This window comes from Leguminivora glycinivorella, unplaced genomic scaffold (genome assembly GCF_023078275.1).
Source record: "Leguminivora glycinivorella isolate SPB_JAAS2020 unplaced genomic scaffold, LegGlyc_1.1 Scaffold8, whole genome shotgun sequence".
Lineage (NCBI taxonomy): Eukaryota > Metazoa > Arthropoda > Insecta > Lepidoptera > Tortricidae > Leguminivora > Leguminivora glycinivorella.
Genome location: NW_025952833.1, coordinates 311,214 through 383,302, shown reverse-complemented (window position 1 = coordinate 383,302; position 72,089 = coordinate 311,214). Strand labels below are relative to the sequence as shown.

Here is a 72,089-nt window from a genome sequence, read left to right as displayed (position 1 = left end):
AGATGGCAGTCTATGCACTGTGATTACACATTTTACTTTGACAGTAACTCTCTATAATACTCGATCCTCTGTGATAAAATGAATGCCAATTTTCCGTGTTATTAACGTTTTTAAATGTATAACGTTTTAAAATATATTATATTATATTTAATATATTATATTTTAAAACGTCTTGTACGTGTTGAAGACTGAAATAGCATGACACGTGCGTACGTTTGGGCCATGCCGGGTCCAAAGATCCCCATCACGCTAGCAGCGTTACCCCGCTGTATGGCGATGGAGACCTGTTGGACAAGCCATGACTCAGAACGGGGATCTTTTTTTTTCTCCCTGAGGCGCTTTCCGATCTCTCGGAAGAGTTCACGCGCCTCCCTTCCCCAGAGCCCGGCTGTCTCAACCGCGAAGGGCACGAAGTCATAAGTGGCTTCCAAGGCAGAGTACTTCAGGCGTTTGTTTTTGGCGGCAGTCTCTGCTGCTGAGCCTGCCGTCTTAACTGTGTGTCTGATATGGGATGCAGCAAATGTACTCACACACGTTGCATCCCATATAAGACACCGCCCTCTCTGCCAAGGAACCAGCGTCAGCCCGTCGGGACGTTTGCCATCGGTTCGAGACAAACCTGGCGGTTCCAGGAGGCACGCAACACTTACCGAGAGCATCTGTAAATTGGTAGAGACTGCTAGTTTCACAAAACAATGAAGGAACCGGTATTCTACGAAAAATATAACACATTGGAAGCATATTTAAAGTCACACACAGGTCGAACGCGATTAATTAACATTATTTTTACCTTTTTTCCCAACGTTTCGGCCAGGTTGCACTGGCCGTGGTCGCGGAAGACTGACGTCCCAGCAAAGTGTCACCGGAGATGTAAACAACACAAAACTACCCGATATTAATTTATATAAATGTTCGGGGTAGACAAAATAATGTTAATTAATCGCGTTCGACCTGTGTGTGACTTTAAATATGTGTACAAAGCGCGAGAACTTAAAGTGTTACATTGGAAGCATTTTCTTGACTTGTTTTGCGAGCTAATGGCGAGGAAGCGCGGCGGGTGGTGGAAGTGCCATTGTTGCTCATCCTTTCGTGGATAAGGAAAATGTATTCGTGGCGTTCCTGGCCTAGAGATACTGTGTCTACAAAAATAACGCAAATTTCTTTCACAAAAAGTTGGATTTTCGATAATAACTACAAAATTAAAATTTTGAAAAACCCCCGACCGCGAGATAGTGGACCGATTTTCATGAAACATAGCTAAGAACACTCCCGACTAACTCAGCTTTCAAACAAAAAAATCTAAATCTAAATCGGTTTATCCGTTCGGGAGCTACGATGCCACAGACAGACACACACACAGACAGACAGACAAACAGACAGACAGACAGACAGACAGACACGTCAAACTTATAACACCCCGTCGTTTTTGCGTCGGGGCTTAAAAATCGGCCTAGCGCAGTCGGTAGAGGCCCTACCTGCTAAGCCGAAGGTCCAGGCTGGGACTCCTGGGTTCTAATCCCAGTCGGGCATTTAAATATTTGTGTGATAAACAAAAAAAAATATTTCGGCGTTCCTTGTCAAGAGATACCATATAATCCATATACTGTGTCTACAAATAATGCGAATTTCGTTAAACTTTGGATTTTTTTATGAAAACGTGTCTAGCGCAGTCGGTAGTGACCCTGGCTACTAAACCGTTAATCTAAGGACTCCTGGGTCCTATTCCCGGTAGGGCATTTATTTGTGTGATAAACACAGATATTTGTTCCTGAGTCATGGATGTTTTCCGTGTATATAAGTATGTATTTATGTATATAAGTATGTACATCGTCCTAGCACTCATAGCAAAAGTTTTTCTTAGTTTGGGGCTAGGTTTATCTGTGTAAATGTCCCCACAATATTCATTTATTTATTTAACATAATCGTACTTGGAGCATAAGGACCCTAGATGGAATTAGACACATTTAAAACCACCGATCTCAGATTGTTAAGGTAAGTTTATACAAGCTTTCAAAGGTCAAAACTGGGAAGTTTTTTTACCTGTGTTCCAATTTTGGGTTGAAGTGAAACTTGGCGCTTTGCAAAAGTTCTTACATCAAGATAATTCTATAATAATTATACATTTTCTCGATGTTATAATTTCTCCCTGAAAGAAAATTGTAGTGATTGATAAAAGCTTATACCAATACAACAACCGATCTGGCTCAGTCGGTAGTGACACTGCCTGCTAAGCCGCGGTCCTGGGTTCGAATCCCGGTAAGGGCATTTATTTGTGTGATGAGCACAGATATTTGTTCCTGATTAATGGATGTTATCTATGTATATAAGTATGTATTTATCTATTTAAGTATGTATATCGTCGCTTAGCTTAGTTTGGGGCTAAGTTGATCTGTGTAAGGTGTCCCCAATATTTATTATTATTAATATTTTTTGTTCGACAAGCTTATCTTAATCTAAATTTATGACCCCATTTTGCGAACAACACGCCCTGAGAGCTGTTAAACCCTTAATTTAAAATTCAACACCGTGAAAACACCGTGTAAAAGGCAAATATTAAAATTGCAAATCTCACCCATGAAAACCCTTTACCTTTTTGATGTATATGGGTTATGTAGGTCTGTTGATCTATGAATGGGTTACGTTTCATTACATGCAAAGAGGATCGAGTATTATAGAGAGTTACTGTCGAAGTAAAATGTGTAATCACAGTGCATAGACTGCCATCTCTTGACACAGGCTTAGAACTTTTGAACCTCACTTTTGATAATTTGAACCTCAGTTTTGACAATTTGGCCCATATTCTTAGCTTTATAAGTATGTGATAAAATGTCAAATATTAATATTAGCGCTATCTGGCTGAGCGTACTCCAAAGGTGTAATGCCATCTAGGCCACTGTACCTTTTTCTGTTTGGTACTGAGGTACGTTTTTTTCTTAGACTTTATCTGTCTATACGGAGTTATATAAGTATGTCTTTGTTACATGTAAGCTATTCAAATGTGAATTAATTATTATGTAAGAAACCAAGCGATTAATTTGAATGTAATTTGGCATATATATTATGCAAATGATGGTAATTTCGCTGGTACTTATCAGTCAAAGTACAATAAAATTTCAGTCGAATGTTAACATAAGAGTAATGACATCATTTTGAAATCCCATAATAGATTATAAGTTACCCGCAGGGACGTATATAAGGGGGGGTTCAGGCGGTGTAACAACAACGAAACGCCGCGAAAGGTAGTCTGGCTCTGTCGCGCCAATACGCAAGAGCGATAGAGATAGATATCGGCGAGCGTTTCGTTTCGTGAGCGTTTATGCCATTCGGCTACGTACCCAGATGTGTTTGTAGTAAAATGGATGAGACTCAGCGAGACCACTGATTTTCAGTCCCCACCCAATAAACTATATAAACTGTGACCTTAGTATGAAAAAAAAATGATATATAAGGAAGAAACCGACAAAGTTTTTATCACGTCCACTCTTGGAAATGTGTACCGATTAATAAAGTTAGGCTCAAGTTACGTACAGTTAGAAACATAAAAGTTATACTTAACCTTACCCACACATTCTTTGTTCAACAGGTCATTGTGTCGCTTAACTTCAAACTTGGGTAAATCCATTTTGCTTTAAGGTTCAATATATAAAAAATGTAATATGATCTGAAAGATAATATAGCAGAATGAATTTACCCAAGCTTGAAATTAAGCGACACTATTGTGAAGTATCATGGCTAAAGATTTCTTATACTGCATCCTTCATCTGAAAACGTTCAAAACCTATTTCTCTTTACGCAAGGACCTTTAGTTTGTGTTGTGTAAAGCCAAAATTAGTAGCAAATATCTATCAAGAACAATAAATACTAGGAATATAAATTGCCTGACTTTTAAAAACTATACATACATATATATTGGGGGGGACAACCGAAAGGGAGGCCACACCTGCGGAGAACGGGCCGTTCTACAAGTATCAGTCGAAGGCCCAGAAAAAGAAGGCTAAGCTACTTAGGAGAAAGGCTGTGATTGCTGGGGAAAGGGGTGGCGTTCCGGTGTTGGAGTTTAAGGGGGACGCCAAACCTGGCCCGAGCAAACGCGGCCTTAAGATGAAGAGACAGAGCACGGATGAGGGTCGCTCGGAGCGTCCTCCAGCGAAGCGCCAAAATCAGGGCAGGGCGGCTGCAGACGGACCACGGAACGTCGCTAGGGCGAACCGAGGTCTGGCTGTGGCTGTGTGCCGTGAGGATGGAGTTTCGGTGGATGAGGCCTTAGCGAAACTCATCAGGAGAAAGCTGACGCAGTTAATTGAGGTGATCGTCCTGCAGGTAGTAAGGGGGGAGCCGGGCGTAGTAGCACCGAGGTTCGCGACGTCGGGTTTGGTGTCGGAAGGGTTTTCCTTGTGACACCAAAATCGACGGAGTCAAGGGACTGGCTACTAGGTCAGGACTTCGGAGAGCTGGATGGTCACCGGATTATCGTGCGGAAGCTGGAGCAGACCAGGGTTCAGGTTTGGGTTCCGGGCGAGGCGGAGACTGAGTACGTAAAGGAGTTCCTTTACGCTCAGAACCCGGATCGCCGGGATCTCAAATTCCTGGAATGGAAAGCGGCGGGCAGAGATGCTCTGGAGATAGGGACTAGATTGACCTACTTGGTCCCGGAAGGTGTGGAGGAGATCTGGGGCGAGGAGAAGACGAAGGTCCTGGACTTCTCCGCTACCAGTGTTAGAGTTAGGATACTGAGGGCCAACATAACTCAACAACCCTCAGATCCTACTAATGAAGAACCCGAACCGGGAAAGGAGAGGGCGGTGCCGGGCGATGGACATACGAATGAGAAGGGGGTATGGACGTCGTCGACGGCGGCGAGCTCTCTGAGTAGCGGTTCCGGGGACAGCGACACTACACACATCAATTAACAATATGAACACACAAAGTACACTAAACACACACCTATACACAAGCACACACACAAACATTTGCCAAGTAAACCTCCAACATTGCAAAGACGCAATGTCCGAACTAGGACAATATGTTAGGAGGGCCAAAGTTGAAATAGCACTGCTGCAAGAACCTTATGCATGGAGGAACCGGGTGGCAGGCCTGGGACATCTGGGGGGAGCTCTATACTATGAGGGAAATGGTGAGCTACCTCCTAGAGCATGCATTTATGTGAGTAATAATGTGAGAAATATGGGATGCTTCATGACCATGTGTTGCAGAGACCTTGTCGTGGTGGAGACCTACTTCATCAACGACGAAGGGAAGAGGTGCAAGGTGGCGCTGGCGTCCTGCTATCTGCCGGGCGACGCAGTGACACCCACAAAGGAATTGGAAGAAACGGTTCTGAGGTATAGAGGTAGGAAAATACCCCTGATAGTAGGTTGCGATGCTAACTCACATCATGAGGTGTGGGGGAGCACCGACACCAACGAAAGGGGGGAATCTCTATTAGAATTCTTAATAAGCAACGACCTGGAGATCATAAACACAGGCGACACACCTACGTTTATAACAAGGGCGAGGAGAGAAGTGCTGGACATCACTGTAGCATCGAGAGAGATATCAGGCAAGGTAAAATGTTGGAGAGTGGACGAGGAGGACAGCATGTCTGACCACCGAAGGATACTCTACAGCATTGATTGTCGGGTAGAAAAGATGAAGGTAAGAAATCCACGCAAAACAGACTGGACGAAGTTCGGAGAGGAGCTAAAGAGAAATTCTGTCTCGGGTGGTAGGTACGAAAGTATTGACGACCTGGACAAAGGAGCACTCAGGCTGAAGGAGTTAGTAATAGCAGCATACCACAAGGCATGTCCAGAGAAACTCGTGCAGGCAGGTAAAGGACAGCCATGGTGGAGCAGAGAATTACAGAAGGTAAGGAAGAAGGTTCGCAAGGCTATGAGGGTAGCGGTAAAGAAAGGCGACGCTCATAGCTGGGACGAGTACAGAGAGGTCAGGAATAAGTATACCAGACTAAGAGAGAGAGCTAGACAGGAGGGCTGGAGAAGATTTACAGAAGACATTGACAGTTACTCAGAAGGTGCGAGGGTGGTAAAGCTATTAGCTGGTGACCGGGCGTGCCAACTGGGGAGCCTAAGAGTAGACGGTGACTTAATCACAGAGCCGGAGAGGGTACTGAGTACTATGCTGAGCACACATTTTCCGGGCTGTGAGGAGGTGACAGAGATAGATGAGCAGGTGAGCCGGGGGGAGGCCGACTGGGGAGGTGCGGCGGAAGTGGTGGAGGAGAGCAGGATGGAGTGGGCGCTCTTCTCCTTTCCACCCTTCAAGTCTGCGGGCCCGGATGAGGTCCTACCGGTACTACTGCAGAAAGGGTATGAGCACATAAAAGATGACCTACTGGAACTATACAGGGCAAGTATCGCTCACAGACACATTCCAAAGGTGTGGAGAGAGGTAAGGGCGGTTTTCCTACCTAAACCAGGCAAGAAATCATATCAAGAGGTAAAATCATTTAGAAGCATAAGTCTATCGTCTTTTGTCCTAAAGACCCTAGAGAAGGTGATAGACAAGCATATAAGAGAGAAGGTCAACTGCAGTGGAGACCCGCTTCACGGGAATCAGCATGCATATATGGCTGGGAAGTCAACGGAGACGGCCCTTCACAACCTAGCTGTGAGGGTAGAAAGGGCACTAGAATCGAAACAGTACGCTCTAGGCTGCTTCTTCGACGTGGAGGGGGCCTTTGACAGGGCTACCTTCCAAGCCGTTGAAGAGAGTCTGGAGAGAGAAGGCATCCGACCGACATTAGCGCAGTGGATAGGCAGTATGCTTAGGTGCAGGTCTATAACGGCGGAGTTGGGAGGAATAACAAAGACGATTAGTCCCAGGAGGGGTTCCCGCAGGAGGCTGCTTGTCACCCTTGATGTGGTGTCTACTTCTGGACTCTATGGTAAGAGAACTCAACAGGGAGGCTTGTACATGCAGGCCTACTCTGATGACGGAGTACTACTGGTGAGAGGTATGGTCCTCAGTGTCATGAGGAACATAATGGTAAGAGGTCTCAGACAGGTACTGGGATGGTGCAGAGGGAGAGGACTGGATCTCAATCCGTCGAAAACTAAGCTGGTGTTATTCACTAATAAGAGGAAAAAGAGCTGGAACCCATAAAAATAGAGGGCGTAGAACTAGAAATGGTAGACGAGTTCAAATATCTGGGCATTACTCTTGACAGTTCACTCAGATACAAGACTCATATCAGAGAGCAGACGGCTAAGGCCATAAGAACGCTGTACCAATGTAAAAGGGCAGTAGGGAAGAACTGGGGACTAAAGCCGAGTATGATCCACTGGATTTACAAAGCCATTATCACACCCAGGGTGCTATATGGGGCGGTGATCTGGTGGCACAGGACCCATATTGGAGAATATCGGAAGAATCTGACAAAAGTACAAAGACTAGCCTGCCTCATGATGACGGGGGCTATGAGAACCACCCCGACACATGCTATGGAGGTGCTGTTAGGCTTAAAGCCCCTCTGGATTGAGGCAGAGAAGAGAGCCATGGAACAGTGGTACAGAATAAAAGCATGCAAGGAATGGAGAGGAAGTTGCGTGGACAAGAGACACGCACTGATACAAAGAGAGGCACTATCGAAGCTAGAAATGCTGATGGTCAATAATGACCTCATAAAGAGGGAGGAGATTTTCGATAAGAAGTATAGAGTACATATAGGAGAAAGAGACAACTGGAAGGTAGAGGTCGGGCACCCAACGACTATATGCTTCACAGATGGCTCCAGGAGAAGCTCTACAAAGCTAGCAGGGGCGGGAATAGTAATCCCGAAACTAGGAGAAAAGGTGTCGATACCACTAGGGAGATACACTAGCGTGTTCCAAGCAGAGGTATGTGCAATAGCGCGCTGTGCACGTATATTAAAAGAAAGCGATAAACAAGATGGAGCCGTGGTCATATACACCGACAGTCAAGCGGCACTAAAGGCTCTGAAGAGAACATCGGTGACCTCGTCCCTGGTGAGAGAATGCAGGGAAGAGCTCAACTCGATAGGCAAGCATAGAAGTGTAACGGTTGCGTGGGTACCGGGACACCAGGGAGTCACAGGTAATGAGAAAGCGGACGAGCTGGCAAGGGCGGGGGCGGAGACGGAATTCTTGGGTCCGGAACCGGCTCTGCCTATGTCAGCTGACGTCACGAAAGGAGTCATTGAGAGGATAAAAGAGATGGAAGCACAAAGAGCCTGGGAAAGAGAGACCAGTTGCAGACAAACGAAGATGATGATAGAAGGTAGAGACCAAAGGAGAGCTAGGTATCTTCTGAAACTAGGTAAGAACAGTCTAAGAATGTTGACCGGTATCATAACGGGACACAACACTCTTAACAGACATATGAAGATAATAGGTATCAGTAGTGACGAATCCTGTCCACACTGTGGTAAGGAGGAGACTAGTTTGCACCTACTAGCAGAATGTATCATGTATGCGGCACCGCGACATGAAACATTCGGTAGAGACAATTTGGGAGAAGATGAACTCAAGGATGTCAAACTTAAAGATGTCCTTCTGTTCTGCAGGAAAACAAGAAGATTTGAGGAGAGAAGTGTGGGAGAGCAGCCGGGACCTCCAACCTGCAGCTCCAACTCCAGGGAATTGGGCTGAATGAACGCACCAGCGATCGACAGCCCGCCTGTATCCGGCCAGGCGTCCCTACACTACATCTACATCTACATCTACATATATATTGATTTAAACTAACAAGATTTGCACTCATAGTGCGGGTAGTTCGAAAAACTCGCGCAGCTAGAAGATGTTGATACAATTCCTCGCCAGTCTACCCGTGACCACGAACATAATGTTCGAAACGTCGAGCCAAATACGCGATTAAGTCCCGTTTTGTTCTAAAATTATAGATACTTACCTAAGAATCAGGATCACCCACCATTCTCAAGTTCACTGCATCACTGCACTGTTTGTATTCTGTTATTAGATAAACACCGAGAGACAACAGGTTTCACAGACCAAATATCACTTACAAGCCGTGATCCACACTGTTGTTATTTTTATTGATGTTCACTCATTAACAAATCAAATTATACATTAAATGAAAAACAAATCACACCACAGCATTCGCATACACTGCCAACGTTTTAGCTCCACGCTAGTAGCCGATTAGCTTCCCGTTTAGAGAAAAGCAAAGTAACTACGAACGCAGAACTACAAACAGTATCCCACTTCACAACACTCGATGTGGTCACCACGCGAGCTAAGTTTCAAATAAATACACAACATTAAACAATCACATCTTAGTGCTTAGAAGCGACTGAATGCAGAACTACGCACAGGTCACCGCACACCAAAATACACAGAAACCAGTAGGTTCCCACCACTCACTAGTTCTGTTTAAGTTCACCGAAGGTAGCTCAAACTTTCTTTGTGTTAAAGTGAGCGACGCCGCGTGGCCGCTCCGCCGGCCGGCTGACTACTGCCGCACCCGCCGCACAGACGCAAAGCTTTTCATACAAATGGTCCTCATTTTAGAGGGATCTCCGACTTTTGGAAATATTTTATTGAGTTACTGATTACGATCCCGAAGGTTAGGATGAAAGTTTCTGTATAGTGTGTGTTACTGTAGCTGTTTCTTCAGATAAAATAATTGTACAACAACGGAGCTAAATAACATTTTCAGTAGGTACCTATGGTGTTTTGTTTCGTAGGCTATTTCGCAACGTGCTAAAAGGGAATTCCTAATTCGTGTCGATTTAAAACATTTTTTTCGGTCGCGTTTTAATTTATCGCCACTCGTTTCGAAATTCCTCTTTTCCGCACTTGTATCGTAATATTCATAGCGGGGTCACAACTGGATGAGACTAGTCCAAGACCGGGAGAAGTGGCGTACCTACTAGAAGAGAGGCATATGCTCAGCAGTTCAGCTCAGATTCGTAATATACTATTTTACTGCGACGTAGGTACAGTGGCCGTGTGGTGACGGGTTAAGAATTTCACCACCCCCTCTCTTCCCGTGGGTGTCGTAGAAGTCGACTGTGGGATATGGGTTAAATTGTGGCGTAGGCGAGAGGCTAGCAACCTGTCACTGCAATGTCACAATTTGGATTTCTTTCAACCCCTTTTTGCCAATAGCGGCACTGAAACTTAGTAGTTCATGTGCTCTGCCTACCCTTTATGGGATATAGGCGTGATTATATGTATGTATGTATGTGTGTAGGTACAGTCGAGTTCGTAAATAGGTGAAAAAATGTACACATATTTATGAACTTGACTGTATCTACGGTCCTGAATGAAGCAAAGGATTCAAGGGTTGATACCGTAGGTAGAAATTATTTTCCTACTGTGGTAGACCGGTACTGAAGAATTTTATAAAAAATATGCGAATAAAAAAACTTGTATTTTTTGAACTTTTATTACATGTAGAAACAAATCCCTTTTCAAATGGTAATGTAAATGTTATTGTAGTCTTTGATAGTAATCAGTCGTAAATATTTAGTAGCAATAAAATGTTACGGCCTCATACGAGAGCTATCTCATTTTATAAGTGCTCTCAGTTTTATGCATCTGATGCTGATGTGATACGTACAAATAAATGGATACTACAATACAGGATACACAATACACATACAGTCAAAAACTCGATTTATCAACCCTCAGCCAGCAACATTTCATCCCTAAGACATGTCAAAAAATTGCTCTAGATTAAAATGAACTGCCGGGCGATTCTCAGAGATGACGTTCGGTGCCTGATTTCGGTGCTGATTTTTATTTACTACTTTTTTGATATATCAGTCTATTTACTAAAATCTAGCCTAAATATAAAAAATATTGGTGGTGGAGCCCTCCATTAGAACCTTATAGTTTGTAAGAAATCTGACATTTTAAATCCACCGAAATTATGTATGGGCACTGTAATCAATTTGCACCACCGAATTCAATTTTTTACACATTATTCCACATTTCAACTTTCTATATAATTTATTTATTCAATTTATTGATATTTTTCATTTTAATTTGATGACAGGTCTTGTAAAAATGCTCATAATCGCGCAATTTTACTAAATTTAACATGGTAATAATTTTGTGCCACTATGTCCCTGATCTACTAATTTGTAAGAGTACTGTCATGTTTAACAAATTACACCGAAATCAGTCACTAGCCCGGGACACATCGTAAATTTGTCTTTACTCGATGAGTTTAGCTAACATATTATTTTTATATAGAAAATATTATAGGTTAACTAACACCTTATACGTGAAGAAATACTGCGATCAACAACTCCATCTTGAGTTATGATTTTTTGTTTTGCAAATTCTGGGTGCGGGACACGCCCACCGAAGGTCATTTTTCGCGTTTAATATTTTATTACTTATATAATACAAATAATAAATAAATAATTTTATAATGTACCTACCAAGTACAACAGAGGCTAAAGATTATGCCTGAATTAATTCAGATTTTTAGAACAGTTCGTTCTGACGTTTTTTGCCCCGGACACGTAAAAACGCGCCTCCTGAGAAATGCCCTGCCGTATTGAGCGCATAATTATGTCAGTTGGAGAAGTGAAGTTTTGTTTATTGAAACCATAGAGGAGGAGGAGGAGGAAGGGAAGAGTTGTAACTCCATAAGTACTTGTACACTCCTTTTTGCTGTGTACTTAACACAGCAAAAGGGAATGTACAAGTTTCTAATGGGGTGGCAACGCGCATGTGACACTGTTTGAGTTGCAGGCGTCCATAGGTTACGGTGACCGCTTTACATCAGGCGGGCCGTATGCTTGTTTGCCACCGACGTAGTATTAAAAAAAAACCGGCCAAGAGCGTGTCGGGCCACGCTCAGTGTAGGGTTCCGTAGTTTTCCGTATTTTTCTCAAAAACTACTGAACCTATCAAGTTCAAAACAATTTTCCTAGAAAGTCTTTATAAAGTTCTACTTTTGTGATTCTTTTCATATTTTTTAAACATATGGTTCAAAAGTTAGAGGGGGGGACGCACTTTTTTTTCCTTTAGGAGCGAATATTTCCGAAAATATTAATCTTCTTCTTCTTCTTCTCAGCATATTTGCGTCCACTGCTGAACATATGCCTCTTTCATGGATTTTCATTCTGTTCTATAAGCGGCGGTTCTGTGCCAGGTCAGCCCTGCCGTCTTTCTGATGTCGTCCGACCAAAATATTAATATTATCAAAAAACGATCTTAGCAAACCCTTATTCATTTTTTAATACCTATCCAACAATATATCACACGTTGGGGTTGGAATGAAAAAAAATGTCAGCCCCCACTTTACATGTAGGGCGGGGTACCCTAATAAAACATTTTTTTCCATTTTTTTATTTTTGCACTTTGTTGGCGTGATTTTTCATATTTTTTAAACATATGGTTCAAAAGTTAGAGGGGGGGGGGACTTTTTTTTCCTTTAGGAGCGAATATTTCCGAAAATATTAATATTATCAAAAAACGATCTTAGCAAACCCTTATTCATTTTTAATACCTATCCAACAATATATCACACGTTGGGGTTGGAATGAAAAAAAATGTCAGCCCCCACTTTACATGTAGGGGGGTACCCTAATAAAACATTTTTTTCCATTTTTTATTTTTGCACTTTGTTGGCGTGATTGATATACATATTGGTACCAAATTTCAGCTTTCTAGTGCTAACGGTTACTGAGATTATCCGCGGACGGACGGACGGACGGACAGACGGACAGACAGACATGGCGAAACTATAAGGATTCCTAGTTGACTATGGAACCCTAAAAAAGTACATCAGTAAATGCTGGTTATTTGTAGTGACATCTAGCGACAATCACGCGTCAAATAGTGTAACTGTGTGTGTACTAGGGTCGAACGGCACCAGTTATTCAAATATTTTCAAACTTCAAAGTACAGAAAAAAACCGACCAAGAGCGTGTCGGGCCACGCTCAGTGTAGGGTTCCGTAGTTTTCCGTATTTTTCTCAAAAACTACTGAACCTATCAAGTTCAAAACAATTTTCCTAGAAAGTTTTTATCAAGTTTTACTTTTCTGATTTTTTTTCATATTTTTAAACATATGGTTCAAAAGTTAGAGGGGAGGGACACACATTTTTTCCTTTAGGAGCGATATTTCCGAAAATATTAATATTATCAGAAAACGATTTTAGTAAACCCTTATTCATTTTTAATTACCTATCCAACAATATATCACACGTTAGCATGCAATGAAAAAAAATCACTCCCCACTTTACGTGTAGGGGGGGTACCCTAATAAAACATTTTTTTCCACTTTTTATTTTTGCACTTTGTCGGCGTGATTGATGTACATATTGGTACCAAATTTCAGCTTTCTAGTGCTAACGGTTACTGAGATTATCCGCGGACGGACGGACGGACAGACATGGCGAAACTATAAGGGTTCCTTTGACTACGGAACCCTAAAAACGGATCTAAAATATTCTCCTCTCCCGAAATAATATTCACATTTTAAGTAAGCTTCTTACAAACATGACTTTAGTGTGCTATAAAATAATACATGATTCTTATTGTTGTAATCTAATATCATTTTATTGCAGTAATTATATTTCATATTCAAGACAATAGATAAGTGTACACATAAAATGGTAAATATCACACAAGAAACCTTACAAACTACTATTATCGAGGAACATCACAGAATAAAGCGTTGTAATAAGTACTATTTAAAATTAAACAGAAGTGTTAGTACGAATTGCAATATCACTACTGCAATAGAACCACAAACTTAATAACACAAAATTATTCGTTTCAGTGTAACGCCGTGTCTTGCGTGGGCGACGGTCGCGCGACCGTCGCCGTCGCGTCGCATACTTCCATATCGATAGGGTTTGATTTCGTATGCGTCGCATCGCCGTCGCGCGACCGTCGCCCACGCAAGCCACGGCGTAAGGCGTGTGCACGCTCATATTGAGCGTGAATCGTGGCGGAGCGCGCGGCGAACATGTCAAACAATTGAAGCTCATGCAAGTGTCCTGAGTTATGGACCCTCCCTTAACGGCAATTCTAATTAAATATACACAAGTACATAACATAAAACTGTAAACTTCAGTCTTAGTCATTGTTAAAAATTGTATCTATATATATATTTTTTTTTTCTTCCTCTATTTCATCCGCTATGTTTAACAAACTGTTATCCGCTTCCCGCTCTTTTTCACTAATGTTGGTACAGTGTCATATTATGTGTCAAGTAATATGTTTTGTTTTTGTGTGTGTCGTCCATAACATTGTGTTATTTTTTTCGTTTTAGGTTCCCGACCTATCCTTCCAAAAATTAAATCAAAATATCACCGAACACTCTCGTTAAAAAAAAAGTCAAAAGTCCTCACCATGATATTGGCAGAATCTACCTGGCTTAAATTAGCAAGGAGTAAAAGCCATGAGAGAGATAAAGAAGGTGTCCTGAGTCGACGATGCATAGGGCACAGAATTACAGTTAAACCAGAATGAGTAGTTAGGTCAAAAAGTGTGTCCACATGAGAGGTCATTGTTTGGGCTGGTGTCCCTCTCGCACTTACTGACAATGTCAACATTATTAATCTACTAATACCCATTTGAACATATTTTTTAATTATACAAATCTTTGATTTATTGGCAGCAAAATAATTACATTATAATTATTTTCCAATTCTTTGAAATATATCGAAACCCTAGTTTGAAAATAACACTAAAATAATATAAGAAGTTATAAAGTCAGGTAATATACAGATAAAAATACTACTACTATAGTAACCTCATTATAACTGGCCACACGTGCGAGAGAGACACCAGCCCAAACAATGCCCTCTCATGTGGACCGTTTTCGCTAGTCTGATACGATCACCTTTCTGTCTCAGTGATAAGGTTCAATTTAGTATGGCAAAAATGTGATTCCACAATTTTTTTTTTATTAGTAAAAAAATCTTTAAAATAGTTAAGGGAAGTGACGTTACATCGTTGAGTCAGACTATTCAGAACTGTCTATAACCAAAAAAATCTTCCGGTCAGGATGTCAATTGAGTTTGACTGTGACACTTATCATCGCTAGTAGTATGGAGATTAGAGGTAAGGAGCGAAAGCTTTAAGATTTAGAAGTACAGATGTAAAACCAGGTGGCGCTGCAATTGCAGGTACAGGGTTTGACACGTCATTTTCTACTGTTCTACTTTGACAGACTTCTCTCCTTATACTTCTACATTCCATAGCTCGCAGTTATTCAATATTTGTTGACAGTGTCACTTGACAGTCAGACATCTCGGACTGTTTAAGCTGACTGTTAAAACTTTTTTTTTAGACATGATTTTGCCGTTTTCTTAGGTGTATGAAACAACACATGTGACGTCATAAAGCTGTGTCTTGACTTTTGTAACTTACGCTCTTTCTGTTCGAAATAGTAATAAAAAGACATTTTCGCATTAAAATAGCAGTTTGTGAGAAAAATAAAAAAATACTTGTATCTTTAAATATTGAGTTTTTTCAAACCAAACAATAAAAACTAGTCACCGAAAATATGAAATGTTGTCAATTGGTGATCCGTTCTCAAAAACTGACATCGATGCCGTACACTGCCAAACACCAAACAATACTCAACGCATTCGTATTTGTTGTTTGAGACTCGGTGTTTCAACCATGTGGAAATGCTTTAACAATGTTCGAATACTATATGTTGGTATAGCTACACAAATGAATGCTTTTATGACACGAATTATATTTGTGGTTCTAATGCGAGATGATCCATAAAGAAAATTGCCCTCCTAAACCACTGGATGTCGCTCAGTGATCACGCGCAGGAGTGTGCATCTCTCGGACCTGAAAAGGACAAGAAGATACATAAAAAAGGATGCACTTTACCAAATGAAGGATTGACTATTCATTAATAAGCCAATGTATTATGAAAATCCCAAACCCTTAAATACATGTCCAATAAACATTTCTATAGCGCGATGTAGAAATCGCCACGCTTGGTACAGTGACATCTCTCGGGACATTTGGATAACTAGTGGCTTCCTGTCTCGCCAGCCACGCGATGCCGTCATGTATTGAGTTGGTGTCTCGCTCAGAGGTCGCACATACGTGCCAAGGTCGGTCCTGAACACGCTCGATACTCTACCTCATGTGCTCTGTCTACTGATGGGAACAGTTTGTACCCCTAATTGCTCAAAACGGGCGCTCTTTACATTGAAGGTATGACTATTCAATAATTACCAGTCACAAAGCCAATGTATCATAAAAATCCCAAACCATTATATAGATTTCCAATAAACATTTCTATACTGCGATGTAGAAATTGCCACGCTTAGTACAGCGACATCTCTCGGGACATTTGGTTAACTAGTGGCTACCTGTCTCGCTAGCCACGAGATGCCGTCGTGTATTGAGTTGGTATCTCGCGCAGAGGTCGCACACACGTGCCAGGGTCGATCCTGCACGCGTTCCAGACACAGTGCGACCGCCAGCCGATCCGGCGGCAGCGCGCCGGCCGCGTCAGACTTGTTGGCTAGCACGAGGAGCGGTATACGACGTCCGCTCATATCGGGGTGGGCAAGGACCAGCTCTAACTCTTCTCGGGCGACCACTGGAAACAAGGCAGACAACTTGGTTTAACTTTTTGAAGAAACTTGCTTTTGCCCGCGGCTTCGCTAATGATAAATTGCGGAATGCTCCAACAACTAACCCTCCCCCCCCATTTTAGGAAAGGTGGGGGTTAGAACGATACACAAAATGTAGTCTATGTCACTTAAACCATTCTTTCAACTATCTCCACTAAAAAAATCACGTCAATTCGTCGCTCTGTTTTGCCAGAAGTAAAAGACGGAAAAAACTAACAGGCACACACTTTCTCATTTATAATCTTAGTTGGGTGCCTACATTACATCCTATGAACTATTAGGGTCCAAAAAATAACATGACTATTAGGCTATGGAGCTTAAGTATATGGCTAACTAGTGTAGTATCGCAAGTTTCTCTCTTACCAAGTCTCAAATGATCAGCAGCATCAACGACAAAGATGACTGCCTGAGCACGCCTGTAATGGCGTTCCCATAGCGCGCGAGCTCGCGCCGCTCCTGACACATCCCATGCGCTGAAAGATACTCCTCCACCTGTAAACAAAATAACAACTACTTAGAAAACTTTCTACTCATGCGTACCTTTTCGTAAGGACACTTTGTAGACATACGTCTTGACCTTCGACTGCTTCGGGCTTAGGGAAGGGAATGGAAGTAGAAGATACTGCACTGACCCCAAATAATAGGAAAAGGGCAAAACGAATGATGATGATTGATGACAGCTAAGAGCCTCCTCACATCAGTGCCTTGAGCGTCGGCTCTATGGCAATTGCCAACTGCTGACGACGATGCTTCTCAGTAAATACTGACTGACAAGCCGCCTACTGGGAAGCGGTTGTCATGGCCCAATATAAATAAATATAAATAATATAAATATTGGGGACACCTTACACAGATCAACTTAGCCCCAAACTAAGCAAAGCTTGTACTATGGGTATATGTACTATACGTAGCCAACATCTTAGAAGCCACTTAAGTACTTATACTGCCGAATATTGAAAACATTAAATAAATACACTTTTCAAGAACTTCGTATCGAAATAAAGGAAACACTTCAGGAAATAACTCATATCGCTTTTTCTGTATGCGGCATGTATCTAAGAAGTGGGAGATTTTCACTCTCTTCACTCTTCTTCACCTTATCTTATGTATAAGTAGCTTAACTTGTAATTGTGGACTGAATAAAACTACATTCGATAGAAGCGAGTTGTCCTTTAGTCCTCACATCACATGGCGACCCTGCCAGAATTGTAGTTTGAATGCAACACCTCGCACAATGCTTCACCTGACACTACAGGAATATGTGGTGATAGAATAGCGTACTCTGAAAGTGTTCAACATTTGGCTGGAGCTGCGCCGGCGGCGGCGCCCCAGCAGGGTCTGGAGGCCGCAGCGCCCGCAGCAGCGAGGTCTTGCCGGCGCGGTCCAGCCCCAACACCAGCACTGGCGCCGACACGCGGGTCCGCCCGCCCAGCCAGGATGATATGGCGTCCATGAGACCCATTGTGCCTGGAATTATGAATCAAATATGTATGTTTGAAATTATTGAGAATGTGAGACACGACACTCCTAATAAACTATACACATAATATAGGTATGTACGTACACATGTTAATATACCTACCACCGTATTTAAACAATGCAACAGACGCAACAGTGCATTTTGCATTCCAGCGTGCCAACCGCGCGCTCTTACATTAAAAAGGGCAATTGATCTTGTAGGATCGGGCGCAGTCCACCATTCAAAGGTGCAAGTCGCGTTCTTACATTAATAACCACAAAATTAAAATTTTGAAAAAACCCCGACATACTGGACCGATTTTCATGAAACATGGCTAAGAACACTCCCGACTAATTCAGCTTTCAAACAAAAACAAACTAAATATAAATCGGTCCATCCGTTCGGGAGATACGATGCCACAGACACACACAGAGACAGACATAGACAGACAGACACGTGAAACTTATAACATCCCATCGTTTTTGCGTCGGGGGTTAAATAGGGCACTGATCGGACGCAGCCCGACCAGGGAGAATAGAAATATAAAGGAGGAACATCTGTCGAAGTACAACAATCGCAAAAATGACCGGCTGAGGCCTTGTAATTGCAGTTACAAATCTCTCCGCTTGGAGTGCATGTCTCGCTCAATGATCAGCGATGTGACATGACATTAGACGTTCTTTTCTCTAGGCTGATTTCGTCAGACTGAGCAAGTCAAGACGTAGTCCCGTGGTAGTGCGCTGGTCTTCGTACGCAGATGTTCTCGGGTTCGATTCTGACAGCGATCTTTTTGCTTTTTGTTTTTTTTTTACATTAATTTTCTTTTTGTGTATTTTATTTGTGTTTATTTATTGTTTTATTCAGACAAATGTTAATTAAAGCCTTTTTACATTGTTGGCCCCTTCTTAGGATTCTTAGGTAATGTTGTAAGTCTTGCGAATGAAATTTCGAAAAGTTGTAACAAAACAAAATATTTTTGGACATTAAAAAAATAAAAGAATTCAAGAAAAATATTAGTAGAAAAAAATAAAAAAGATCTCATCAGGATTTGAACCCGGGACCTCTTGCTCCGTAGGCGGGGTCACTACCGAGAAGGCTAAGAGATTGTCAAACCCTTATGTACCTGCTATTGCAGCGCCACCTATCTTTTCTTTTATATGTGCACTTCTGATACTTAAAGCTTTCGCTCCTTATGTTTCTAATCTCCATTAGTTATTTGTTATACAAGGGGGCAAAGTTGTATTTTAACGCCGAGTGTGGAATTGAAAAACGAGCAAGTGAAAGGAATCTATAGTTGAACCACGAGCGAAGCGAGTGGTTCGAGAATAGAATCCTGAACTTGCGAGTTTTTTAACACACGAGAAGTAAAATACAATTTGCACCCGAGTGTAACACAAAACTTTTCCCCTCACTATAGCGAGGAAACTATGACGCAAAAAATGCGTTTATCACTGCTTCCAGTAGTTCCACAGGTGGTAAATCATCTTTATTACTAGATTCACCTACTTTTATCAATTTTAAAGCAGTTAATTTGACTTTATTCAAGGTCAAATTACTTTACCCACTAGTGGATAAAATGCGTTTTTACCCGCTGGTATTAAAGGACAAAACACGTGTTTCCGAGCTAGTGAGGGGAAAAATAACTTACTTAATGACACACATGGACATTTTCAGAATTTGGGTCCCCCCAATTAGCGTAAATCGTTAACAAAAATTAACTCGATGTTACTTTTGTCCTGGTTAACTTTTTATACTAGTCTTTACAAAGAAACAAGTGTATTGGTACTTTGCATTAATTGTTGCACACAAAATAGAAAACCTTAAAATTTGCTGGTATAGGTATATTAATTTAAAACAAAAACTCACCCGAATTTAATTAAATTACAAATTATTGCAGAAAACAACCAGAAATTACGCTTTCACTGTTAGTGAGGTATCGACTAGTGGTTGCTAAGCAACGGGTGGCAAACATGGCCCCTACTAACGTTTTGACGTTTTAGAATTCGTTAGTAGGTAGCGTAAAAATCACGGAAAATCAAGGCTGATTTATATAGTATTGACTATACTAAGAATCGTAGTACCTCAATTTTTAGCGCCACCTATTAAATACTATCATAACTACACTGATGATGTCTACAACTTTTTTTTTTCAAAATGTCTATGGAATGTAGCCAGCCTCATGGGCACACTTCCACAGGGGACGGACTTGGGGGACCTCAAGTAGTTGCAATATATGTATAATATTATGTATACAACGTGTTTCCGGTATCACTTAAAACCTCAGACACCCTAACTGATTTTTATTTTTTTAAACTCATCTAGAGTATTCGTATTTAAATCTGATGTTTACTTTTTTTTTAGATGAATTTTTAATTTTCTGTACAGCTCTACTCGACTTTTAACTCTACGCTCAATAAAATAATTGCTACCTACCATTATAAACCATAAATAAGACTATTTATTTGTGTACGTTACTGCAACGACATAAGGTTGACCAATAGACAGCTAAGATGTCACTCTAAGGGCCGGTTGCATCAACCCGCCTGTCACCGTTAAAGCGTTCGTTAAATTTTATTGTATGGGAAGTTCCATAGACGTCTGCTGCGTGACGATGATGTGTCTGTCAAATGCGATTGATGCAACTGGCCCTTAAACACTTTAAAGCTTTTTAACTTCTGATTAGCAGAAACGTCGGCAATCGATGCCACTAGGCTTAGAATAAATTTAAAAGTGGAAAATGTCTGCCCTGGGTGAGACTTGAACTCACGGCCTCTGGATCGATACTCCAGCGCTCTGCCAACTGAGCCACCAAGACTTCAACCATTTCGCTGAATTTCGCTGGCTTGGTTGAAGTCTTGGTGGCTCAGTTGGCAGAGCGCTGGAGTATCGATCCAGAGGCCGTGAGTTCAAGTCTCACCCAGGGCAGACATTTTCCACTTTTAAATTTACTTTAAAGCTTTGTCACAGTAAACTTCCAATTGGACAGGTAATCGCGGTAAGCAAATTTAAACCCAACATTCAAAATGACAAGGTTGTAATTAGGTACGAGTTCAATTTGTTATGACTTATGATAAACATTAAGATTAAACTGACAAACAACGTCAAACTCGTAACGGAAAAAGTATCATCCAAGTAACCAGCCAGTATTAATACCCCTAAATACTGAAAAAGGTAAGCAACCTCTAGCAATGCGATATACACAATGTCGCATTTCGAATACAATAGAATGGGCACGTAAAAAATAACTAATAATACAAATTAAACAAAAAATATTACCCCCATCAAGATATAGCTCAATCGATTCTACTCTCGATTCTGAACAAACTGATTTCAGGTTTTTAGTGTTAAGTGAAACACGGTGTATATCTTTTTAATTACTATTTTAGTTATTCATTCTATTAGTTTTAAGTCTTGTGGTTTAATTTAGATTAGTTGGTGTAGAGGAGCACTAAGAAAAGATTTTCCAAAATTCACCTCCTAAAGGAGTGAAATGGGGTTCCAAAGTAAGTATGGGAAAACAAGATTAGATAAGCACGCGGGCTAAACCGCAGGAAAAAACTAGTTAATAATATACGGAATTTTCGGAGTACGTTTAATTGCAGTAACAGTAGGACACATGTTTTCTTTGTTATTTTCGATTACAAGGACTTTTGGCGTTTATACATTGTGTAATAACGTTAATCAAATATTGGTTTATAAATTATTGTAATTCGGTGGATGTTCCGACTTCTGAGTCAGTTTTTACAATGGATCTGCTGGCAGACGTAGTGTCTACGGCAAAGGCCATAACTCCAAACCTTACAATAAGCTCGGCCGCTAAAATACTTCAACTTCTAGCCGCTACTACGACTTATGTCGGCGAAAGTTGGCCGGAGAGCAGCAAAGTTAACCGTAAGTCCGTTTTCACATTATCCGATCCGATATATCGGATGTCGAGAGGATTTGAATGGTATAAATCCACGATGGCGCCTGTAATGTATGGGATATCGGTCCTACATACGATATCGGATCGGATAATGTGAAAACGCATTAAGGCTTTATTCATATTGTACATTTTAGGTACACTCGCGGGCGCGCATTAAGTACCTACCTACCCGCTAACAGTGGCCAACACAGTGGTAACAAAAGTGGCCGAGGGGCGCCACGCGGCCACGTCCTGTGTAGTCACGTGGCACATACCTATACTTCTGAGTTTTACGTAGTAACTTAATACGAGTAGCATTAGTTAAATAAAGCGTAGGTATTTGTCGTTTTGCGGGCAAGTGAAGGATCTGTACGTTAGCGTACAGTCGTAGTCGCAGTTTGAACACCTCGGGCGCTCGGATGTGATCTGATGGCGATTGTAGAACCCGAACTACTTAGCACTGCAAGCCGAACGTTGCCGGAATCACCCGGTCGTGAAAGTCTACTAACTTCTCCTACACCGGCTACCCCTTACTGACTACCTACAGTTCAGAATGTGTCTGTTTGGTAATTGTCATTATCTTAAATTATGTTATTACTTATATAAGTGCTCGTTTCCAGATGACGACCATTTCAACTTCATCATAGTGGGCGGAGGCACAGCAGGATGTGTGTTAGCGAACAGACTTACGGAGGTCAGGGATTGGCGGGTGCTGGTCATAGAGTCAGGTGGAGACCCTCCTTTATTTAGCGAGGTACGTGATCCCTTACTTACTTACTTGGCTGGCGCGTTAACCCAAAATATTTATTAAGTTTTGGTCTCCAACACAAGAGCACGCCACTTTGCTTTGCCAGCTTTCGCCAACGCCGAGCTCACGGAGGTCAACCTCCACTCTATCCGCCCAATTATATTTTGGGTGACCAGCAGGACGGCGTCCATTCCCAAGAAGGCTCTTTTGACTGCCCGATCTTCACTCATCCTTTCAAGGATCCTAATCGTGATCCCATAAAAAAATACAATTGGATCTTGGTCTCCGAAACCATTTGCCATTCGCTACTGTCCTGTGCGATTGGATTTCATTCGGTCGCTTGAAGTCAGTAAGGTTGTGACCGTCTTTTTGGACCTCATCAAGGTATCGGTACCTGGGGAAGGCCCGCACGCTTCTCAGTTAATCTGCTTAAGAATTTTGGTTTTTCGTTTCTTCGGTAAAGTCACATACGCTCATACATAATTACATACCACACGACCCAATATTAAGGCCCTAATCTTAATTAACACAATACTACTAATCTCTTAGGGCCAGTTGCATCAACCACTTTTGACAGACACATCATCGTCAAGCAGCAGACGTCTATGGAACTTCCCACACAATAAAATTTAACGCTTTAACGGTGACAGACGGTTTGATGCTTACTCTACAAATACGTCTAATCTCTTTCTGTTTCAGATTCCAGGCTTGTTCTTTCTAGGAACGCACTCTCCGCACGACTGGGACTATTATTTTGAGGACGATGGAGTGACGTCTCAGAGTCAAATCTCTCACCGAGTCGCTCATACTCGAGGCAAGATGCTGGGTGGCAGCTCTTGTCTTGATCATCTTAATTATGAAAGGTAAAACATCAAATGTCAAAACGGACTTCCCACTGGGGTCCGCCCAGGATCCCATGAGCGGCAAATGGCGGGATAATGCAGGGAAGATGATGATGAAAACATTAGACGTCTACATTTATTCTTGGACAAAAGGCTAAAGAAGAATCAGGTACCCAAGGTATTTAAAGTAGTAGAACCTAAATCCTGAACTTAGAACTCGCATTTGCTGAAAGTTAATGAGCACCTTTTTTATTAATTCCAACTCAATCAGACTCAGTTGGTGATACTTACTCATAGATTTTCACCATACCTTCGCTCATTCGATTAAATTTCAGTCTTTGTCAAATATTGAAATAGAATTTATACCTACCATTAACGTATATCTTTTTAAATTGCAGAGGCTCTAAAATTGATTTCGACAGCTGGCCTGAAGGTTGGCACTGGGATGATGTCCTGAAATATTTCAAGAAAGCAGAAAATATGCTTGACAAGAAAATTACGCAAGGACCAACTTCTCAATACCATTGCGATAAGGGACCTCTAAGTGTCAGAAGGCATAGTGTTAACGAAGAATTTCAAAAAATAGAAGATGATTTATTACAAGCATACGAAGAATTGGGTATCAAAACGATGTATGATCCGAATGTCCCTAATCCAAATGGAAATTCGAAGTTATACTTTAAAACAACTGAAAAAACTTCACGACGCGCTAGTGCTGCTTTAGAATATTTGCTCCCAATTAAGAACAGACCCAATTTCTACCTTTTAAAACATGCTTCAGTGACAAAAATCCTTATCAATGAAAATAAACAAACCACTGGTGTAAGAGTTGATGACGTCGAGTTTGACGTCTTTGCCGATCATGAAGTTGTTGTCACAGCTGGTGTTTTCAACACACCGAAACTACTTATGCTATCTGGCATTGGCCCTGCTGAGCATTTAAACGATTTCGACATACAAGTGGTAGCGGATTTACCAGTAGGACTAAATTTATTTGATCATGCAGTCGTCCCTGTAGTCACAAGTCATAAATTAGCACTTGCGGCTAATGTTGAAGAGAAGATTCTAGCGTTGACTGACCTTGGTACATTTCCTCCCCCTATTGTCAGTGGACGGGTCAGCATAAACGAAACCTTGAAAGATTTACTCCATCTCTCCATTTATTACGATGGATCTTCTCCCATATTTTTGTACACGGTCGGCGTAAATTACAATTACAATCTAGCCTTGTCAACTTCATGGATCTTAAATAATCCTATTAGAGACATGCTTTTATCAATCGTCATTTTAGGAAAACCGAAATCGAGAGGACGAGTAGAATTGAGAAGCGCTGATCCACAAGATCCTCCGAAAATTTTCACAGGTTTCCTTAGTCATCCTGAGGACTTGACAAGGTTCACCGAGGCTGTAAAGTACTTCTACACTATAAAGGATACTAGCTATTTCAAAAACGCTGGAGGTTCATTTTCTAGACCGTCTTTGCCTGAATGTGATCATCTTGAGTTTGCTGGTGATGATTACTAGAGATGTTATGTACGAACTCTGGTTACAACTACATTTCATCCAGGAGGTACGTGTGCCATGGGATCTGTTACTGATAAAGATCTTAAGGTGAAAGGGGTAAAACGATTGCGGATAAGCGATGATAATGCTAAACTAGGCACAGTGACAGTGATGGTCGCAGAAAGAGTAGCAGATTTGATTAAAGAGGAGTATGGAAAATATGAGGCGGACTTTCCATGCGAATGAGGTTCAAAGCAAACTATTAAACTGATTGAAATTGAATGCATTTGTTTAATTGTTGTTTGTAAAACGTGGTGATTCAATGCTCTTTGGTATTCATATTCGTTATGATTGTTAGGCCGGCAACAGACAGTCTTAAAAATTCATAATCTTAGAAAAGATTTGTATGCAACTGTCAGTTTGCATACAAATCTTTTCTATATTTTTAAGACTGTCTGTTGCCGGCCTTATAAAGATCCCTTTATCTGTTGACTGTCAACTTCTCAAGGGTTTCCCCGTTTTACTCGGCTGGCTAAATGCGCCAGGAGCGCGAAGCCATAAAAAAAATAAAAAAAAACTTCTCAAGTGTCAAGTCAAACGTCAAACGGTTTTGTCTGTTTACTGCTTGTTTGGGTGGAAGTGATTTTATTGATACATGTTTTTATTGATATTATTGATTGCGTTTAAATTATTGATACTTTTCGTAGTGAATAATATGCATAATTAACCTGCTTAAATATGGGAGACCTTAAAATATGTAGGATATGCTTACGAACAGAGTGTAAAGTGTTCAAGTTTGATCAATTTCAACTGAAATCGTATTATGAAGAAGTTATGGCGTTAAAAGTAAGTATTTATACAAAATACTTGTTGTATTTCTCCAATATTCTCCTTCTATTCATAGCACTTGCAATGAGTGATAAAACCATTGTTTTATTTGTCAATTTTGGTTATGAAAACAGTATACCACATTGTCTTTGAGTACATATCCCATCACCAAATTAAGCGGAGAATTGGCAGATCTTAAGACTGTCAATGACTTCAAACGAATATCTGCAGTCTGTCTTTTTAAACATTTAAAAGTAGAGAAACAATACATGCTATATGATAAATAAATAATGAAAAGTTTATAATGTTTTATCAATTATTTCATCAGGTGAATGAGCATGATGGTCTACCCCATTATTTCTGCTACGAGTGCGCTACAATGCTGCACAAGTTTCACAAATTCAAGGAGAAGTGTTATTGCGGACAAAAAGCTCTTAGAGAAGTTTTATGGAGAGGCCCGGTAAGTTACAACCTAAATAAAGGCCAAGTATCTATCTGTCTGTCCTCCTTCTTTTGGATAAGTTTGTTTTTAACCTCGGTGCAAAAACGACGGGATGTTATAAGTTTGAAGAACAACCTATCTGTGATGAACACATGGTTCCAACAGCATCCACGAAGACTCTACACATGGACGTCTCCAAATGGTAAACATAGGAACCAAATCGACTACATTCTGATCGGTAAGAGATGGAGGTCGTCGATTCCTTCCGCAAAGACGCGACCTGGGGCTGATTGTGGTAGTGACCATCAACTCCTAGCAGCAACTGTAAAAGTCCACCTGAAAGCTGCCGCCACAAAACCGCTAAAGAAGCCTTTTAAATTGCCAATGCAGGCTGAAGAAGAGTTTCGAAAGAGAGCTGAACTACAGCTAAAAGAGCTAGAGCTAGATCCCTTCGAGTCGGCACACGCAACGTGGGAAACTCTAAAAACCGTCACTCTAGCGACAGCCTCAGAAGTATCGGACAAATTTAAGAGGGTATGTCCAAAAGCGGATTGGCTGCAGAAGGATACCTGGTCGTTCATTGAGGAAAGGAGGAAGCTTAGAGCACAGGGCCTCAACTCAGAGTTTCAGAGAGAGCGGTACCGCGAGTTGCATGGGACAGTCCAGAGATTATGCAGGAGAGACAGAAATGCAGCCATTGACATTGTGTGCCAAGATGTCGAAAAATTATTATTATTCAATTATAGGCGAGCAGCTATTCAGCTGATGAGCCTATGTCACACAGTGTCTCATGATTTATAGTTAGCAAAGTCATGTCACTATCTTATTATTTAAAAGCCACTTGTCTAGTCTGTTTTTAAACACATTCACTGAGGGAGCAGTAACAACACTATCCGGTAAACTGTTCCAAGCCGCTACAACACGATTGGATAGGGAATGATATGCAGCTTTAGTAGTAGTAGGAGTGCGAATCAGTTTTAGGCTGTGACCTCGGGTCTCGCGGCTGGTACTTCTCATAGCGACTACTTTGTGAATGTCGGGGAGGTTGTAACAGTGGGTAACAATCTTGAAACATTCGATAAGGTCTCCTCTCGCTCTCCTGTCCTTAAGCGTGGGCAGCTTCAGTATACTTAGCCTTTGCTCGTAAGGTAGGCGTCTCAGCTGGAAAGGCATCTTGGTGGCTCTTCGCTGCACACTCTCTAAAAGGTCAATGTCTTTGACAAAGTATGGATTCCAAACTTGGAATGCATACTCAAGCAAGGGTCGTACATATGTTTTGTATATTTTCCTAAAAACTTCCACAGATATGCATTGAAAGGACCTTTTTATAACATACAGGAACGAGTTTGCCTTTTTCACTATATTGTTTATGTGCTCACCCCATTTTAAGTCTAAAAATCTGCTAACCTCGCTCACACTAAGGACATGTTCGCAAAAGTCAAACTTCTGGCCCGAGAGTTTAAACCTAAAAGCTGGTCGATAGAAGATGAGCATGGGACAACCTTGATGGATAAACATCTTGTACTTGCACGATGGCGTCGATACTGTCAGCAGCTTTACTCTGTGAACAGCGACTTCATTGAAGAACGGATGGACCTTGGTAAAAGGGAACCAGATATCCTACTACACGAAGTGGAAGTCGCCGTTTTACGCCTGAAGGACAAAGCTTGTGGTGGGGACGGGATATCGGCGCAAATGCTCAAATGGCTAGGCCCAGAAGGGATACAAGTTCTGCACCTCATATGTTTAAAAGTGTGGAGAACTGGTCAATGGCCCGAGGACTGGATGGAATCCGTTGTTGTTCCACTACACAAAAAAGGCTCCACCAGAAAATGCGAGAACTATCGTACCATTTCTTTCACATCACATGCGAGTAAGGTTATACTGCATATCCTCAATAGACGACTGGAAAGGTTCATCGGCGGGCAGATTGCAATTGAGCAGGCAGGTTTTGTAAGAGGTAGAGGCACAAGAGAGCAGATCTTGAACTTGAGGCAGCTGATTGAAAAAGCCAGGGAGTTCAATGTGCCGATGGCTCTATGCTTTATAGACTACGCCAAAGCATTTGATTGCATCAGCTGGGTAAAGATGTTCGAAGTGATGAGAGATATGGGTATACCGGACCACCTAATCTTCCTCGTACAGAACCTGTATCTTGATGGTAGTTCCAGGGTGCGAATTGACAACACCGAATCAGACCGCTTTCAGACCAAACGTGGAGTCAGACAGGGGTGCATTCTCTCGCCACAGCTGTTTAATCTTATAGGCGAACACATCATGAGGAGGGTCTTGGAGGACTGGAATGGAGGCATACGTGTAGGCGGGCTGCTCATCAACAATCTACGCTTTGCAGATGACACTACCATTATAGGCACAAACGAATCGGAACTTGCTGAGCTTCTGCAAAGGGTACAAGTAGTGAGCGCGGAATACGGTCTCCATATTAATAGATCCAAGACCAAACTAATGACTAGATAACTACTTAACAAATTTAAAGAACACATCTTAAGAAAGAATTGTTGGATACAGGCAACTATCAGTTGTTATAACTGCCTGCCTGATTAATAAATAATAATAATAATAATAATGTTTGTGCAGAGGACAGGCTCTGTAGTCCGAACTGGAGAGCTGTCGGATATAGATACCGTACAGGAGTTCATCTACCTCGGTTCACTAATAACTGCGGATGGCGATTGTGAACGTGAGGTGATAAGAAGAGCACAGATCGCAAAATCTGCGGTTAAGCGGTTAGAGAAGATCTGGAGGAACAGAGGAATCAGTAAAGCAACGAAAACCAAGCTAATGCGTACCCTGGTCTTCTCTATATTCCTGTATGGTTCAGAAACCTGGACTCTGAAGGCGAGTACTCGGAGCAGAATCGATGCATTTGAGATGTGGTGTTGGCGTAAGATGTTGGCTATCCCATGGACGGCGCGCCGCACCAATGTGTCGATCCTGGCGGAACTTAAAATTCACGTCCGCTTGTCTGTCATATGCCTCCAGCGAATCCTGTACTACTTTGGACACGTGGCCAGACGGGAGCCGGAAAACCTAGAGAAACGCATTATGGTTGGCATGGTGGATGGAGGACGGGGAAGTGGCCATCCACCGACCCGCTGGGTGGACAGCGTTAAGAAGGCCTGCCAGGGTTTAACACAGGCGCCTATTATGAGGACTGCAGAAGACCGTGCGGAGTGGAGAGCTTTGGTGCGAAAAATAACGACCTCATGTGGTCGCGACCCTCAGCCATGAGGAACCGAGGAAGAAGAAGTTATAAGTTTGACGTCTGAAGTCTGTCTGTCTGTGTGTGTGTGTCTGTGGCATTGTAGCTCCCGAATGGACGAACCGATTTACATTTCGTTTTTTTTTGTCTGAAAGCTGAGTTAGTCAGGAGTGTTCTTAGCCATGTTTCATAAAAATTGGTCTACTATGTCGCAGTCGGGGGTTTTTTCAAAATTTCAATTTTGTGGTTATTTTAGATGAAATTGCATACTTCAGTGTGCCTGTTGGCAAAGGCCTCCTCCAGCTCTTTCCAGTATTTCCTCTACCTGGCCAGTTTAGTCCAGGCAGGCAAGCATGGTCACGCGATAAATGATAAAACATCATGCCATCCCTATCTCACTATTTGTAAGTGCAATAGGGACGGCCTGATGTTGTATCATTTATCGCGCGGCCATGATTATACAATATACGTCAGAAAGGCCCTACAGTGGTTATAATTAATTCCTACCATTGTTTGAGTGGTGGAGGTTGAACTCTGAAGCCATCTCCGGCCAAGTAACAAAATGTTTTTCTGTATGAAGATTTTAGTAATAAAAATATCTGTAATCATATTAAAGTGCTTATTTCTTTAAACTGTTATGTACAAATGTGAGTGTGCACGGAAAAACGTCCCACTTTGTTGATTGCTGTAAAGCCGCTTTGTCAGTTTATTCATATAAAGATACAAGTAAATCTTGCCTTAATGGTAACCGACACAATGTTTTACGAAACACACTCCCTAATATGTACTCACTTTACTTTTAAATTTAAGTAGCAAACTTTATTAAAAGTAATTCTATACCTGTCAACCCTTAAATGGACAATGTTCGGGACAAACATGACCATTAACCCTCTTTTTCAAATCAGAATCATTTGAGCACAAAGGGGGCTTGAACTCACCACCACTATAGCAGCGTTACTTTCATTTAACATTTGTTAGAAACACTTTTGGTTCTATTTGATGTTTGACTGTTTCATGTTTGACATTATAGTTCAATAGTTCTTTATTTGCATACCATATAATGAAACCTGAATTTTTATTAGAGTTCACACTAGTGAACAGAGAGAGAGAGAGAGAGAGAGTGAAGTGAATGAAGTAAAAAGCCGTTTGCATCACCATCAAAAATAAAGATAGCTTAAATTGTAAAGTAATATTAAATCGCAATAAAGTAATTCATTCATTCATAAAATATGTTAATTATGAACTGTGAAGTGTACAAGAACTAATTCATGACCATCAATATATAATAAAGACTTGGCTTAAAGGTCTACTTACCAGACCATAAAATTAAAAAAAAACATGGTCTCATTGGAAGATCAGCGCTGGAAGTCACCAGCAACATGCTGAGATGAGGCCATTTCATGGCACTTCATTCCTTTCTGTCTTGTTGTTACTATGTGTATTTTTTCTTGCCTGTGTTCACGAATGTTTATTCTATTCTATTTGACAATGTTATTTTAATAAGTAATTTATTTCACCGTTTTCACAGATAACCTATGAAACAATTTACAAAATCGACCGCAACGCCCGAAACTTACAATCACCATTAGCAATCATGACCGTAACGGACCAAGTTCAATCGTTCACCGTCACAGAAGAAGCAGAAAGCCAAAGATTAGAAGATGTCACAACCAGCCCCCAGTTTCAACTAAACCCAAATAGTCCAACATCAGTATTCGTAGATATTAAAAATGAAGTTATAAAATTAGAGGATAAGAAAATAGATGAGCGTAGAAAGAGCAAAGATTTTGAACTTGACGCGTGGAAAACTAAAAGTCGGAAACGCACAAGATTTCTTGATGCTAGTAATTGGAAGAAATGCAGTTTGACAGAGGAAGAGGCTGTTAAAGAGTTTAGAGAGAGAGCCGAGGAACCGAAGTATTTGAAAGCTAGTCATAAATGTCAGGATTGTTTTAAGGGGTTTTCTAAGAAGGAAATGTTGAGTCGACATCTGCAGTTGAGACACAGTGAGGTAAGACTTTATTGTTGATGCAATTTTTTAACCCCCGACGCAAAAACGACGGGGTGTTATAAGTTTGACGTGGCTATTTGTCTGTTTGTCTGTATGTGGCATCGTAGCTCCCGAACGGATGAACCGATTTAGATTTTTTTTTTGTCTGAAAGCTGAGTTAGTTGGGAGTGTTCTTAGCCATGTTTCATGAAAATCGGTCTACTATGAGTCGGAGTACTATGAGTGCAGGGGTTTTTCCAAAATTTTTATATTTATTTTTTATTATGTTACTTAATTGTAATTTGTAAGGCATTAATCATCAAAACTAACTAAGCAATATATGGATTGAATGACTGGAATAAATGAATAAATAAAAATGAATGAAATGAAATTATTATTAATTTATTGCAGTCACTAGGCCCGTTCTCGTGCCGTCTGTGCCGCATGCGTTTCAAGTGGGAGTCCCACTTGAGAGCACATCTACGTCAACACTTCACCGAGTACCGCTGCCAACGGTGCCCCTTCGTCTGCAACCTTGAGTGAGTTGGCATATGTACATATATCGCAGTTGCATGTGTTTATTGACAATAGGCTAGTTTCCTATACTTAAAATAAAATATTTTATGCGGTGCACGAAATAAAGCACCACATAATTAGAAGAAAAATATGGACAGTAGTTATATTTAAACAAAATTTATATTTAATAAGTCAAAGAGAAAGATATAAAGTAAATGAATTGACCGTGACGTCACTCCTCAGTATTTCATAGGAATTCCATATTAGAAAACCGTTTTGACAGTTCTTAAAAAGAAGCTGGTTTGACTAGTAGGAAACTAGCCTATTTGAGACATATTGGCAGGCCTACGTCACTCGCTCGCGGTCGCGTGTTAAGTACCTACCCCGCTAGCAGTTGCCTCGAGGTAACAAGTGGATGAGAGGCCCCACGCGGCCACCTGTGTAGTCGCGTGACACGTAGTTACTATTCTTCTGAGTTTTACGTAGTAACTTATTAGTATTAGTTAAATGAAGCGTATGTATTTGTCGTTTTGCCCGCAAATACATATTATACAAATACATATTGTATGTGTTAAGTATTATTCTCTTTATTTATTTTAACTCTTAGACTAGGCTATTTTATAATATATGATTATAAAAGTAAAATACAAAAGCACTTACAAAATATATCAACACATTATAAAAAACCTATGTGTGTTAAGTATTATCAAAGAGGATCAAGTATTATAGAGTGTTACTGTCAAAGTAAAATGTGTAATCACAGTGCATAGGCTGCCATCTCTCGACACAAGCTTAAAACTTTTGAACCTCAGTTTTGACAATTTGGCCCATATTGTTAGCTTGATATGTGTTAAAATGTCAAATATTAGCGTCATCTAGCCGAGCGTTCCCCAAAGGTGTAACGCCATCTAGGCCACCGTACCTTTTTCTCTAGGGCTTTGAGGTACGTTTTTTTCTTAGACTTTATCTGTCTAGATGGAGTTATATATGTCTTTAGTATTAGTTAAATGAAGCGTATGTATTTGTCGTTTTGCGGGCAAGTAAAGGACTAACGTATAGTAACTTATTAATAATCTGTGATATTGGTAATTTAATTTAATTATTTTTTCCGCAGAAATTCAGCTCTGTTGCACGAAGAATATCACAGTGGAATAACAAGAAAGTGTATTCATTGTGAAGAGGAATTCAGGTAACTACAAAACATAGTATATTTTTTCTAGTAGGTACCTGTCTACAAGCTTCGCTTTGTCTATGGCTAGATCTATCTGTATAACGTTGTACCTACTAATTTTTTTTAAACATATTTATTTCTCTAAGAATTAACAAAACACTTAAGCGAGAAACTAACAACATTTTAGTAATTACAGTAATTACAAGTGTGTCGCTTAACCCTTAAATGCATGGTGATGTATATATGCATCATGCATTTGTGACTCTATTTACAGCATGTCAAAATTTGAATTTGAATAAATCTTTGTCAAGGTCATGCATTTAAGGGTTCATTTCAAACTCAGGTATATCCATTCTGATATAAGGTTGATTCTTTTTCAGATTATATACATTTTTATACATAATCAACCTTAGAGCAGAATGGATATACCCGAGTTTGAAGTTAAGCGACACAAATAAGCCATAAGCAAGCGACTTTATATATTTCTACCTGACTTATTAAATTGAAATTGGATTTACAAATAACTGTTGTCCATGTTTTTCTTATATAGGGAAATATTTAAAAAAGCTTGATGACTTAACTAAAGGCTTTTCCAGACACGCCTCGACGTACTACACGCACCTCCGCACGGCGCACCGCAGCGCGTACGTCTGTACGTCGTGTGGCGCGTCCTTTGTCAGCGCGGCAGGGCTGCGTCAGCACACGCAGCTCAAACACAAGCACGATGTAGTGAGGAACCTTTATTTTTTCCATAACAAATTTTTGAATACTTTGATTTCTTTTCGCTTGGCAGAATCCTCTTTTCGCAGAATGACTTTTTGTATAAATTTCCTGTCACGGTTTTGCAGAATTATTTCAAGCAGAGTAATACAATGGCATAATGGTAAATTGTATAATAGTCGTAAAATCGATTAAATGTTTTGTCGAAAATTGTGTCGCATTCTATTGACTTGGCATTCTGTCATTTCGCACAATTGTCGTAGGCAGAATAATACATTGGCATAATGTTGATGAGCAGAATAATGTCACTTATGTTTTATTTATTTTTTACATTAAAAAGGGTTTCCTGGTTTACTCACTGTCGACCTAACACGCTCCTCCTCGCTTCGCTCGTCGTCGCACCTAAACCGACTCTGTGACATATAAGATTTCTGTGTCGTGTGAGTATTTTGTCTGGATAGGGATTCTAACCTAATCTACATTTCTGGCAACATGTCAAAATAAATCCGGCGGGCCGTCTATTCGGTACAAAATAAAATTACAGTCAGCAACATGAGTATTATGCGACATAAAATGCTGCAAAATTAAGGTCGACGATATTAGCAGTGTGCTATTATTACTTCGGTGAAATGTAGTGTATACTATTTACAATTCTGCTATATTAAAATCGACAATATTAGTATTCTGCTATCCATCAGAATTCTGCCAAATGAATGATATGCAATATGACAGTTATGCTATTTGTACAATTATGCTTATGGCTTATCGAGCACACTTTCTACAGCTTTAATGAGTTTATAGAGTACCAAATAAGTACCTAAGCTTAGAATAAGTATGTAAAATATTTTAATGTTACGAATATCAATTCTGTAAATATAATTGTATTTAAAATGTATGTGACATGTAATATGAACTATTATGAATAAATATATGAATATGAATTTGAATATATGCAAAAGTATCCTTCGGGTAAAAAGGACAATCGATATTCTGCAAGATAAAGGGAACCCAAATTCTGAAATGCCCCTAAGCTACAATTCATTTGTCCAACAGTTTGAAGAAAGCGGCGATGACTCCGAAGTGGAGACATACTGTGAGCGCTGTGACATGCGCTTTGAGTCACCGAAGGCCTTTGAAGAGCACAAATTCCACTCTGTACTGCACTCTGAAGGCGTTGAGTAAGTGTGAACCAGAAATATGAGCTTTTTAGGGTTCCGTAGTCAACTAGGAACCCTTATAGTTTCACCATGTCTGTCCGTCCGTCCGTCCGCGGATAATCTCAGTGACCGTTAGCACTAGAAAGCTGAAATTTGGTATCAATATGTGTATCAATCACGCCGACAACGTAGTAAAATAAAAAGTGAAAAAAAAAATGTTTTTTAGGGTACTCCTACACGTAAAGTGGGGAGTAATTTTTTTATGTCAACCCTAACGTGTGATATATTGTTGGATAGGTATTTAAAAATGAGTAGGGGTTTACGGAAATAATTTTTAGATATTGTTAATATTTTCGGAAATAAAGCTCCAAAAGTAAAAAAACATATGAAAAAATCACAAAAGTACAACTTTATGAAGATTATGAAATTATTTTGAACTTGATGGGTTGAACAGTTTTTGAAAAAAATACGGAAAACTACGGAACCCTACTCATGTTCTCATGAAGATAATTCTTATGAAGATATAAGATATGTATATACGATTTTATATGTTTTGACACTTTTGACCACTTTTTTATTGCAGGCATGAATTGCAAGACGAGATCGCAATACCCAGAAAGGTCCTCGGCAAACGACTTCGCGCTAAAGTAAGACACGTTAGATCTTTTCACGAATAGCAAGGATTTCAACACATAATGAATTTTTGTCTGCACTATTTCACAATGTAGGATATTTGTGAGTGTGTTTAGTAACACACTCACAAATATCCTTTAATAGTACAGCAATTCCCGTCAACTTTGTACAATGACACGTCAGCAAATTTTAATTGATCCTATTTTGTTACCAACATTTAGTAATATAATTCGACTTTCGTAAGATATATACAGGATAATTGTTATAATTAAGAAAATATAGATACTAGAGAACCTTAATGACGAAATAAAACTTAATAAAATCTCAATTCATCAACAAAATCTTGGTAACAAAATAGGAATTAATAAAAACAAATTTAACTTTTCCCTTAATTTTTGTACAAACTTTTCGAGAACTGCTGAGTAACACTTTGTCGGTTACCATTAAGGCGAGATTTGTATCTTTATGTGAATTAACTGACAAACCAGCTTTATAGCAATCGACAAAGTGGGACGTTTTCTCGTGCACACTCACATTTGTTGTCAGGTCCAAAACTCGAAACTTCAAAGAGCCATAATGTACTAAAAACGTCGTACGATGTACGATACACGTGCGAAGAGGGAATTCATAACTACTGTCGATTTTAAACACAGGGAGTCCCTTTCGAACTTACTCTTTTCCGCACTTGTATCGTAATGTACTATTATTACATGTGATATTTTCATGTATATATTTGATTTCTTTTTGTTTCAGATAACGAAAGAATTGAAGAAAGGGTATGAAATATTTTTCACTGTTTAGTAAAATTGTAGTATTCAAAATCAAAATCGAAAATATTTATTCAGCAAGTAGGCCACAGAGGCGCTTTTAAATAGTATGAATTCAACTAAAGTACAAAATTACTATGATTAATAAGAGAAGTTAGAGATGTATAGAGTCTCTAAACGCCAAAGTACATCTAAAAAATTTAACATAATAAAAAAAATACAGACTGATACAAATAAAAGATAATTAAAATAACTTTAGAGTTTTAAAAGACTCTTGCTGTCACATTAGAGAAAATAAATATACTTTATCTACCTACCTTTTTCGTTGGAGATGTATATCGTCTCCAAGAGTCAGAAAGAAAATATACGTTTGTATATTGTAGTAATTGTAGTGGACGAGTCCAAAATTATGTAACTTAGATATATGATAATGCATATTCTTAAAATACGTGCCTAGCGAGAAATATCACTTTTACTAATAGTGTTATAATAACGTTTTAGAGAACCGGAAGAAGACCAGATTACCGCGTTCGACACAAAACGGCGGAAAAAAATGAAAAGAAAACGTCGAAAACCTACCACATGCCATCAGGTAGGTAAATGCCATTTTCTGTTCTCCGGCCAGTTTTTTTTTTATACTACGTCGGTGGCAAACAAGCATACGGTCCGCCTGATGGAAAGCAGTTACCGCAACCCATGGACGTCTGCAACTCAGAGAGACCCCATTAGAAACTTGCGTTGCGTTGCGTTTGCGTTGCATTAGAAGTTAGCGTCAAATTGCAGGTTGCGCTAAATGAGGTTACCGCTTCTCGGCTCCGTCTAGCAAAAAAAAATAGTATACACACCTTGGCCAATAATAAAGTCATATCACATGTTTGTTCACCTCGGCTCTGCATCGGCCGTCGATACCCATGTTCATGCTACCGAGCGATATTTGGTCGGCGAAAATTCCGCGTCGATAGGTTTGAATAGACCCTAAACCATTAAACATAAACTAAACATTAGCATTAAACTGATTTTTATAGTATTTTTGTACTGGGTATTTTAGTTTTATGGTATTCACAACTTATAAAATGACATGTTCTTAACAACTATTTTTGTTTAGTGCGGCAAACACTTCGAGACACAAACGGCGTGTATGCAGCACCACCTACGTCAGCATCCGCGTACGTCATTCTACCCAGATAACGAGCGACACATATGTGAAATCTGCGGAGCCTCTCTCGCGGTAACTATACTATATCCTAAGATTACAGGTTCGAGTAATTGAGTCCTGTCACGGTCGCCATGTAAGTGCCTGTAAGTGCCTGTACGGAGGGCGTTGGAAAAGATGTGAAGAAATATTAGCTCGCTCTCTCTTATTCTTGCTCACTTTCGCTTCTCTATTTTTATCCAGTTTTTTTTATTTCATTTTTAAACGTTATTTGTTTTCAGCCGGGCAGCGTGGCGGTCCACCAAAATATGCACACTCGGAGCACCGTATTTCCGTGCGAGAGCTGCGGTCGCCAGTTCCATTCCAGCGTCGGGCTCAAGCGCCATCTATTGGTGAATATACTGATTTATATGAAATACCAAACCGTAGACAATAGAATTTATACTATAACACTTTAAGTTCTCGCGCTTTGTACACATATTTAAAGTCACACACAGGTCGAACACTCACTTTGCTGGCGCGTCAGTCTTCCGCGACCGCGGCCAGTGCAACCTATGGCCCGTTTCTCGAAAGGTACAAGCCTTGTATTACAAGTGTGTTTCCATGACAACCCATACGATTTGACAGTTCGCGCACTTGTAATACAAGGCTTGTACCTTTCGAGAAACGGGCCCCTGGCCGAAACTTTGGAAAATAGAAAAAAAAAGTAAAATTATGTTAATCGCGTTCGACCTGTGTGTGACTTTAAAGAATTTACACTATCGCTTCGCTCAAAAATCGTAGACTGAACGCTATCGCTCCGGTTTATCATTTTATTACCAGAGACGAGATTTGCTTGAATCTTTATGCCACGTGGGGCGTTTTACTAAACAGACTCACATATTGACAAATATGGGAGGAGTATGTATGTCCAGTATTGGAAATTTTGCTTTGCAACCTGATTATCTTAGTGTGTGGTCTGGGTGTACGCTCACATTGGGCGTGCGGCGTGCATATCAAACACTTGAAGCTCGTACAAGTGTCCTAAGTCCACGCTGTATACGAGACGTACGCTCGCCCGCCGAACCGAACGCTCCGAGCGTTCACTCAGGCCTTACACGTAAAGCCTGACAAATAAGTGAGAAATATGTGTAAAACTAGTGAGAAATATATGACTACGCGCATGTAACATGTTACGGAATTCCATCAGGTAGAACTGTTTTCTCCATATTAAACTGAACTGTCACACAATAACAGCGCCCTCCTGACAGTAGTCATATATCTCTGGTCAAGCTTTAAAAGAAACTGTGTCTCGATGTAGATATCAGTAAAACACATTTTTGCTATTAGAGGTTCTTAAGTTTTATTTATTTTTTAATTTTTTCCTCTTTTACACAGACTCATACTGGAGAAAAGCCTTTCCAATGCAACCTGTGCGACAAACGTTTCACGCAGAGCAACAGCATGAAGCTACACTACCGCACGTTTCACCTTAAGCAACCATACCCGAAGAGGTGAGTCACTTCTCACTAGGCGCGGGACAACTCTCACTACACGTGAAACACTTCTCATTGATACAGACACATACATTTCACCTCAAGCAGCCCTACCTGAAGACGTGAGTCACTTCTCGCTACACGTGAAACAACTGTCACTACACGCAAGAGAGTTCTCACTACTACATACGCACACCCACCCTAAGCAGCCATACTCGAAGAGATGAGTCACTTCTCACTACACGCGAGACAATTCTCACTAATACAGACTCAAACCTTCCACCTCAAGCAGTCATACCCGAAGAAGTGAGTCACTTCTCACTACACGCGGGACAACTCTCACTAATACAGATGTACACTTTCCACCTTAAGCAGTTCTACCCCAAGAGGTGAGTCACTTCTCACTAAACGCAGGCCAACTCTCACTACTGTTTTTCATCTCTTTTGCCACGTATAATAATGTTAAATATAATTTTCTGCCGACTCATTTTTCATTGTTTCATGTTGTCTACAGAAACAGACGAAAGAAGAAGCAAGAAGTAGTCGCAGAGACCGTAGACCTAGAGTCATCAAGTCCTCCGTCACCGGAGACCGTACCGGATACCCTGCCGCCGCCGCCAGCCGCTTGCCCCGCGGAGCCGGCGGCGGAGCCCCTCACCTACCTCACGCTGCACTAGACGACTAGGCTAACTCTGCACTGATTTCAAATAAAGTGAAATTAAAACTATTTGTGTCGTTTTCAAAGAGACTCTAGAACCAGACTAACTTTGCACCGATTTCAAAGAAACTGTAGAACCAGACTAACTTTGCATCGATTTAAAAGAATCTAGAATCAGACTAACATTGCATCGATTTTAAAAGAATCCAGAAACCAGACTAATATTGCATCAATTCTAAAATAATCTAGAAACCAGACTAACTTTGCATCGATTTGAAAGAATTTAGAACCAGACTAACTTTGCATCGATTTAAAAGAATCTAGAACCAGACTAACTTTGCATCGATTGTGAAAGAATCTAGAACCAGACTAACTTTGCATCGATTATAAAAGAATTTGGAACCAAACTAACTTTTCATCGATTGTAAAAAAAATTAGAACCAAACTAACTTTGCATCGATTTTAAAAGAATCTGGAACCAAACCAAGTTTGCATCGATTTTAAAAGAATCTGGAACCAGACTAACTTTGCATCGATTTAAAAAAATCTGGAACCAGACTAACTTTGCATCGATGTGAATGACAGAGACGGTAGACCTAGTTATCCTGTCTCCCGTCACCGGAGACCGCGGGCCTGCCACCGCAGCCAGCCGCTTGCCCCGCGGAGCCGGCGGCGGAGCCCCTCACCTACCTCACGCTACACTAGAGACAAGGAACGCCCCACATAGGGGTATTTCACTAAAAAAAGCTGGCCAAAATTATTACAAGGGAATGTACAAGTTTCTAATGGGGTGGCAACGCGCATGTGACACTGAGTTGCAGGCGTCCATAGGTTACGGTGACCGCTTTACATCAGGCGGGCCGTATGCTTGTTTACCACCGACGTAGTATATAAAAAAAATTATATGACATTTCTATAAGTAGTTCTATTGTGTGAATCCAAATATGCAATTTTAATTTTTTTTTTTTAACCCCCGACGCAAAAACGACGAGGTGTTTCGTTTGACGTGTCTGTCTGTTTGTCTGTTGAAAACGAAACTCTCGTAGATATCTATCTCTATCGCTCTTGCGTATTGGCGCGACGAGCCAGATTACTTTTCGCGGCGTTTCGTTTCGCGTCGCAAAAATGCCATTCGGCTGCGGCACCTGGACGTGTTTGGGCTCATTCTTCGCAAAATCATGAGCTGATTCGATCCTGACTAGAGATGGGCCGAATATTCGGTATTCGGCATATTCGGCAAGTTTATCAATGTTCGTATTCGGCCGAATTCGGTTGCATTGCCGAATTTTTACCGAATAAACAAAGTAAATAACTAATGTAAATCTTACGTATTCCATTGGATAATACGCTCCTATTTTAGTAGCTTTTTAAGGAACTGCTAAAAAGAGAGAAACCTATGCGTCAAAATATAAATACAATTGTTTTGTAAAAAAGTTAAAAAACCTTAGTTTAAGAGCTTAGTTAAATCATAAAAACATAGTTTTTAATAGTTTTAATGAACATCCCCTTTTAAAACATGGCGTAACCGAATATTCGGCCGAATGTTCGGTTCGGTAAGAGCTGAACCGAATGTTCAGCCGAATATTCGTATTCGGCCCATCTCTAATCCTGACACTAAAAAAATTACATTTTTTTCCTTTAAGGTAACGGACCCAATCATGGACAGTTTAAGAAAAATTTTCGCCTCTTTTTGATATTTCACTCATAAATGTAAAAATTCTACCGCTAAGCGTGTTAAATCTTGAATGTCCAATCCTTCTTTTACATTTCAAGCGTATTGCAGTATGGATACTCCTATTGGTTTCTTCATAGTTAACAAATTAAAAATAGGTGTTTTTTCTCCAATTATGGACGGCAGTTCTCCAGTAATGGATCCCCCATTATGGACAGTGAAATAAGTTTAAAATTTTACTTTTAAAGCCAACTGATACTCAATGAGTCAATATTATATACCATAAATGCAATTAGTTTGAGTTATTTTAACATAGGATTGTTTCTTGTAAATTTTGGTTTTGTAAATTGTTCCTTGTCCATCATAGGAGGTAGGCAGTTTTTCGGTTCCAGTAATGGACACTCGCAAAATAACGCCATTTCTTTATATCTTTGGAGCAACAAACTAGTATGTTTTATACCTTATCTCATGCCTAATGCAGTAAGTAAAACGCATTCAAGTTTACACCGAGTATTATTTTTTTATTATTTTTTACATGAACTCAACTCTCTTAGCAACATTACTAAGAATTCGTCTTGATATTTTTTTCAGTAAACTGATGAATTTTATCTTGTCGCCAAATCCTTCAGAAATAACCGAATTAATTGAAACTTCAAAATGAAACAGCTCTACAACTCTAGTTTATGGTACATAGCCGTCAGTTTTTAGAAACTAATTTTAGATACTTATTTTTAAGGATTTGTGTTTTTTTGTCCATAATGGCATCACCGTCCATTATGGGGTATTTCACCTTACGTCACGATTTTCGTATGAACTTACTACGAGCGTGACCTATTGGAAACTCGAATTTTGTATGAAAATTTTGGGACATTTTATCGTCGGGATCGAATCAGCTCGTGATTCTGAAAAGAATAAGCCCAAACACGTCCAGATCTGGTGAAATTCGATACTCGAGATTTATTTTGAAAAACACCCACGTAATAAAGTATTGTCATGCACAAAATAAAGCATTTGATAATTACAATAAAAATGGACAGTAGTTATTTTTAAACCCAATTCCTATTTAATAATAAGTGTGACAGAAAAATATGAAGTTTGTCACTCGCCACGAAAATATTTTATTGGGGTAAATAATCTGAAATAAAAGTATTATACGATAGACTTATTTATTTGGAATGTATACGTATCTAAAGACTGTATCGTTAAGTATGAGGACAACTTTGAGTAGCCGTATTTATTTGCTATTATATTTTTTTCTTAAAACATGACATAGGCTTAATAAGGCACATAATGAGGTTCACATTTTGTCCTAGAAACTCGACGTAAAGCAAGTGGTTTAGACAGTATTGACTTAATCCTCCCGAGTAACAATTACGATTCCGGACAAATGCTACTAGAAAATTCACAAAGTGCGTAAAAAACGATACGATTGCGAAAAAAAATTGTACTGTGTGAACCTCAACGACATATGATCCACAAAGCAGAATATCTGGACATAGTCTAGCCATAGTTATTTTTAAGAAATAAAGTTCAGGATCTGTGTATGGCGGCCATTTAGAGAATGTGGCATGGTGCTTCCTCTAACTCCGACTTTGATGTCGAATTTAACTATCATACACTGTTTATATCGATTTGGTTTAGGCACTGTTCATGTTCAAACACCGTGAATGTCAGTTAGACTTTGGCCTATGGCTAATTTTTTTATCTGTTTCTCTCATCCTGCTTGCATCAAAAATTTACGACAATCCGGAACGTTGCTCAAAATAGCGTTTTTTTTAATTATATAAATTCACCGCATTTATTCTGCAAGTACCCAATTGAAAAACCATGAAGAGGACTCTTAAAGAATATATTTTGGCAGCATATTAACCTTTGTTTGTTGAAATCGTACAAACAGTCAATGAAATATTCTCAAATTAAGCCAGATAGGGGTTGTCCGAAATTTATTTGCTAGACCTTAATGAAAGTACCATAAAGTCTCTAAAATAAAATAAAAATTAGACCTTCTTATATCAAATAGTGCTTTCCAATACCTTCAGATCATACTCTCGGAACATAATAATATAAAATTATGCACATGTCAACATTTAGACGAGGTTTGTTTTGTCCTTATACTTATCGATACAGTCCTTACATAATTAGGTGCTAACAATTTCTTATTTCTTAAAATCCATAGGTACTAATATTATAAATAGGAATGTGTGTGTGCCTGTTTGTTTGTCCGTCTTTCACGGCAAAACGGAGCGACGAATTGACGTGATTTTTTAAGTGGAGATGATCCATTATAACATTAACCCTTTAAACGACACGTCGGCGTTATCCTTAACATGTTCGCAACAAAGAACCCGCCTGGTGGGCACTCGTAAACTTTGCTCAGATGCCGGAGATCGCGCTGGTTTTCTGACGTAGTGCGCCATTCTTTGTCTAGTAGTGAATACTGTTAACCTTGTCAGCATGCACGAAGATGACACAGCTGAGACCACGCTACAGGTCTTTGTGACTAAAGGGCGGGCACTCGTGAACTTTGCTCAAATGGGCGGAGAGCCCGCTGAGCGGGTTCTAGTCATACAAGCGGCACCATTTTTTGCCGAGTAGTGAGCATTTTAAATATAAAGCCACTTATCTGCGAAGTTTCCCCTTTTTCTTAGGCTTATCTTTATTCAAGCGCTTAAGCGTATGATACTCCTTCCAACACTGTCCGACACACAGACCCACTTGGCACTTGGAGCACATGATAGTCACTTGGCTACGACGCCCAAGAGCTTGGCAACGGTGGCATCGTCGCCGGCTCCTCCTGTTTTTACCTGTCGGCATTTCTGTGTGCGTCGGGTAATGGTCGTTCTTACCATCTAACCGAATTTCGTTACCTCTTGAAACTGGCTGGGTAGTCACTTTAGTAATCCCATAACGGACTGCTAAGTTTTCAGCTAAATCGTAGCGAAAATTCCTATGGCTTATAGGCTTAGAAGTACAGTTAGACTGGTAAAGAACATACGCGTTTAGAATGCTGGAGTTTAATAATCTGCGGAAAATCTTAATGTACCATTTGAGTCCTCTCTTTCGCTCCATAGTGTAGGACATCTTTTTATTATCGACATTACATTTATTGTAATCGTGGAGAGCCAAAGGTATTCTAGGTAGCATATGGCTTAAGCTATTCTGCGCGACTAATACCATATCTGGTTTGTGGTACGTAGACACTATAGAGGTTAGTTCAGCGTCTTTCCAGGATATGATGGAGATATCTCCGCTTTGCCAGGAGAGTAGTTCTCCTTTTTGTAATCTTTTATCGTCTATATTTTTGATAACTTCTGGGATGAGAGGTCTCTCTTTATTTATCAATCCTATGACGTCAGTTCTTCTAGTTTTTAAGTAGCGCGTTAAAGGTACTTGTGTGTAAGTGACATCCATAGCTACAGAGTGCCCTCTGTCTAAGTATTGCTGCATGAGTTTAAGAGTAGTTTTCGCATGAGATCTCTCATCATTGCCTCGACTGGTATCTATAAGGAATTTCAATAAATAACCTGTCCTAGCTTCGTAAAGCTCATGGGATTGAAACCCGAACTGTTCTCGATTCTTAACACTTCTCTCCAAATTGAACTGTCCTTTCCATAAGGGATAAGATTCATTCAAACTCAAGTACTGTCCAGGCACGTAAAGATTGTTAAACTTCATATTTAAATAATCTATAATAGGTTTAATTTTCGCTATTTTTTTCTCATTTCCAGTCACTTTTGAAACTAAAAGCGTATCGTTATCGACAAAATGTAAGAATCTTAGTAACAACTGAAATCTATTTCGACTCATAAGCGACCTGAAGTTAGACATCTCTAATCTGCCAGTTGACCAGTAATCAGCTAACTTCTCTCTATGACAAAACGGCATGAAAATCAGAACAGCAAAGAATAGATACAGCTCCTCAACTGTAGTGTCTTTCCATCGCGACAATCTCGAAGTGTTTGGAATCCCACCTTCGGTCTTACATTTAGGCGTAATAGTTTGCCAAGCGTACTTATTAGTTTCATCCGCGATTTTCTGCATAATATTTCTGTCCCATATCGATGTGAATAACTCATATGGAGATTGGGTACTTATTTTGGAGCCAGGAACGAAGGTATAAGTTTCCTGTCTTCCGGAGAACGTGGTAAAGTCTTGTGACCAGTAAAAGTTTTGGTTTATACAGTCGTAGGTGTCAAAAGTTTCTTCAGGAGCGGGTTCCAGTTTGAAATTTGCCTGGTATTGTACGGATAGAAGGGAACGTATGAAATCTTCGTCGTCTGCCTCGCTGCCTGAGTCTACGGATATCACGTTGGGGTCTTTGGGTCTTTTAGTTTTCTGGAAAAATATTGAAACACAATAATAATCATTTAGAGTACACGCAAAATAGCAAATAACATTTTCAAGACTTATGACGTCAGCAACTTTTTCTAATTTGCAGTAAGAATCGTCTCTATTATTTCATCCGGACCGCATATTTCAACGTTTACTTTTAAAGTGGAAAAACATACAGGATGTTCCTAAAACCAACGCCAAAACGAAAGGGGTGACAGGACATCTCATTAATTATCACATTATGCGAATTTGACTTTAATGAAAATGTCATGGTTTTCGAAATATGAACAATAAAGTACATGTATAGTTTTTCCACTTAAAAAATGTAAATGGGCCATCTTTTTTCAATGTTGTCCACCCCACTTTTTTTTTATTTAGAATTTTTTATGTTTTACACTCAGAATAGCGAGCTCTTTCAATTCTAATAGGAGAAAAGTGTCCCAAGGTTTTTTCCCATTCCGTTACCATTTTTTCATACATTTTGTATGGCGGTAACGGAATGGAAGGTTAGAAAAAATGTATGGAAATCTTGGGATTTTTTTTTTCTCCTATCAGGATCGAAAGACCTCTCGATTCTGAGTATGAATCGCGTAAAAAATACCCATGTTACAAAAAAGTGAGGTGGACAACTTTGAAAAAAATGGCCCAAATATCCTAAGGCATCTTCAAAGACGAAACGTCAACCAAATTCGCCATAAATATCAATATTTACCTTACTCCTGTCTTCACTCAATTCACCCTCGTTCGAAGTTACTCCGCTCTCGTCATCTGAAAATTGCAAAAAATTCTTACAATCATTGCAAAAAGTTAAGGCAGTTCGTTTTGACTTCAAATTGCGACGCAAAATGATGTCAATGTAACATTAGCTTAACACATTTGCTACAATTGCAGGTTTTTTTTGCAATTTTCTTTTGGACCGATGTTAAGAGTTTATATTAGGACTTCAATATTATGGGCATTTTCAGAATTTGGGACACCCAATTAGCATAAATTGTTAACAAAAATTAACTCGCTGTCAGTTTTGTGACGACAAATTAAGCCTAAAATTAGTCTAAAAATATACTTTTCACCACACCAACTGGTAAAGGCTTACTTTGCTATTCGAAAACAGATAGCAAAATTGCATTTTATCCACAAGAGTGCAAAGTAATTTCATACAAATTTCTTAAGCTGGCTGGTAGAATTTACCTATAAATGATGATTTTGAATCATAAATATTGAATAGATTGATGGATTTGATTTAGTTTGATATTTTTTATAGTCAGTATTTTGTTCGTGTTGGTGTTGTGAAAAATTTTGTGTTTCACTCGGTGGCAAAGTTTGTTTAACCTTCGTGCCTTGAAACCCTCGCAACGCTCAAGATTCCAGTTTTTGAACCTCTCGCTACGCTCGCGGTTCAATATTGGAATCTTTCGCTTGCTCGGGTATCAATATTGGCACGTCCGATTAAACAACAACTTTGCCCCCTTGTAAAACAAATAACTATTTTTCACATTCTGTATGTAGATTATTGCTTAAAGTTTATGTAATTAACACAAAAACAATATTTTTATAGAAATTTAATGCTTAGTCATCGTCACAAAACTGACAGTGAGTAAATCTTTGTTAACGACTTACGCTAATTGGGGGGTCCCAAATTCTGAAAATGCTCTTATGAAAAACTTTTTTCATAAAATAAGGAAGGTACGAAGAAATTCGATCATTGGCCCGTCTGTTTGAATATCTATGATAGAGTTATACCAAACTAAGTTAGCAGCGATTTTGATAGCACAGACAGTGAAAGTGTTCTGTCAGGCTATCAAAATAGATGTTAATTTAACATGGTAGGTAGGAATCTAGAACGCGTATAGTATGAATTTTCTGAGATGGTTTTTTAGTTTTTGCCGTAAACAGTTAAACAAAAGCCTTTGTTTCTATTATTCATGGCGGCTAGCTCCCGTTTAAACGGCACGCGCTAAAGTCTCAGTGTAGTTAAAAAGCAACTATCATGATAGCAATAAGGTTCAAATTTATGAAACAGTCCGCAGTATGCAGGTAACTTTTTTCGAAGATGACAAAACGTGTTATCTCTGATTTCTCTGAAATGGCTTTTTACGGATTTGAACCTTATTACTATCATGATAGTTGCTTTTTAACTACACTGAGACTTTAGCGCGTGTCGTTCAAACGGGAGCTAGCCGCCGTGAATAATAGAAACAAAGGCTTTTGTTTAACAGATTACGGCAAAAGCCAAAAAATCATGTCAGAAAATTCATACTATACATTTAGCTAACTTGTATGTGACATTCTCAAGCAATTTGTACAACATTAAACGTGTAAAATCGGGTAAATCACGTAAAATTGTCGAAGGTCGCTCGACATGTTTCGCTCCGTAACGAGGAGCATTTTCATCGCGTTTGCTCAATGAAAATGCTCCTCGTTAGGGAGCGAAACATGTCGAGCTATCTTCGACAATTTTACGAGTTATCCGATTTTACGTGTTTAATATATCAGTGTCTCACAGTAGTTTTATTATTAAAATTGTACATTGTCATTTACCATAAGGACGAAATTTCTAGACGAGTTACATATTAGAGCTACCTTATGCTTAAGCGACAATGTGATTTTTTCTAAAGAATGGCACATATTGTTATCCTGATCTACAGAAATATAACAGCAAAGAACGTGCGTGCGACAGATATATCAACAGTTGGGTCAATGGACGAAATTCTTCGTGCTTTTTCTTACTTTAATAATGATGTTTTATGTTAGGTCCTGTATAATATGGAAATGCGATAGCTAATTTTACATTCAGTCTGATGAAAATAATAAAAAAACAGCCCTAGTGGGATAGATAGATAGATAGATAGATAGAATACTCTTTATTGGCACACCTCAGCAAGAGATACAGAAAAAAGATACAGCGGAGACAAAACAAATGATTATAAATAGAGGCAGACAACAGGCGGTCTTATCGCTAAAGAGCGATCTCTACCAGACAACCTACACAGGATAGTACACAGTTTGAATCAGACCAAGCTAAATTGGCAGTGATTTAAATATTTATACTAGAGATGGGCCGAATATTCGTTAAATATTCGGTATTCAGCATAGTCGGCTAGTTTTTTAATGTTCGTGTTCAACCGAATAATTCGGTTGCATTGCCGAATATTTAGCGAATAAATAACTAATGAAGGTCTTACGTTCCATTTGATAATAAACTCCTATTTTAGTAGCTTTCTAAGGAACTACTAAAAAGAGATAATTACCTATGCATCAAAATATAAATAAATACAATTGTATTGTAAAAAAGTTAAAAAACCGTAGTTTTTAAGAGTTGAGAAGAGTTCAGAGTTGTTTTAACTAAGTTTTAGTTATCAACTAAATCATAAGAACAGAGTTGTAGTTACATATGTAACCATTATCAATCATTTAATAGTTTTAATCTTAACATTCGCTTTAAAAATATGGCGTAACCGAATACTCGGCCGAATGTTCGGTTCGGTAAGAGCTAAAACGAATGTTCGGCCGAATATTCGTATTTGGCAAAGTCCATATTCGGCCCATCTTTAATTTATACTGTGCAAGTGAATTTTAAAAGGCAAAACTTTTATGATAAGCTCGGTTTGACTTATTTAACCATAAGTAAAATGTGATAAAAATCCTTGCCAGTGGCAAAGTCATAAAAAAATGTGTCGTTTCCACGTAAAAAGTCCCACTATACGCTATAAGGACGTTTTGACAGGTTATTAGTATAGAAATACAAGCTAAATGCGTTTTTATGGAAACAACTAAGTAGGACCTTTGACTAGACATCGACACAGATAAGTATAAAACAAAACAACAAATTACAATAAGATACGTTTAATTACATAAAACAGTCTAAATTGTAATAATACCCCTACAAGCCTTTAAAGAGTTACAATTTATTGTAAACTGTTATTGAATATAATTTTATATTAACACTTTCATTGCCACCAATAATGTTAAGATCCCGACTATCGGGTACGCCCTGGGAATGAAATGTTAAAGTACCCGATAGTCGGGTTTTCAACAAATGTGTTAAGCCTCCACGAACTATAATAACACAGCACTTGAAAAGATTACTTGAAAATATTTTAACCCGTGATTTTAAAACTTAACTTTTGTATGTTGGAAAATTCAATAAAAATTAAACCAGGGCTTGGATACCGGTTAAGTTTTCAAACCGTTATCATGTACTTGAGGATATACCTTTAAATTACATTTTCGCTCGAAAAACCGCTATTTTTAAACCGGTTTTTAGAAGAACTCTTTCATAAAGGTTTCTTTCGATTAACCGGTTTAGAACAAAATAAACCGGTTTATTCCGCAGCATAATAGGTAATACTGTTCTAACCAAACAAAAACTCGCTGCGTGAACTTAGGTATTTAGGTGCGTCTCGCCGCTCGTCGAATAAACCGGTTTATTTCGGTTAAAATAAAGTTCTCATAACGTTCGCGTTCTTTAAAAAGTTCGGAGTAAAATCGAAATAAACCGGTTTTAACCGGTAAAAAATAAACCGGTTCCAAGCCTTGAATTAAACATGTAAAATCGGGTAACTCTCGTAAAATTGTCGAAGATCGCTCGACATGTTTCGCTCCGTAACGAGAAGCATTTTTATTGCCTAGACACTTTTCGTCTCCGAATCCTTCCATACTTATAGCAAAATTTCATCAAAATCATTAGAGCCAATATCCCCGAAATGTATAAGCGTAAGAATTGCTCGTATAAAGGTATTCCATAACATCATCTTCACCGGCATTTACGGCTCATGAGAGCCTGAGGTCCGCTTTGACAACTAATCCCAAGATTTGGCGAAGACACTAGTTTTACGAAAGGTATTCCATATAAAAATTACTCCCCAAATGAGGGCGCCACCCGTAATACATTTGAAAAGACGTTAAAGTAAAGCCATCTATGCCGTAAAGAAAAAACTTTTTAAAAAGATTACCCGACTATTATTTACTTATTTTACATATTTTGTATTAAAATAAGAACATAATTTACTACCTAAGTAACTATTAAAAAAAATCAAAATAAAATTGTCTCAACTCTTGCAATTTTTTAGCAAATGCTAGCTTGGTAAAAAGTGTAGAATTGGAACTATTTTTTTTTAGCATAGCAACACTTAACTGTTCTCATACAAGTGTCAAAATAGTTACCACATACAATACGATTTAGATAGAAAATGGCGGCCTTATTACTAACCGACTTCAAAAAAGGAGGTTGATATTGTCTTCGGTTACCGCGATAGTTACTCATAAAGTTAATAATGCATGCACTAATGCTGTAAAACGAAACGCCGGGATGAATCGTGAATTCATTATACGCGATTTAATCCGTTTCCATAGTTTTAGTTCATAAAGAGGAGGTTCTCAATTCGATTGATTTTTTTCTACTCTTTTTTGCCAGGCCAGTATGAGACAAAGGCGTCTTCGTGAATGAAACGGTGTAAGAATAATAATACAGTGCGGCTCTAACTTTTCTCCTTGTGTTTGTCTGAGGAAGGCCGCCGGCCCAGCAGATCGGGTTTGCAGCATTTGTCCTCCTGAAACAAACATAACACTTTAATACAGTATCGGTCAAAAGTTTGAGTTCACCCTTTGATTTCGGTACAAATGAGTACTTTTGTACGATAATTATCTTCGGTTTGGTAGTCGAAATATGTTTTCAACTTATATTTATTGTTTTGTGGAGATTTGTTTTACTAGTTAGACACAATTCACGTACCTTTCTTTCACTAAAATCTAATAAACATGACGGCAAAATGCTAGTTATATTTATGGCCTTGCCTTTGCCACTAATTGAGACACATCTTTACACGAAACACAGTTTTAGCCAGATAATATAGGCCAAATAATTATTTAGCCTATAAGATTTGAGGGAAACAGATGTTAAAAATTTTTAAATTGTTTACGAAACAAATTTTGACGTCTGAACTACAAAAAACTATCTCTCTAAAGAATAGAATAGAATAGAATAGAATAGAAGAAACTTTATTCAAAAACGCTTAATTTAAACTTAACTAATAACACTAACATAATAAATATTATTGTATTAAAGCGTAACTGAAAAGGTCTCCACTCAGCTTCATGCCAAGGGACCCTGGAGGACCCTGACGCTGGTCTTCCGTGGAGACCCTTCCGAGAGAGCGCAGCTACAAAATATACAAAACAAATCATTTTATAGTTTTTGTATCTATATTTATATAAATTTGAATATAATTATAATTTTAATAATATTTTATGCTACGAACTATTCACCTGTAATAGTCATACTCAATTTTTACAAAATAATCGCATAGAAATGATATGATTAGATCCAAATGATTGGCGTAACCTGGACATAAAATATACAATTAATTATTTTTGTTACCCTATCCTTAGCACAGACTTAATTACAGTTTTTCTGTAAATTCAAAATATATTTTCTAAAGTTTACCTTGAACGAATACACTGAAAATGAGTTCCTGATAGGAGGCGGTATATTGTTCCAGCACTTCGTGGCAGAGTATTTAAAGCTGCCACGAAATGCGGCGGTGCTGTGCCGTGGACAAAGCAAACGAGTAGCTCCCCTAATATGTCTCTGTGAAAAAGTTAGTTTCTCATATAGATATTGTGGCCTCATCGTCTTGACAATACCAAAAAGCATACAGGCAAAATGCATTGAACGTCGTGACTCCATATTCAATAAACCATGACTATTTAGGTAAGGAGTGACATGAGTCCGAGATGGAATGTAAAAACAAAAACGTGCACACGCATTCTGTACACGTTGTATTAACTTTTTGGTTTTTGACAACAGACAGCCACCTACAACAGTGTCTGCATAATTGAGTTTTGACAGTATCAATGATTCGCACAATGATACTCTCACATCAGTACTCAAAGCAGTCAATTGTACTGAAAACAAGGAGTGAACTTAAATTTTTGACCGGTACTGTAAGTGTAAGGTAGAAGACGACTATGGGATATGGGTTAAATTGTGGCGTAGGCGAGAGGCTGGCAACCTGTCACTGATGTCACAGTTTCGTTTTCTTTCAACCCCTTATATGCCAAGAGTGGCACTGAAGCTTTAGTAGTTTCATGTGTTCTGCCTACCCCTTTATGGGATACAGGCGTGATTGTATGTATGTATGTAAGGTTTGAATGGACGCAAAGTGAAATCTTGGGTTTCAAAGCTCGTGCCTTGAAACCCGCGCAACGCACAGGATTCATTACATTCGTATGTTAAACAATCTAGTGAAACAATATTTGAGCAGTTCCCGGCAACTTTGTACAATGCCACGTCAGCAAATTTTAATTGATCCTATTTTTTTACCAACATTTAGTGATATAAGTCGACTTTCGTATGATATATACAGGTTAATTGTTATAATTAAGAAAATATAGATACTAGAGAACCTTAATAACGAAATAAAACTTAATAAAATCTCAATTCATCAACAAAATCTTGGTAACAAAATAGGAATTAATAAAAACAAATTTAACTTTTTCCTTAATTTTTGTACAAACTTTTCGAGAACTGCTGATTTACCATTACACCAAAACGAGGAAAATACATGGAACTAAATCGAATCTATGATTTTATAGTACATTACGATACAAGTGCGTAAAAAAGGAAGCTCGAAACGAGTGGCGATAAATTAAAACACGACCGAAGGGAGTGTTTTAAATCGACACGAGTTACGAATTTCCTTTTCGCACGTGTATCGTACGACGTTTTTCAGTACAGATGGCCCTCCGAAGTTTCGACCTGGCATATAATGAACCACTTCTCGCACTAGTGCGTAAAAAAATACACCATCTGTACTGAAATAGTACATTACGATACAAGTGCGTAAAAAAGGAAGCTCGAAACGAGTGGGGAGTGTTTTAAATCGACACGAGTTACGAATTTCCTTTTCGCACGTGTATCGTACGACGTTTTTCAGTACAGATAGCCCTTCGAAGTTTCGACCTGGCATACAATGAACCACTTCTCGCACTAGTGCGTAAAAAAACACCATCTGTACTGAAAACAAAATTACGAATCATTCTTCATTTAAAAGTCAATTCTACTAGCCAGCCCGGCTATTATGCTTCCAATTTTATCACTTATCTATTACGTGGATAAAGCATCCGTCAAGTTTTGGCAAGTATGTCAGTGTGAGAGTGATATGTCTTATCCACGTTGATAAGTGATAAAATTGGAAGCTAGCCCTGCAGTTTAGGGGGGTTACCATGACGTGCTAAAGCCGTTCAGTTTAGGTTGAGAGAGAGGGACGGAGCTATGTAACTGCTATAGCTGTGTCCCTTTCTCTCAACTTAAACTGAACGTCTTTAGTACGTCATGGTAACCCCCCAGGACATCGAGTTAAAATTTGTATGAAATTACTTTGCACCTCTGTAGACTTTTTTTTTACGAATCACTGTTTAGCCCTATGGTTGTTTGGTAAATAATGCTTTACTAAATAAATAAAATGCAACTTTCTTATCTGTGTCGATGAATCATGAGAGTTTTACCAGCTGGTGTGGTGAAAAGGAATAACTCACTGGCTCGCTGGAGTCTCCAGTGTCGCTAGAAGAGTCTGTGCAGAAGCAACACCGCACTGGCAGGGTCGCCATGTGATGTGGGGGGGGGGGGGGGGGACGACAACTCGCTTGTATCGAAGATAGGCTTATTCTGTCTTATGTTACATATTTGCTTCTTAGGATGAGGTGAAGCAGTGTGAGTGAAATGTTGCGCCACATATGCTCAGCGCTGTTTATAAAGAAGTGACTCACTGGCTCGAGTCTCCGGTGTCGCTGAAAGAGTGTACCGTAGTGCCGCAGCATCGAGCAACTGGGGCACTACGGCCCGCACTGGCAGGGTCGCCATGTAATGTGGGCATGGCACCCAGCTCAGCGTCACATGGCACTCGGTTTGTTTATAAAGAAGTGACTCACTGGCCCGCTGTCGCTGGATTCTCCAGTGTCGCTAGAAGAGTCGGTGCCGTAGTGCCGAAGCCCTGGCAGCACGCCCACACACCGCATGACGCCCACTCATCGCCACATGACACACACTCAGCGCCACATAGCGCACACTCAGCGCCACACGGTACTCAGCGCCAATGACGCACACTCAGCGCCACATGACACACACTCAGCGCCACACGGCACTCACTCAGCGCCACATGGCGCACACTCAGCGCCACATGGCACTCGGTTTGTTTATAAAGAAGTGACTCACTGGCTCGCTGTCGCTGGATTCTCCGGTGTCGCTGGAAGAGTCGGTACCGTAGTGCCGGAGCCCTGGAAGTACGCCCACACACCGCATGGCGCCCACTCATCGCCACATGACACGCACTCAGCGCCACATAGCGCACACTCAGCGCCACACGGTACTCAGCGCCAATGACGCACACTCAGCGCCACATGACACACACTCAGCGCCACACGGCACTCACTCAGCGCCACATGGCGCACACTCAGCGCCACATGGCACTCGGTTTGTTTATAAAGAAGTGACTCACTGGCTCGCTGTCGCTGGATTCTCCGGTGTCGCTGGAAGAGTCGGTACCGTAGTGCCGGAGCCCTGGAAGTACGCCCACACACCGCATGGCGCCCAGCTCGTCGCCAGTGGCAGGCATGCTGGAATAAGTCAATTGTGTCACAAGGGAGCAAAATCATACATTCAGGACGAGGGTGTTCATATACGTTTGTTTGACTCGATTTGCTTTTTGTATGTCCGTTCTCCCTACTAGTGATTCTCAACTAATCACGTGACATTATGTGATCAGATTCTGAAATTATAATTTTTTGTTGATGGATTAATTGTTTCTTTTTTATGCGATAGGAGGCAAACGAGCAGACAGGTCGCCTGATGGTAAGCGATCACTGCCGCCCATGGTTTTATCAAACTGCGGAAATTGTCAAATGGTCTCAAGCGCTTGAGACTGTCGTGACTGGATTTTGACAATAACTAGTTTTTTTTATCTGTATGATGTATTTTAGATTTGCCTTTTAAGCTTGTATGTTTAGTGTAGTCAACATATAGTGTAAGAACACTACGAAATGTTTTAAAATTGTACGTTTTCTAAGCTTTACCTGTCTGTGACATTATTGGTGTTATTCTTGGCCGGCGGAGGCGCGGCGCCTTTCTCTGCCTCCAGCTCGCTTGCTTTACGTTTCCTGACGACCACCTATCAAACAAACACTTTATGATTTTTGTATTACAGAATGGTTTAAATTACGTCACATGTATCAGGGGATACCTCCCAGGGGGTCACAAAAATACGAATTTTTGTGATGTATTTGTACATTAACTAGTAGCCAAAAATCGCCAACACGTACTCCAAATATATATAAAACGCCACATAAGATAAAAGAGTCTTAGAAAAACCATCATCCAACATCTACCAGGTTTGGGGCCATCTTTGAAGAAGGTAGGGCATAGCGAATGATATTCCGCTTTGTGTGGTAGGGCACAGCACAGCGCATATCGTCTCGCTCGAATCTAGAGCAGAGCCCAACTGGGGTAGTACCTCCGCCTTACAGAAGACCGCAGCCAAATAGCACTAGACCCTACTCATAGTGTTGTGTTCCTGTCGGTGAGTAAGGCTGCCAGAGCTCAACGAGGGTGCGGTGAGCTGATGACGGGAGGACTTACGGAACTAACTTGTTCCGTCTATTGTCCTTTGAGTCGTCGGCAACCCGAACCCTCCTTAGAACTTGTACACTCCTTTTTGCTGTGTACTTAACACAGCAAAAGGGAATGTACAAGTTTCTAATGGGGTGGCAACGCGCATGTGACACTGTTTGAGTTGCAGGCGTCCATAGGTTACGGTAACCGCTTTACATCAGGCGGGCCGTATGCTTGTTTTCCACCGACGTAGTATTAAAAAAATAATCTAAAAAGCATATTTTGTTCTCGACCTATTTTTTATATGAGACTTTATTTATTTATATTTATATTCATCCCTGTTGGAGACATACTGTGCAGTGCAGATACAGCTGCATCAGTTTGTAGGTAGACGGTGCACAGAATTCGACGCTAAGCGCAACGAGCTAAAAGCCAGAGCACCTGTGGCTATATCCACACTAATATTATAAATGGGAAAGTGTGTGTGTCTGTTTGTCCGTCTTTCATGGCAAAACGGAGCGACGAATTGACGTGATTTTTTAAGTGGAGATAGTTGAAGGGATGGAGAGTGACATAGGCTACTTTTTGTCTCTTTCTAACGCGAGCGAAGCCGCGGGCAAAAGTTAGTTACATATAATTATATCGGAGGGTTGAGTGTGGTCGCCCATTCGTAGCAAAAATTGGCGACGTCAGTCACCTGAGGGCACACCAGCGACGCTCTCAACCGTAAAACGCAGTCGCCGTAGCCAAAAAGGGCTATTATTACATACATACATACATACATACATACATACATACATACATAGATACATACAATCACGCCTGTATCCCATAAAGGGGTAGGCAGAGCACATGAAACTACTAAAGCTTCAGGGCCACTCTTGGCAAATAAGGGGTTAAAAGAAAACGAAACTGTGGCATTGCAGTGACAGGTTGCCAGCCTCTCGCCCACACCACAATTTAACCCACATCCCATAGTCGCCTTCTACGACACCCACGGGAAGAAAGGGGGTGGTGAAATTCTTAACCCTATACCCTATGGGGCTATTATTGTTGTTAAGTATTCTTGTTGTTGGTTATCCAATGGCACCTGATAGGTGCATAGGGCCTCCACAAGATCCTTCCACGCCTTTCTATCTTGAGCCATAGCCTTGGCCGCCATCGCCTTGATATCAGTAAAAAAAAAGTAAAAAGTAAAAATATTCATTTACCAAAATGAATCAATTTACAGTAACAGTGGGCAGTGACTCCCACACTAAGCTGAGCCTGTATCGTGGAAGTCGTTAACATTTATATTGTTTCCAAAAGACATAGCGGCTTAAAAAAAAAATTACAAAAGGCATGCTGACTTGGGAGGACTAATGTACACTTAAAGCTACAAAACAGTATGAATGAACTTATTTGACATACCCCTTGGAGCTTGTTCCTCTGTTGCTGCGCGGGCGTCGTGCGCGCCGGCGCCAGTTGCGCGCGCAGCCTCGTCAGCTCTTCACTTTCGGCCAATGTTGACACGCGCTCTCTAACAACACAAACTTTGTATTAACATAAACATAAATGTCAATTCTCGCACCAATGAGTTTTTTTTTATACTTAAGGCAAACAAGCATACGGCCCGCCTGATGTAAAGCGGTCACCGTAACCTATGGACGCCTGCAACTCAAACAGTGTCACATGCGCGTTGCCACCCCATTAGAAACTTGTACACTCCCCTTTGCTGTGTTAAAACAGCAAAAAGGAGTGTACAAGTTCTAAGGAGGGTTCGGGGTCGGAGAGTTTTTCGGAATTTAGGACCCCTTTAGACGGTTCGAGAACTCGCATTCGAGTTTTATTACATTGCGGTATTTGAGGGCTGTGAAAAATTGTATGTAACCTCAACAGCCCGCAATGTAACTAAAATCGCATGCGAGTTCGCACGCCGTCTAAATCAGGCCTTATGTGCGAAATGTCATTTGATATTTGTCAGTCGCTTTTCGGTGAAGGAGAACATCGTGAGGAAACCGGACTAATTCTAGTAAGGTCTAGTTTACCCTTCGGGTTGGAAGGTCAGATGGCAGTCGCTTTCGTAAAAACTGGGACGCCAAATCTTGGGATTAGTTGTCAAAGCGGACCCCGGGCTCCCATGAGCCGGGATGACAAATGCCGGGACAACGCAAGGAGGATGATGAATCATAAATGGCATAATGACTTTTTAATGATTTTTTGTCATAATGATTTTTTTTCTTTTAATGATTGCCAAATTATCATTAGTCATCATTCTGAAATGGCGAACTTTCTAGAGTTTTCATTAAGGTCATGATAGATTGGTTAGCTTTGTTTTATGGCAATCCTGAAAAGTGCGTTTCCTCAGTGTTTCCAGAGAAAACACAAATTATGACTAACGAAAATTATCGTTATTTTAGGGCCGTGAAATAAGATTGCATGCGGATTAGATAATAATATTAACTTTACCTTTTACAAGAACACTGGCAAGCAAGTACAGGTTCGTTCAAGTTCAAAGTGAGGGTATCTGAGATTGCCATTGTAAAAATCGAGTAACTTAGTGTTGCTACATTTTAAATAATTTCAATGTACGATTCGATTTAATTAATCAAATATCGATTTACATTTCTATTATGTTAATGTGATTGATTTTTGTAAATAGGTACATAATAATTATAATTCAATAAAATCAACAAGAATGTGGACAACGATACATTATGACTTAAGACTTAACTATATAAAACCAATAGAGACCCTAATGTATATTTTAAGTGGAATAAGACCTTATTTAAAGCAAAAGTGAAGTAAATGGCGAATAAAGCAATACCTGAACTCCTGCATCTCTTTCTGTTCCTGCATGGAGATCTGCTGCGCTGCCTTGGCCTTACTGCGCTCCACTAGATCCAGGAATCCTACTTCGTCGTCATCCAGCCCTCGGATCATGTTTTCTGAACATAAATAATAAATATCGGGAAGACCATACACAGATCTTAGCCCCAAACTAAGCAAAGCTTGTACTATGGGTGCTAAGCGACGATATACATACTTAAATAGATAAATACATACTTGTATACATAGAAAACACCCATGACTATAACATTATAACATTTATACATTTTATAACAAACTAGTTTTCGCCCACAGCTTCGCTCGCGTTAGAAAGAGAAACAGTAGCCTATGTAACTCTCCATCCCTTCAACTATCTCCACTTAAAAAATCACGTCAAATCGTCGCTCCGTTTTGCCGTGAAAGACGGACAAACAAACAAACAGACACACACACACACACACTTTCCCATTTATAATATTGGTATGGACTAGCTTTTGGCCGCGGCTTCGCTCGCGATAGAAAGAGACAAACAGTAGCCTATGTCACTCTCCATCCCTTCAACTATCTCCACTTAAAAAAATCACGTCAATTCGTCGCTCCGTTTTGCCGTGAAAGACAGACAAACAGACATACACACTTTCCTATTTATAATATTAGTATGGATTTTTTAATAGATTTTTTTTTTTATATATATTATGTAGAAGAACATTGTTACATACTTAGTTTGTGAGCCTCCTCATACTCTGCATCTTTCCTCATTTTCTGTTCCTCCAGTCGCTGGTACAGGGGCCTGGTGTCATAGGGCTCTTCTGGGGCCTCTGAAAATTACATAAAGTTGGATTTATTATTATTTTATTGACCAAGACTCACAAATGTTCCAATCTTTTCCCCAATTAAATTGGAATATCTATGCTTTACTTGCCACAAGAAAAGCCCACAGCTCTGTAGATGGGAAGACGAAATAAAGCTAACAGCGGGACCATTCTGGAGAAGAGCAACCATGGACAGGACACACTGGAGACACAGAGGAGGCCTTTGCCAGGAGGCAAATTGAGTAATGAGTGAAATATAAAATTAAAAAACCCACATATGAAACTTAACTTTAATCAGTAAATTGTAAATAAAATGCAACTTTCTTATCCATTTTCCAACAATCAAGAGAGCCTTTACCAGTGAGTGTGGTGAAAAAAATGTTATTACTGTTTAGTTTGCCAAATATTTTTTTTTTATATTATAGGACATTCTTACACAGATTGACTGAGGCCCACGGTAAGCTCAAGAAGGCTTGTGTTGTGGGTACTCAGACAACGATATAATATATAATATATAAATACTTATATACATAGAAAACACCCATGACTCAGGAACAAATATCTATGTTCATCACACAAATGAATGCTCTTACCGGGATTCGAACCCGGGACCGTGGCGTAGCAGGCAGGGTCACTACCCCGGTCGTCATCTATCTGTTTACTTACATTCTAAATGCATTATCACAAATCCCTGTGTTTATATTGTACTTTTGCAGGACGCCAGAACGAAATAGAAACTGATGATAGCGTTTAAAATAGCAAGTATTAAATTTTTACTATACTGATCACTCACCTCACAGTTGATGCATTGATAAAGAAATTACGCATAAAATTAAAAATACTCATATGACTTTTATCATTTACAGGGTTTCATATAAGACTTGAAATAATAATATACTCTTGAATACCATTTGAGTTTCACTCGAATAACAACGGGTAGAAGTATTATGTTCTGATCATCAATAACAAACACATTGAATGAGAACCAAAACAATATTGGCAAACTAGTTCACCTTTGGGCTGGTCTTCCGTTCGAACCTTGTCCCATTCTTCTTGGCGACGACGTCTTTGTTCCAATATTTCAGATTCAGTTATAAATCCGGAACTCATTATCTTTAATTTTCACAAAGAAATGAAACGGCAAATGAAACCAACAAAACGAATCTTTATTTCAGTATTGCTAACCTAACTTTTTTTTCTTTTCCTCGTCAATGTTATTTAATTGATTACGTTTATGAGCATTGCTACAGATATGGCAATCAAATGTATTAGAAAATGAATATGAAACTAAAAAATCTCCCGATTTCAATTTACGATAAAGACGTGCAAATTATAAATTCAATGAAAATAACACAAAATATAATAGATGTAATATTTAAAAGATATTAAAATATTATTAATAAACATTTCAATCGTATGGTCGCAACATTCCTTGCGAACGTCAAGCAATAGCGTTTACGAAGCCTGTTTTTGTTGTAATTTAATAATGTTATGATGATATACAAACCTTGGTTGTAAGTGGTTTTAATCATAAAATGTTTCATTTTACTACATAATCAAAATAATTCTAACACACAATTGATTACATTAAGAGATACGTTTATATACTTAATCAATGTATAGATTTAATTTTTACTAACAACAAATTTTTTGACATAACGGTAGAAGATTTAGGTATCTCCGATCACAAAAGCATATCATATTCCTTCAAACAAAGTAGTTCTGCAAATACCCCAATTTATAAACAGAAAAGATATTTTGATGAATCCAATATTGTGTCATTCAAATCTGCACTTTCTGAAATAGACTGGAAAAATATCCTTGTTGATACAAATAATGTAAACAGCAACTACAATGTTTTTAATTCAATACTGACCTGGTTATTAGATACGTACATACCACTTAAAAATGTAAAACTCAAAAATAAAGTTTACAAAAGTTGGCTCACAGCTGGAATAAAAATGGCCTGTAAAAATAAAAGATGCTTAAAAGCTCTTGCAAACCAAAGTAACAATAAAACATTAAAAAAACATGTTGCAACATATACTAATATCCTCAAAAAATGCGTTAATAGATCCAAAAAACTTACCTTTGCACACCAAATGTCAAATTCGAAAAATAAAAATAAGACTATGTGGAATATAGTCAAACAAGCTACGAACAAAAATACAATAGTAAATCACAAAAACATAAAAATTAAAATAGGGAATAACACCATAAAATGCCCAATAAATATTTCAAACACTTTCAATGACTTTTATGCTTCTGTAGGCAAATCTCCGATAGATGGCAGCAGCGGCATCACGCCGCCTCCGGCCAGCCGTCCTATAACGGCTATAACACAAACTTCAGTCAATTCCATGTACCTAAATCCAGTGACAGAAGAGGAAATCCTAAATATTATAAAACACCTACCTAATAAAACAAGCTGCGGAATTGATGAAATACCTTCCACCTTGATTATAGCATGTGCATATGAGCTCACCCCACCCATCACTAAACTAGTAAATCAATCCTTTGACGAATGTAGCTTCCCAGAAAAACTGAAAATAGCAAAAATAAAACCCGTTTTAAAGAAAGGTGGTAAAAAAGACAATCCTGCTCACTACAGACCAATCGCACTCCTCCCCGTTATATCAAAAATCTTCGAAAAGTGCATGACAAACCGCATAAACAGTTTTTTAGAAAAATACAATTTACTAAATGATGACCAATTTGGATTCCGCAAAAAACGCTCTACCACCCTCGCAGCTTACACTTATGTACAAACCATACTAGAATACTTGAAGAATAAACATTATGCAGTGGGACTATTGTTAGACATGTCCAAAGCATATGACAGAGTCTCACACCCTATGTTCCAAACTCTGGGGAATAAGTTTGGAACAAAAAGAATTAAAACATTGCCTGAATTCATCTCCAAAGGTTTATCACTATAACTGCTATCATTATAACTCAATCTGTATAAACGTCAGTCAAGCAAAGGAATGATTCATACCTTTGGTTAGCAGTGGCTACACTGCATGTATGGAATGACTGTTAGAGCCTTTCTCTAACCGCTGTCCTCGTTGCCTCCACACTGGTCAGCATGACTGGCATCTCAAGATCTGTATTAAAAAAGGGGTAACTATGACTTACAAAGTCACTAAATTATCTCTATATAATATCACACATTTAGTTCTATGCAAGTATTATTACAAGGTTAATCTCATATTATATTCTTTCCATTATAGGTTCTCAAATCTCACTGAAATCATTAATTCCAAGTTGCTTATTAAAGTTATCACAGTTCCAACTATTTCATCATCATCATCATTATCATTATCATGACCATTATCATTATCATGACCATTATCATTATCATGACCATTATCATTATCATGACCATCATCATGTTAGTTCCCTTTGAACTACATAAATGTAGTACTTAAATACATATGTAAAGTATCTCAAAGATACCTTCCAGTCACCATTATGGTGCATCAATATTCATACCAAAGTACTACACAAATAATGCAGTAAATCAGTAAACAAAGTCAATTTCTAACAACATTTGTCTTTCATTATAGTTGCTATTATCTCAACTAATGCATTGAGATATATCAACTCAATTCAGCATATTCAGGATACAAATTCCACATATGATAGTCAAACTCAATATGAAAGCTTTGTAACCATTCTCTTACAAAGTACACTTCTCAAATATAGAGAATAAATGCAGATGGTATATCACATATACAACATCAGATCAGTATCTTAAACATAATCTTTGCAATTATCTTAACACCACTCATAAACACAACTATGGCAAGTACATTAACACCACACATAGATCAACACATTACAGATTATTAGATATATTTCATAAACAACAGAACACCTCTGTAGTACACACATTATCAAAGCCACTTTTAGGTAAATCATAGATGTTTCATAAACCACATTATCATAGCCACTTTTATCTTTCATATACCACAGAACCTCTCTGTGGTAACCACATTATCAATGCCACTCATAGATACATTACAGACTTAAGGCTATACACTTACATAGCGTCACAACGCCCCACATCAATGGCCGGCGCTTGACAAATAATTGTTGGACCCAAACTGTGTACGAAGGTTCGTCAACCTTCCAGAAAAGCGCTAATCTTGTACACATGCCCGACAGCCCTTACAGGGTTCACCATCTTGGGGGTCCTCCCAGAGGATGCGTGAACCCCTGGCCGACAGGCTTCAGCGACCGGATCCTCACAAAACCACCGGCACTTACCAAGGCTGGGGGCATACGTCCATCCCCAGCCAAATTGTAATTTTCTCATATTAAATAAACAGCATAATTACCAAGGCTGGACCACGCCCCCAGCCTCTGGTTGCGGACATACCAGCATCAGAGTTACCCGATGCCTGGTCCCAAAACACTTTGGGGCCGCGCTGACTTTATTAAACGCCATGATTGCTTCTTAAACACACACACACATATAAGCCCTACGGTGTTGCAAATCAGGCTAAATATTTCATAATGCCGTCTCTCCAGACGCAAATTCATAATTCATAATTTAGTCTAAACAGACATAATAGTTATATTTCATAACAATCACAATTGCATTTTATAACCCTGCCTCGGCAGACTCCATGTTGTGCAACAATTGTCATGTATCCAAATGTTCTCAATATGAATAAACATGGAATAAACTCCAATTCAACACATTATCAATAACAGAAACATCATCATCGTAAACTTTGTAATAATGCATAGCAATAATATTCAATCATGAAAAGTTAGTTTTAGGTTAAATGAACGAGAATGTTTTGGGAGAATAACTCCTCTTATCAAGAGATAAAAAAAACACCACTTAGCTTTCTTTGGTGACTCGGCTCCCCTTGATGAGCACTGATTCGAATATTAATTTACATAATTAAATTCAACACGCCATAAAGTGACAAACAGGTTCTCACCGGTTTGAATGGAGGTTGTTTCGTTCAGTTGGTAGTGTTGCCAGGTAACTCGCGAAACGTCGCGACACACCCGACGACGAAAGTTTAATGAAAAGGAGTTAGTGTAAGCAACAAGTGGCGGGACCACTCTTTGATCTTCTCCAATTGCTTGGACCGCTGTTGCTCTCTTTTGTCTCTCATCTCTAGGCGTCACTGACTCTATGCCATCTTTTGCTAATCACTCTGACATATTTCCAGAGGTATACATGATTTCTGTTTCATTGATGCCTTCTTCTTAAGCCCATATCCACCTTATTTTATCTCTGAGTACTTAGTATGTTATTATCCACTATCTCTTCCTTTGATCTATTTTCCATTATGTTTCACATCTTCTCTTTGAACCGGTATATCTACTTCTATATCAAGATCCATCACTTCTTCCTCATAGGATGTTTATCATTTAATATATCCTTTGCAGGATCCACAGACACCATTGATTCTCCTATCTCAAGGACACAAATGTGCTATATATCCTATAAATATAGTATTACCTAATTTGCTTTGGCCACTCTACATTGCCCATTTATTTCTGTAATTAATTTTGATATACGATCAACTTTCTGAGTCTCTCTGTTCTCTTGATTTTTTCTTAATTTGTACATACTATGTCACCAACACAACACGTGGTGCCACCTTAACTTGAACTCTCACTTGTTTATTCTTAACCTCTCACAATTCGAGAGACCCTCCCGCGCCAGAAAAAGAATTGTCAATCATGTGATTGTTAAAACATTTAGATGGGCTATATAACAAGAACTTCGGGACAATTTAAGTAGCCAAAAATGTAACTTTTCTATGTCATTTAACGGTCCTTTTGCCACATCAGCCGGATTCAATTTGGAGGGTATATTAACGCAGATCCAAGTTTCTGTTCTTTTAAATTTCTTCTATCCCTTTTGTTACAAATAGTACAAGTAACTTGTTTGACTGCCACCTATAACAATCTGACTGTTATACTCTAATAAATGTTTACTTAGTCACTTTTTATTGGGCGATCTTTTTACATATTATATTAATCTATTTTCTATTTAGATGCCTCATAGTTCTAAACGAACTATTTTTAAATCATCCTTGATTTCTTATGAGAGTCAGTCTATTTCAGTTAATGCCTTTGCTGTATACATTATAGTTAGTATCTCTATGCACTATAGCAGAATATGCATTGACTAATGCATCTATGAAGCCATATATTTGACAAGTTTCTTCACTGGATATATTTCTAGGTAAGTATACCTACATATTTCTTTTGCTACCTCTAATTCTTTAATATAGTTTTCCAGTAAGTTACAATTTCTTTTAATAAGGTAGAGTTCCATCTAATATTTTTTATCCATGAAGATTGTAAGAGCAATTTAGCTGGTTAAAAGATAGGCGCTGCAAGCCCACACGGATCATAGATGTAAGCTATGGTATTTAGTATTTCTCTTTTGATGAAAGTATTTTTTGTTGGATTTGTTCTTGATTTAAGTATCTTTGCACATATCACAAACCAATCCTAAAGTTTTTACTGTGCCTTTATTGTCTATTTCTGGAATGATTTTCCAGATCCATAGGATTTGTATCCATAGAATACGTTTTGTTAATGTTCTCTAGCCATAAAATCTAGTCACATGTCTTATCCTTTTCATTTAGTCCGATTTATAAGAAAGCTTTCTCTATATCAGCTATTTGTTATTCTATGACATCTGAACTTGAACACGAGTTGGAGGAGATCTTTTAGCATCAGAGGGCCATGATAATTATAGACTCAATCAAGCTTTTACCTTCTCTACCCTCTGCTGAAACGTTGTACAGTTCTCATGGCCTTTCCACTCAAGGAAATTCCATGGTGGGCCAAATTAATCTACCTGGCTGTGATTAGGGACAAACTCTATAATCTCTTTATTCAATCGGTCTTATGGGATTTTTTCATAAATGAGCAGTGCGACTCTCTATTGCAGGTAGACCCGTAGGGTACTCATTACACAGCTAGCCAACCGTATAACGGTTGTTAATAATAGTAGTGGTCTCATTAATTATTAATAGCTTCTACGTCTCTATCTGTGCTAGAAGTATCTGTGATACTAATGGATTCTAGTTCTCACACAACTTTTACATCGCCTACATCTAAAGTAGGGTCAGGTTTTGTCAATTTATTCTCATACAAAGTCTGAAAGTAAGTTAAAACCATCAGGTCATATTGTCTCTATGATCAGATTTTCCTGATAAGATCTAGCCTAATATAGATTTTCTGAAAATTCTGTTTCTCAGTATTCATAAAGAATAATAATAATAATAAATGAGCGGGCTCGAAAGACCCGAGAATTTTAAACGGAGATGCAAATAATAATAATAATCTCTTCCTATAAGTATGTCAATACGATCTGACAAAGGGTTATCATCTACTAAATTTATCCTTTTATTGTAATTGCTCACATATGTAAGCAGATCTTCTCTGGGACATGATACACTTGGTGTAATTGCTGGTACCATATTGGTAAACAATAATCTTAATACCTATATTTTCAAGCAAATTCTAATCAGTTTACTTTTAATTTCCTTTAGTTGCTCAGTTTCAAATAATAAATAGGCCAATTTTCTGTTCTGTGCTTAAATATAATTTATTTTTAATTCTTTGTGTCATGTAACTTCTTTGAGAACTACTGTCCCTCAATAAGTGACATTTATTTCTTGACAATTCCATTCCTTTTTATAGCAGACAATGCAGCTGTTTGTAAAACAGTGGTTCCTTCTCTGTGTATGTGTAAGGTGTTGACAGGTTTTATTTACTATTTGAAAATCATAGCTTCGGACACAAGGCCTTGTAAGGTATTGCAATGAACGCATTTGACATTTTGATTATATTCTTTTCTCTATGTCTTCCTTTAACACAAATGCAGCAGCTATTTGTTAATTTCTTATACGGTTTTTCATGACCTCATAGATAAGGCAAAATCGCTGTAATAATACATACATACATACAATCACGCCTGTATCCCATAAAGGGGTAGGCAGAGCACATGAAACTACTAAAGCTTCAGGGCCACTCTTGGCAATAAGGGGTTTAAAGAAAACGAAACTGTGGCATTGCAGTGACAGGTTGCCAACCTCTCGCCTACGCCACAATTTAACCCATATCCCATAGTCGCCTTCTACGACACCCACGGGAAGAAAGGGGGTGGTGAAATTCTTAACCCGTCACCACACAGGCAGGCTGTAATAATTGTTTTCACAATTTTCTAGCTTTCCATTTAAGTTGATATTTTATATTTTAACTTTTGGTGTCATAAGGCCTCTTTAAAAAAAGGAGAGCCCAAATTTTAATAGGTGATGAAGTATAGATAACCTTAGTTATCAGATTGCTGTCGATATACTCAAAAATAGGTATGAAAACCCAAGCAAGCGGTTAATATCCATTATGCCACTCTATACAGAGTGAAAGGTTTGAAGATTGGCGCAAGACCATAAATGAGATCCAATAACATCTCATATTCTTAACAGTCATTAGGGGGAAATATTGATCATCATCACTTGAGGTTCATAGTCATAGAAAAGTTTCCAGACTATATAATATATGAAGTGAAACTAAGTAAGTTTAAATCTACACAAGAACTTAGAAAACAACTTGATATTGTTATAACAGCAAGAGAATCCTCTCTCTCTCCTTTCGAGGTCACAAGAAAATTAACAAAAACTGAAAAAGTTCAATTTAGTACTGAGGTTCTTCATACCTCCTTTAGGTATATTAATTTATCAACATCACATCAGTCCCACTGACTTATACAAGAATGAAACTGATCCCAGCATCTCCACCAATTTTGTTCCAAACTCTGGGGAATAAGTTTGGAACAAAAAGAATTAAAACATTGCCTGAATTCATCTCCAAAGGTTTATCACTATAACTGCTATCATTATAACTCAATCTGTATAAACGTCAGTCAAGCAAAGGAATGATTCATACCTTTGGTTAGCAGTGGCTACACTGCATGTATGGAATGACTGTTAGAGCCTTTCTCTAACCGCTGTCCTCGTTGCCTCCACACTGGTCAGCATGACTGGCATCTCAAGATCTGTATTAAAAAAGGGGTAACTATGACTTACAAAGTCACTAAATTATCTCTATATAATATCACACATTTAGTTCTATGCAAGTATTATTACAAGGTTAATCTCATATTATATTCTTTCCATTATAGGTTCTCAAATCTCACTGAAATCATTAATTCCAAGTTGCTTATTAAAGTTATCACAGTTCCAACTATTTCATCATCATCATCATTATCATTATCATGACCATTATCATTATCATGACCATTATCATTATCATGACCATTATCATTATCATGACCATCATCATGTTAGTTCCCTTTGAACTACATAAATGTAGTACTTAAATACATATGTAAAGTATCTCAAAGATACCTTCCAGTCACCATTATGGTGCATCAATATTCATACCAAAGTACTACACAAATAATGCAGTAAATCAGTAAACAAAGTCAATTTCTAACAACATTTGTCTTTCATTATAGTTGCTATTATCTCAACTAATGCATTGAGATATATCAACTCAATTCAGCATATTCAGGATACAAATTCCACATATGATAGTCAAACTCAATATGAAAGCTTTGTAACCATTCTCTTACAAAGTACACTTCTCAAATATAGAGAATAAATGCAGATGGTATATCACATATACAACATCAGATCAGTATCTTAAACATAATCATTGCAATTATCTTAACACCACTCATAAACACAACTATGGCAAGTACATTAACACCACACATAGATCAACACATTACAGATTATTAGATATATTTCATAAACAACAGAACACCTCTGTAGTACACACATTATCAAAGCCACTTTTAGGTAAATCATAGATGTTTCATAAACCACATTATCATAGCCACTTTTATCTTTCATATACCACAGAACCTCTCTGTGGTAACCACATTATCAATGCCACTCATAGATACATTACAGACTTAAGGCTATACACTTACATAGCGTCACAACGCCCCACATCAATGGCCGGCGCTTGACAAATAATTGTTGGACCCAAACTGTGTACGAAGGTTCGTCAACCTTCCAGAAAAGCGCTAATCTTGTACACATGCCCGACAGCCCTTACAGGGTTCACCATCTTGGGGGGTCCTCCCAGAGGATGCGTGAACCCCTGGCCGACAGGCTTCAGCGACCGGATCCTCACAAAACCACCGGCACTTACCAAGGCTGGGGGCATACGTCCATCCCCAGCCAAATTGTAATTTTCTCATATTAAATAAACAGCATAATTACCAAGGCTGGACCACGCCCCCAGCCTCTGGTTGCGGACATACCAGCATCAGAGTTACCCGATGCCTGGTCCCAAAACACTTTGGGGCCGCGCTGACTTTATTAAACGCCATGATTGCTTCTTAAACACACACACACATATAAGCCCTACGGTGTTGCAAATCAGGCTAAATATTTCATAATGCCGTCTCTCCAGACGCAAATTCATAATTCATAATTTAGTCTAAACAGACATAATAGTTATATTTCATAACAATCACAATTGCATTTTATAACCCTGCCTCGGCAGACTCCATGTTGTGCAACAATTGTCATGTATCCAAATGTTCTCAATATGAATAAACATGGAATAAACTCCAATTCAACACATTATCAATAACAGAAACATCATCATCGTAAACTTTGTAATAATGCATAGCAATAATATTCAATCATGAAAAGTTAGTTTTAGGTTAAATGAACGAGAATGTTTTGGGAGAATAACTCCTCTTATCAAGAGATAAAAAAAACACCACTTAGCTTTCTTTGGTGACTCGGCTCCCCTTGATGAGCACTGATTCGAATATTAATTTACATAATTAAATTCAACACGCCATAAAGTGACAAACAGGTTCTCACCGGTTTGAATGGAGGTTGTTTCGTTCAGTTGGTAGTGTTGCCAGGTAACTCGCGAAACGTCGCGACACCCTATACTTCTACAAAAATTAAATGCAATAGGGATACGCGGCAAAGCTCTAAACTGGATGAAGTCATATCTCACGTCACGACAACAGTACGTCGAAATTGAATATTTTGAAAATCAGACTAGAACATTACACAACGTCAAGTCTAATTTGCAGTATATCGAGAACTCAATCCCACAAGGAAGTGTCATAGGATGCATTCTGTTTCTCATTTATATAAATGACCTTCCGAAATCCACCGAGCACAAAGTCGTTATGTTTGCCGATGACTTATCCCTTTTATTTCCATACCCAGAAAGCAATAGCAACAATCCTGATATAGAACAAACCTTTAATTCAATTACACAATGGCTACACAATCACAATCTATTAATAAATAATGACAAATCCAAACTCATCCAGTTCAGACCACGACAAAAACAACATTTAAACCTTAACAATATAAAGAGCAACTTAAATATAGAGGAAGTATCTGACTGTACATTATTAGGCATTACATTGGACAGCCATTTGTCATGGAAGCCGCAGGTAGAAAAAATAAAAAATAAACTTTCCCGATTTGTCTACGCACTCAGCGTACTGAAAAGTAGCACTACCCTAGAGTGTGCGCTTGCCGCGTATCACTCGCAGGCAGTCGCCTGGCTACGCTATGGACTCCTCCTGTGGGGCCATAGCACTGATATACAAAACGTTTTTATTATGCAAAAAAAATGTATTAGAATCCTAGCAAACATACATCAACCCCAGAGCTGCAGACCCCATTTCAAAAACTTAAACCTGTTGACTCTCCCTTCCCTGTATATTCTGGAAGTTGCATCATTTGTTAGAAAAAACCTGCATTTATTTAAATTTTGTCAAAATCCTCGCCGCCATCAGTATCTAGAACTACCAGAACCTAAATTAGAAATATTTAAAAACGGACCATATTACAGAGCCATCAATATCTATAATAAAATCCCCACACACTTAAAAACTGAAAAACTAGACTCAGTATTTATAAGCCGACTTAAATCTATACTGGTGGATAAATGTTACTACAAAATAGCAGATTTTTTAGATGATGATACAATGTAATTTTATAGTACATCTGATCATACATATTATAAATAAGCAAACTGTATAATTATTAGTA

The 72,089-nt window shown here is 39.1% G+C and overlaps 5 protein-coding genes across 6 annotated transcripts; 3 read left to right on the top strand and 2 right to left on the bottom strand.

Annotated features, from left to right (window-relative positions):
• The first annotated feature begins 7,148 nt into the window (after nt 1–7,148).
• On the top strand, nt 7,149–13,750 carry LOC125242117. The gene is made up of 2 exons (XM_048150823.1): nt 7,149–8,259; nt 13,746–13,750. Exons 1-2 carry the CDS (start codon nt 7,149–7,151, stop codon nt 13,748–13,750), a joined length of 1,116 nt encoding a protein of 371 aa, XP_048006780.1.
• Nucleotides 13,751–15,507: 1,757 nt separating this feature from the next.
• On the bottom strand, nt 15,508–18,040 carry LOC125242114 (ADP-ribosylation factor-like protein 6). Its single transcript, XM_048150819.1, has 4 exons — nt 17,860–18,040; nt 16,942–17,070; nt 16,312–16,544; nt 15,508–15,778 (listed from the first exon to the last, which is right to left on the bottom strand). The coding sequence occupies exons 1-4, from the start codon at nt 18,038–18,040 to the stop codon at nt 15,743–15,745; spliced, it is 579 nt and encodes a 192-aa protein (XP_048006776.1). The 3' UTR covers nt 15,508–15,742.
• Nucleotides 18,041–21,783: 3,743 nt separating this feature from the next.
• Nucleotides 21,784–25,167, top strand: LOC125242116 (ecdysone oxidase-like). Its single transcript, XM_048150822.1, has 4 exons — nt 21,784–21,928; nt 22,562–22,695; nt 23,389–23,552; nt 23,930–25,167. The coding sequence occupies exons 1-4, from the start codon at nt 21,784–21,786 to the stop codon at nt 25,053–25,055; spliced, it is 1,569 nt and encodes a 522-aa protein (XP_048006779.1). The 3' UTR covers nt 25,056–25,167.
• A 530-nt stretch (nt 25,168–25,697) lies between these two features.
• LOC125242139 (zinc finger protein 878-like) lies at nt 25,698–39,836 on the top strand. Its single transcript, XM_048150849.1, has 14 exons — nt 25,698–25,880; nt 26,191–26,322; nt 31,056–31,538; nt 31,929–32,056; nt 33,148–33,222; nt 33,801–33,933; nt 34,978–35,102; nt 35,665–35,728; nt 36,468–36,490; nt 36,983–37,073; nt 37,587–37,709; nt 37,916–38,026; nt 39,012–39,127; nt 39,624–39,836. The coding sequence occupies exons 1-14, from the start codon at nt 25,773–25,775 to the stop codon at nt 39,784–39,786; spliced, it is 1,875 nt and encodes a 624-aa protein (XP_048006806.1). The 5' UTR covers nt 25,698–25,772; the 3' UTR covers nt 39,787–39,836.
• A 4,209-nt stretch (nt 39,837–44,045) lies between these two features.
• On the bottom strand, nt 44,046–61,128 carry LOC125242122 (PSME3-interacting protein-like). 2 transcript variants are annotated; one of them, XM_048150828.1, is made up of 9 exons: nt 61,008–61,128; nt 59,902–60,000; nt 59,181–59,301; nt 57,785–57,893; nt 55,840–55,934; nt 55,266–55,383; nt 51,254–51,320; nt 46,484–46,539; nt 44,046–45,774 (listed from the first exon to the last, which is right to left on the bottom strand). In XM_048150828.1, exons 1-9 carry the CDS (start codon nt 61,102–61,104, stop codon nt 44,059–44,061), a joined length of 2,478 nt encoding a protein of 825 aa, XP_048006785.1. In that variant the 5' UTR covers nt 61,105–61,128; the 3' UTR covers nt 44,046–44,058. The 2 variants fall into 2 exon arrangements, with proteins under 2 accessions (XP_048006785.1, XP_048006786.1); XM_048150829.1 differs by lacking the exon at nt 46,484–46,539 and having other exon boundaries at nt 45,752–45,774.
• Between the last annotated feature and the right edge of the window lie 10,961 nt (nt 61,129–72,089).

Excerpts from the sequence above, each read along its gene's own strand:
- LOC125242116 (XM_048150822.1), top strand. The coding sequence starts at position 21,784 with ATGGATCTGCTGGCAGACGTAGTGTCTACGGCAAAGGCCATAACTCCA. Across the intron at positions 21,929-22,561 it reads GGAGAGCAGCAAAGTTAACC|ATGACGACCATTTCAACTTC; the intron begins GTAAGTCCGTTT and ends GCTCGTTTCCAG. Across the intron at positions 23,553-23,929 it reads GATCATCTTAATTATGAAAG|AGGCTCTAAAATTGATTTCG; the intron begins GTAAAACATCAA and ends TTTAAATTGCAG.
- LOC125242114 (XM_048150819.1), bottom strand. The coding sequence starts at position 18,040 with ATGGGTCTCATGGACGCCATATCATCCTGGCTGGGCGGGCGGACCCGC. Across the intron at positions 16,545-16,941 it reads TGCTGATCATTTGAGACTTG|TGGTCGCCCGAGAAGAGTTA; the intron begins GTAAGAGAGAAA and ends CCTTGTTTCCAG. Across the intron at positions 15,779-16,311 it reads TCTCGTGGCTAGCGAGACAG|GTCCGAGAGATGCACACTCC; the intron begins GTAGCCACTAGT and ends TGTCCTTTTCAG.
- LOC125242139 (XM_048150849.1), top strand. The coding sequence starts at position 25,773 with ATGGGAGACCTTAAAATATGTAGGATATGCTTACGAACAGAGTGTAAA. Across the intron at positions 32,057-33,147 it reads CCCTTCGTCTGCAACCTTGA|AAATTCAGCTCTGTTGCACG; the intron begins GTGAGTTGGCAT and ends TTTTTTCCGCAG. Across the intron at positions 33,934-34,977 it reads TCAAACACAAGCACGATGTA|TTTGAAGAAAGCGGCGATGA; the intron begins GTGAGGAACCTT and ends TTTGTCCAACAG.
- LOC125242122 (XM_048150828.1), bottom strand. The coding sequence starts at position 61,104 with ATGAGTTCCGGATTTATAACTGAATCTGAAATATTGGAACAAAGACGT. Across the intron at positions 60,001-61,007 it reads AACGGAAGACCAGCCCAAAG|AGGCCCCAGAAGAGCCCTAT; the intron begins GTGAACTAGTTT and ends TGTAATTTTCAG. Across the intron at positions 55,384-55,839 it reads ACCAATAATGTCACAGACAG|CATGCCTGCCACTGGCGACG; the intron begins GTAAAGCTTAGA and ends GACTTATTCCAG.
- LOC125242117 (XM_048150823.1), top strand. The coding sequence starts at position 7,149 with ATGGTAGACGAGTTCAAATATCTGGGCATTACTCTTGACAGTTCACTC.